Raw genomic sequence first — 72,089 nt, 5'->3', positions numbered from 1 at the left:
TTATCCTATTTTAATTTGGCCTCATTTTAAGCATACCTCTTTCATAATTAAATTTAAAATGCTGGTCTGTTCCATTTATTGAAGTACTGCAAGTTGTAGAAATCTCAACAGCAGGAAGGAAGTTTATTTCGCAATTTGCTCTTATTACTCAAGAGACATCAAATTGCTCATAAATAAATAGCAGGATGGCAATTGTCATTTCCTGATGTAAGACTATCACAGTTAGGGCAGAATGTCTTGGGAATATGTTCTCAGACAGCTGCGCCTCATGTTCAGTTTATAGAAGCAATGTGACTCTATTAAATGGAGGGAAATCCAGATCTTAGAACAAGGATGTGAAGTCAGAGTGTCTTGTCAAGTACGTCTTTGGAGTGTAACTTTGGCTAAAGCTTCTCATTGACTGGCATTGCCACAGGAAATGCTGTTTTGTGGTTTACATAACTTGTAGGAATCATTGCTCAGCAATCTAAAATATCAGCAAAATGAAATAGTATTGCACAATGTGGTTTACTTAGAACACACAATATTGGGGGAAAAAAATATCAGCAGGACTCAGCCTGCAGCTTCATATTTGTTAACCTAGAGTCCACTAAAAGGAACAGAAATGAAATAAGAGGAGGAACAGTCTGATCTTGGCAGGAAAAGCATCAAGATGCCTGCAGACTCAGGGTCATGTTATTTACCCTCTTCTATTGTAACAGTGAAACCAAGCAGGACTCTGTGGAGCTCCTGGGCATGGAAGCCTTTCTGTGCCCTCCATTTCTTGTTTGTGAGAAACAGGCTTCAGCGTCCATGACCTTCACTCAGTTCCAAAGGGCAGACTCAAAAAGCTGCTAATCAGGGAAGGATGGGGGTACAGAGACAAGGGAGGAACAGGCAAGAAACAATAGTGCAGAATTCCCTGGCTATTCAGTGGTTACAACTTCCTGCTTTCACTGCCCAGGGCCTGGGTTCAATCCCTGGTTGAGAAACTAAGATCCTACAAGTGATGCAGTGTGGCCAAAAAAGAAAAAAGAAACAACAGCATAGCCGTGGGTCAGGATCCTGGTTCTGTCTCAAAGAATACAGTATCTTTGAGCTCTTCTGCAAAACTAAAACTCCCAACAAATGGAAGATGTTAATTGCTTGATGGTTTTCAGTCTGTCTGTCCTCTGATTATCTGCCCTCTGAATTCTTAAAAAGATGGGAATACCAGACCACCTGACTTGCCTTCTGAGAAATCTGTATACACGTCAAGAAGCAACAGTTAGAACTGGACATGGAACAACAGACTGGTTCCAAATCGGGAAAGGAGTATGTCAAGGCTGTATATTGTCACCCTGATTATTTAACTTATATGCAGAGTACATCATGAGAAATGCTGGACTGGATGAAGCGCAAGCTAGAATCAAGATTGGCGGGAGAAATATCAGTAACCTCAGATATGCAGATGACACCCTTATGGCAGAAAGCAAAGAACTAAACAACCTCTTGATGAAAGTGAAAGAGGAGAGTGAAAAAGTTGGCTTGAAGCTCAACATTCAGAAAACTAAGATCATGGCATCTAGTCCCATCACTTCATGGGAAATAGATGGGGAAACAGTGGAAACAGTGACAGACTTTATTTTTGGGAGTTTCAAAATCAGTTCAGATGGTGACTGCAGCCATGAAATTAAAAGACTCTTGCTCCTTGGAAGAAAAGTTATGACCAACCTAGACAGAATATTAAAAAGCAGAGACATTACTTTGCCAACAAAGATCTGTCTAGTCAAGGCTATGGTTTGTCCAGTAGTCATGTATGGATGTGAGAGTTGGACTATAAAGAAAGCTGAGGGCTGAAGAATTGATGCTTTTGAACTGTGGTGTTGGAGAAGACTCTTGAGAGTCCCTTGGACTGCAAGGAGATCCAACCAGCCCATCCTAAAGTTAAATCGGTCTTGAATATTCATTGGAAGGACTGATGCTGAAGCTGAAACTCCAATACATTGGCCACCTCATGTAAAGAGCTGACTCATTTGAAAAGACCTTGATGCTGGGAAAGATTGAAGGTGGGAGGAGAAGGGGATGACAGAGCATGAGATGGTTGGATGGTATCACCAACTCAACGGACATGAAGTTGAGTAAATTCAGGGAGTTGGTGATAGACAGGGAGGCTTGGTGTGCTCAGTCCATGGGGTCGCAAAGAGTCAGACACGACTGAGCAACTGAACTGAACTCAACTGAATTGCTTAATGAAGCATTCTTCATTCCACAGAGAGATCATGATTTGGTAACCTCAAGAACCACAGGAAATGGCCTGAGGCCAAATTAAATGAATGCAGGCCCTGCACACACCCTAATCTTATCAGAACCATTATTACATACCTCCTCACCAACTCCTCTGGGTCGGGACACACAGTTTTGAGGGTATTAGCCATCTGCATTCTGTCTAGTCAAGGCTATGGTTTTTCCAGTGGTCATGTATGGATGTGAGAGTTGGACTGTGAAGAAAGCTGAGCACCGAAGAATTGATGCTTTTGAACTGTGGTGTTGGAGAAGACTCTTGAGAGTCCCTTGGATTGCAAGGAGATCCAACCAGTCCATTCTAAGGGAGATCAGTTCTGGGTGTTCTTTGGAAGGAATGATGCTAAAGCTGAAACTCCAGTACTTTGGCCACCTCATGCGAAGAGTTGACTCATTGGAAAAAACTCTGATGCTGGGAGGGATTGGGGGCAGAAGGAAAAGGGAACGACAGAGGATGAGATGGCTGGATGGCATCACTGACTCGATGGATGTGAATCTGAGTGAACTCCAGGAGTTGGTGATGGACAGGGAGGCCTGGAGTGCTGCAATTCATGGGGTCGCAAAGAGTCGGACACGACTGAGGGACTGAACTGAACTTGCCTGACAAAGCAATAAACCTATTTTTTTCTACCTCACCCAAGACTCTGTTCCCAAGATTGAACTTGGTACCAGGGCCTGGAGGCTGAATTTTGGCATCAATGGCAGGCCCATGACAAATGTACACAAAAATAGCATGGGAAAAAATGTCTTCAAGACAACTTTGTGGCAAATATTTTCTTGATTTTCTTTGGCCTAAACTATGAATAAGTTAACTTATTTTAGATAAGTTAAAATAAGTTAACTAATTTTAGAGTCTAGCTCTTCCAGTTTTCCTCCAAAGTAGGGCGTTCCACAAAGCACTGGGAGAGAGGCCAGAGGGCAGGGTGAGAATACAGGACAGTGATCCTAATACTCCATTCCATTCTCCCCTCCTCCTACTAGAAAGTTAACTGGAGGAACAGTGATTGTCATCTGAACCAAGGAAGAGAGATGCCTGTCATGTGAGATGTAAAACCACTTCATTTTACACAAGGCCTTACTCAACAATCTCCTCTTGAAGAATAGGATATGTGCACTGATACCCTAAAGCATAGTCAGAGTTTCATTAAATGAAAAACACAGAAGAAGTAAGTTTTCAGGCCACTGAAAAATTACTATCCCAAGGGGATTATTTCCTGGCATTGCTTAGGATCATTGCTGAGCTCAAGTCAGCTCATCCCATTGTAAGAACTGAGTGCTGAATTAGTGATTCTGTTGTTTAGTCACTAAGTTGTGACTGACACTTTTGAGACCCCATGGACTGTACCCTGCCAGGCTCCTCTGTCCATGGGATTTTCCAGCTAGAATATTGCAGTGGGTTACCATTTCCTTCCCCAAGGGATCGTCTCCACCCACGGAAGGTGGATTTTTAACCTCTGAGCCATCAGGGAAGTAGCAGTAGTTCTGTTATCAATTATTAAGACTTCATAGAATACATTGGGCCATGGAGGAAGGCTTATAGCATGAAAATCAGCAAATGCTATAAATCTCGGCTTGTTTTTTGAAACTTTTACCAATGTGCTACTACATACATATATCCCCTCTCAGATCTGCATGAACATAATCCCCTATACATCCCCCTTCTATAGCCTTTGTCTTTTGCTCTAGGTCTTCTACTCAGATCCTTAGGATATTTCTTATTTTCCTTAGCTCTCATTTCCTTTTTTAGTTTTGATTTTTTTCCTAGGTTTTTTCATCCAGATGACTTGCATGCACAGATGCTTGGAAGTTTGTTCTGGACTGATCAGAGAAAACCACTTTTTGTTATTGGCACAGGCAAAAAGCTCAGGAATGAAATGCTAGAAGATGAAGGATTTATTTCCCTGGGATCATAAACCTGTGCACCCTGCTTTCATGTCCTGTGGATGTTGAGTTCTGTTAGCCCCAAATTACTATTAATATTAATAGAAGTGGAACAACAACTGGTTCAAAATTGGGAAAGGAGTATGTCAAAACTGTACACTGTCACCATGCTTATTCGCAGGGTACATCAGGGTGCTTATATGCAGAGTACATCATGTGAAATGCTGGACTAGATGAAGCACAAGCTGGAGTCAAGATTGCTGGGAGAAATATCAATAACCTTAGATATGTGGGTGATATCACCCTTATAGAAGAAAGCAAAGAGAACCTAAGGAGCCTCTTGATGAAAGTGAAAGAGGAGAGTGAATTGCCTTAAAACTCAACCTCACAAAACTAAGATCATGGTATCTGGTCCCATCACTCCATAGCAAATAAATGGGGAAATAATGGAAACAGTGACAAACTTTATTTCCTTGGGTCCCAAAATCACTGCAGATGGTGACTGCAGCCATGAAATTAAAAGACAATTGCTCCTTGGAAGAAAAGTTATGACCAACCTAGAAAGCATATTAAAAAGCAGAGACATTACTTTGCCAACAAAGGTCCATCTAGTCAAAGCTATGGTTTTTCCAGTAGTCATGTATGGATGTGAGAGCTGGACCGTAAATAAAGCTGAGTATTGAAGAATTGATGCTTTTGAACTCTGCTGTTGGAGAAGACTCTTGAGAGTCCCTTGGACTGCAAGGAGATCCAACCAGTCCATCCTAAAGGAAATCAGTCCTGAATACTCACTGGAAGGATTGATACTGAAGCTGAAACTCCAATACTTTGGACCCCTGATGGGAAGAACTGACTCATTGGAAAAGACCCTGTATCTAGGAAAGATTGAAGGCAGGAGAAGGGGATGACAGAGGATGAGATGGTTGGATGGCATCACTGACTCGATGGACATGAGTTTGAGCAAGCTCTGGGAGTTGGTGATGGACAGGAAAGACTGGTGTGCTGCAGTCCATGGGATTGTAAAGTCAGACGTGACTGAGCATCTGAACTGAGACACTAAGTCTGAATTCTCAATGACTAGCTCTCCTGATCAGCCTCAGTGCCAGAACATAATCATTTTTTCTAAGTAACAGCTAAAGTCTGTATGCCCTAGGTGGGGTGAGGAGAGGGGTAAAGTGTATATTTGCGGATGGGGCTCAGACGGTAAAGCGTCTGTCTACATATGCGGGAGACCCGGGTTCAATCCCTGGGTCGGGAAGATCCCCTGGAGAAGGAAATGGCAATCCACTCCAGTACTTTTGCCTGGAAAATCCCATGGACAGAGGAGCCCGGTAGGCTACAGTCCATGGGGTCGCAAAGAGTCGGACACGACTGAACGACTTCACTCATAAGTATTCCTAAGTGAATGTGGAGAAAGTGTGTTTCAGACTTGAAGGAACCTTAGACATAATCTTGTCTAACTTGCTTTTTAATGTGGTGGCTAAACAGAGGCACAGACGGATAGTGGTAGAACGAGGACTGGGATTCAGAACCCTGACTCCCATTTCTGGGAACTTTCAAATCTACAACAATGTCTATTTTTTAAAAAATATTATAATTAGCACCAAGATAATGTTAGGGAAACCACTGACCATCACCTCCCACCTTGGTCAGGCAAGATAGTAACCACTTGCACAAATTATCTTACATCAGGAGGTCCTGGTAAGGAATGTGGAACTAACAAGCTACCACCAAACTGAAGAATTTATGAAAGGTCAAAAGGAGAGAGGAAGCTCCCTCCATATGTCCCACCAATCTCCCAGAATCCTTCTCATAGGAAGCCACCTTGGCTGAGCCATGTGTGCACAACCAGGAAGGACCCTGAGTTAGAGTGATCGGCCAGAGAGAGCCCAGAAACCAACCCCCTCACCGCAAAACCCACGACTTTGAGCCACATGCCAGAGCAGTTCTCCTGGGTTCCCTTACTCTGTTGTTCCCTGCCCGGCATCCACTCCCAATACAGTCTCTTGCTTTGTCAACATGTGTGTCTCCTTACACAATTTATTTCCAAGTGTTAGATAACAGCTGACTCTTTGGCCCTGGACAGGATCCCCCTTCATGTAGCAATAACGTTTATTCTACTCAAGAAATGCTTTTTTGGACTATGAGATGTATATCTATGTGCACATACTTATCCTAGGCATTGTACCAAGAGTTGGGGCTATAGACCTGTTCCCTACTTTCTTCCGAGAATCAAGATTATTTGTGTTAGCACAATTTAGTAACCCTGTGTTCCAGGAAATTCTTAACTTAGAAGAGAAAACTGCCATCTGATGGAGAACTTTATTGTTTGCTTCAGGAAATTCTTGTAAGTTAGTTTATCCGGGTCAGTAATCTGCTCATCTCAGCTATTAGCTCTTGAATTAGAAAATAGGCTGTTTATCAAGATTCTTGTGCAGACTCTCATCTCATTTGTCCACCAATCTAAATTTATTATGTCAGCAAAGTTTGCCCAGTTCCAGGCAATTCCCTACCATGATAACATGTTTTAAACGTTTTGATCCCAGTCCCACTCATATCCTCCTTCTGAGACACTATGATTCTGTCAAAATGCTCTTTTCTATGTTGAATAAATCTAACACTTACCTTTTTCTGATCAAAACATTTTTTGTTGTTGGTATTTCTGAGGAGGTAACTGTGGATACATTGTATAGGAGGACAGGATGTAAGAATGAGGAATATATATTTATCATGATCTGTTTGGGTATAGCAGAGACCTTCACTTGTCACATTCTTTAGCAAGGTATTTGCCCTGAAAATGTTTGGCTGGATGTTGCTTTACAAATTTGTTATGCATCAGTTCAGTTCAGTTCAGTCGTTCAGTCGTGTCCGACTCTTTGGACCCCATGAATCGCAGCACGCCAGGCCTCCCTGTCCATCAACATATCCCGGAGTTCACTCAGACTCACATCCATTGAGTCTGTGATGCCATCCAGCCATCTCATCCTCTGTCGTCCCCTTCTCCTCCTGCCCCCAATCCCTCCCAGCAGAGTCTTTTCCAATGAGTCAACTCTTCGCATGAGGTGGCCAAAGTACTGGAGTTTCAGCTTTAGCATCATTCCTTCCAAAGAAATCCCAGGACTGATCTCCTTCAGAATGGACTGGTTGGATCTCCTTGCAGTCCAAGGGACTCTCGAGAGTCTTCTCCAACACCACAGTTCAAAAGCATCAATTCTTCGGCGCTCAGCCTTCTTCACAGTCCAACTCTCACATCCATACGTGACCACAGGAAAAACCATAGCCTTGACTAGAAGGACCTTAGTCAGCAAGATAATGTCTCTGCTTTTGAATATACTATCTAGGTTGGTCATAACTTTTCTTCCAAGGAGTAAGCGTCTTTTAATTTCATGGCTGCAGTCACCATCTGCAGTGATTTTGGAGCTCCCAAAAATAAAATCTAACACTGTCCACTGTTTCCCCATCTATTTCCCATGAAGTGATGGGTGACCAACCTAGGGTCCTGTAAATCCTGCCCTTGGTATTTTACTGCTTGTGGTTACTATATTTCATGCTGCAGATAGTATTTTCAGTGGAGTGCTGAGAGGGGGCAGAATTTTACACAAAAAGGCTATTTAGAGAAAACAGTGATGTAAACTCTAAGCAAAATAAATAAAAACAATAATTTTGTTTTGTTTTGTTTTCAGTCCATTCTGAAAGAGATCAGTCCTGGGTGTTCTTTGGAAGGAATGATGCTAAAGCTGAAACTCCAGTACTTTGGCTACCTCATGTGAAGAGTTGACTCATTGGAAAAGACTCTAATGCTGGGAGGGATTGGGGGCAGGAGGAGGAAGGGGACGACAGAGGATGAGATAGCTGGATGGCATCACTGACTCGATGGATGTGAGTCTGAGTGAACTCTGGGAATTGGTGATGGACAGGGAGGCCTGGCGTGCTGTGATTCATGGGGTCACAGAGTCAGACACAACTGAGCGACTGAACTGAACTGAACTGAAGTTGGTCACTGGCTGAGAGGAGCAAACCCACGTCCAAGGAACGGTGGCTGCGCTGGCACAGGAGGGCTGAGAGGAGCTACTCCACGTTCAAGGTCAAGAGGGATGGCAGTGTGGAGACACCCCTCATCCAAGGTAAGAGAAACCCAAGTAAGACGGTAGGTGTTGTGAGAGGGCATCAGAGGGCAGACACACTGAAACCATAATCAGAAAAAAGTAGTCAATCTAATCACATGGACCATACCTTGTTGACATCACCAGATGGTCAACACTGAAATCAGATTGATTATATTCTTTGCAGCCAAAGATGGAGAAGCTCTAGACAGTCAGCAAAAACAAGACCGGGAGCTGACTGTGGCTCAGATCATGAACTCCTTATTGCCAAATTCAGACTTAAATTGAAAAATGTAGGGAAAACCACTAGACCATTCAGGTAGGACCTAAATCAAATCTCTTATGATTATACAGTGGAAGTGAGAAATAGATTTAAGGGCCTAGATCTGATAGCTAGAGTGCCTGATGAACTATGGAATGAGGTTTGTGACATTGCAAAGGAGACAGGGATCAAGACCATCCCCATGGAAAAGAAATGCAAAAAAGCAAAATGGTTGTCTGGGGAGGCCTTACAAATAGCTGTGAAAAGAAGAGTAGTGAAATGCAAAGGAGAAAAGGAAAGATATAAGCATCTGAATGCAGAGTTTCAAATAATGGCAAGGAGAGATAAGAAAGCCTTCCTCAGTGATCAGTGCAAAGAAATAGAGGAAAAGAACAGAATGGGAAAGACTAGAGATCTCTTCAAGAAAATTAGAGATACCAAGGGAACATTTCATGCAAAGATGGACTCTATAAAGGACAGAAATGGTATGGACCTAACAGAAGCAGAAGATATTAAGAAGAGGTGGCAAGAATACACAGAAGAACTATACAAAAAAGATCTTTACAACCCAGATAATCACCATAGTGAGATCACTCATCTAGAGCCAGACATCCTGGAGTGTGAAGTCAAGTGGGCCTTAGGAAGCATCACTACGAACAAAGCTAGTGGAGGTGATGGAATTCCAGTGGAACTATTTCAAATCCTGAAAGATGATGCTGTGAAAGTGCTTCACTCAATATGCCAGCAAATTTGGAAAACTCAGAAGTGGCCACAGGACTGAAAAAGGCAAATTTTCATTCCAATCCCAAGAAAGGCAATGCCAAAGAATTCTCAAACTATCACACAGTTGCACTCATCTCACATGCTAGCAAAGTAATGCTCAAAATTCTCCAAGCCAGGCTTCAGCAATATGTGAACCATGAACTTCCAGATGCTCAAGCCGGTTTTAGAAAAGGCAGAGGAACCAGAGATCAAATTGCCAACATCTGCTGGATCATTGAAAAAGCAAGAGAATTCCAGAAAAACATCTACTTCTGCTTTATTGACTATGCCAAAGCCTTTGACTGTGTGGATCACAATAAACTGGAAAATTTTGAAAGAGATGGGAATACCAGACCACCTGACCTGCCTCTTGAGAAACCTACATGCAGGTCAGGAAGCAACAGTTAGAAGTGGACATGGAACAACAGACTGGTTCCAAATAGGAAAAGGAGTCCGTCAAGGCTGTATATTGTCCTCTTGCTTATTTAACTTCTATGCAGAGTACATCATGAGAAACGCTGGGCTGGAAGAAACACAAGCTGGAATCAAGATTGCCTGGAGAAATATCAATAACCTCAGATATGCAGATGACACCACCCTTATGGGTAGAAAGTAAAGAGGAATTAAACAGCCTCTTGATGAAAGTGAGAGTGAAAAAGTTGGCTTAAAGCTCAACATTCAGACAATGAAGATCATAGTATCTGGTCCCATCACTTTATGGCAAATAGCTGGGGAAACAGTGGAAACAGTGTCAGACTTTATTTTTGGGGGCTCCAAAATCACTGCAGATGGTGACTGCAGCCATGAAATTAAAAGACGCTTACTCCTTGGAAGAAAAGTTATGACCAACCTAGATAGCATATTCAAAAGCAGAGACATTACTCTGTCAAAAAAGGTCCGTCTAGTCAAGGCTGTGGTTTTTCTCTTTTTCTAAATTTATTTTTTATTTTTTTTTAATTTTAATTTTTACTTTATTTTGCTTTACAATACTGTATTGGTTTTGCCATACATTGACATGAATCCACCACGGGTGTACATGCGATCCCAAACATGAACCCCCCCTCCCACCCCACCCCCCCATAACATCTCTCTGGGTCATCCCAGTGCACCAGCCCCAAGCATGCTGTATCCTGCATAGGACATAGACTGGTGATTCGATTCTTATATGATAGTATACATGTTTCAATGCCATTCTCCCAAATCATCCCACCCTCTCCCTCTCCCTCTGAGTCCAAAAGTCCGCTATACACATCTGTGTCTTTTTTGCTGTGTTGCATACAGGGTCATCATTGCCATCTTTCTAAATTCCATATATATGTGTTGGTATACTGTATTGGTGTTTTTCTTTCTGGCTTACTTTGCTCTGCACAATCACCTCCAGTTTCATCCATCTAGTCAGAACTAATTCAAATGTACTCTTTTTAATGACTGAGTAATACTCCACTGTGTATATGTACCACAGCTTTCTTATCCATTCATCTGCTGATGGACATTTAGGTTGTTTCCATGTCCTGGCTATTATAAACAGTGCTGCGATGAACATTGGGGTACATGTGTCTCTTTCAATTCTGGTTTCCTCAGTGTGTATGCCCAGAAGTGGGATTTCTGGGTCATAAGGCAGTTCTATCTGCAATTTTTTAAGGAATCTCCACACTGTTCTCCATAGTGGCTGCACTAGTTTGCATTCCCACCAACAGTGTAGGAGGGTTTCCTTTTCTCCACACCCTCTCCAGCATTTATTGCTTGCAGATTTTTGGATCGCAGACATTCTGACTGGTGTGAAGTGGCTGTGGTTTTTCAAGTGGTCATGTATGGATGTGAGAGTTGGACTATGAAGAAAGCTGAATGCCGAAGAATTGATGCTTTTGAACTCTGGTGTTGGAGAAGACTCCTGAGAGTCCCTTGGACTGCAAGGAGATCCAACCAGTCCATTCTAAAGGAGATCAGTCCTGGGTGTTCTTTGGAAGGAATGATGCTAAAGCTGAAACTCCAGTACTTTGGCCATCTCATGTGAAGTGTTGACTCATTGGAAAAGACTCTGATGCTGGGAGGGATTGGGGGCAGGAAGAGAAGGGGACGACCGAGGATGAGATGGCTGGATGGCATCACTGACCTGATGGACATGAGTTTGAGTGAATTCTGGGAGTTGGTGATGGACAGGGAGGCCTGCAGTTCATGGGGTTGAAGTTGGTCACAAGGGAATGGTCTCTGAGAAACCTCATCATAGCCTGGATCGCACATCCCTCAAAGCTTTCCACCTCCTTTGATTTTAAATGCCATCTGATCTTTGATTATTCAGGTATTTAGCAGAAAGAACCTTCTGGTTAGAGGATAGTAACAGAGTGGTTAGATTAAGGTTACAATGAGTAGAAATATCAGTTTCTCAGAGAGGAATTATTTATTTATATTTGTATGTTTATTATGCATCTACTGGGGTTTAGCATTGTGCTATGTACATTTGCCTTCAAAAACAAGGTCCAGCTTTTGTTCCAGAGTTTAACTGTAGGTAGGAAACCAAGTGACACCTCACCTGATGCCTGACAGAAATTCTAAATAAAATGTCCTAAGTGTGGCAATAATTCATACTAAGGGCTTACCGCACAGCTGCCCAAAATTTCTTGTGAGGTCGGAAGTCAGAATTTCATTCTTGTTAAGCAGAATTCACTCATTCAACAAGTATATACTGAACATCTACTATGTCACAGGTAGTATTATAGGAACTTTGGACTGAAGGGTGAATAAAACAGACAGCAACCCCTGTCGTCATGGAGCTTACATCCTGGTAGGAGTTTGGTTTTTCTGCTTTGGTACTGGGTTTGAGTTCCCCACACATGGCTACATCCCATGATGTTTCGCAGCACTCAAGATAAGCAGAATGGTTGAAGCAAGAACGATGAGTCACCAGAACCCATTCTGAGAAAAGTAAAGAACAAAATAAGGAAGCAGAAATTATTTCCTCTTTTAACTTTACATCTTGCCTCAAGCATGTCCTTGAAAATTTCCAGCCCGAAGTAATAATTCATGGACTCAGGACACTTTCAATTTCTATAAAAAGTCCTGCTTGTTGGATGTACCAGCTGAAAGCTATATGACAGGATCTGTGGGGAGAGTGGAGAATGAGGGGCTCTGCTAAACCTAGAGCCTGGAAAACTGGGTCCATAGGTCTCCACCCTGTATTGAATTGAACTGTGTAATGAATTGACCGCAGGAAATGGGTTAGCATCTCTGTTACTCGTGACAGATCATTCTGAAAACTCCAAAGCATTTCACAAAAGTGTGAGATCATTGATATACATATTAATGTCTAAATTGATGGATCCTGAGGCCATAGCAGAGGTCACAATAAAGAACAACAGCTTGGCTGCCAATAGAGAGGGGATTAAAATGTAAATTAAGTATCTTCCTCAGTGTGCTTCAGGGAACTGGATTTTTCCTGTGGATTAGTTTGTTGGATTCTCACCCCACCCAGCCTTGAAGCAGAAAACGGCCTTTGTATCCCAGCACAGAAGTAAACCTAGGAGTCAGAGTTTGGGGTGAAGTGGAAAAGAATAGTTTTACTGCTTTGCTGGGCAAATTGGGCCACAGTGGCCTATTGCTCTCCCAGTTATGTGTCCCAAACTGGAGGTTAGTGAAGAGCTGCAGAAAGAGTGTGGTCAGCTCATGGACGTTCTTCTGATTGATTGGTGGTTAGGTAAATGGGAGTCTTCTAATTCCAACCAGTCTAGGGTCTACAACTGTGGGCAGCATACAGTTATCCTGCCTGGTGGGGGTTTCAATACCTGCAAAACAGCTCAAAGATTTATATTCCTTGATGGGGAATCAGAATCTTGCCCCAAGGCTGCACTATTGCTTTTCTGTTTTGGCCATACCATGAGAGAAGTGTGCTGAACTTTCCCGTTTGGGGATTGAACCTACATCCCAGGAGTGGAAGCAGTGGAGTCTTAACCACTGGACCACCAGGAAAGCCCTGTTGTTTCTCTTGGCTGTTTCTCCCTTATTTCCACATCCCCTCCCATCCCTAAATAGCAACTGTTTGAACCTACTCATTGGAACTCAGGAAAGGTCATAGAGGCTGAATGAAGCTTATCTCCTGTAATTTCCTGTAATCAAGAAGTGGGGGACACCTTAAAACCCATTCTGATCTCTGCATCAAGAAAGTGGATCTGTAGGCACAGTAAGTACAGGGTTATTTCTAGAAGCTAGTCTTACACCAGGATAGTGAAAACAGAACCATTGATAATGTAACTGTGAACCAGTAAAATATATATCACTAAATCTAAACTTAACCATCCTTGGCTCAACTTCTCAGCCACATCTCAAAAGAACAGCTATATCAACAGCCTCCAGTATAAGAGGAAGTGTAAAGAAGGAAAGTGGGAGTGAAAAAAATAAGCAGTCATAACTAATTTGGTTAAAATACATGACTTCCGCAAATTTTATAAAAATATATGACTGTTGTTAGCTCCCATCACCTAAACATTGAAAAAAGACTAAACTAGTGAGGGTCCTAGAACTTCAACTGATTAACTTTGTAATACATCTGCCTATGGCTGTGATGAATTTCTTATCTATCTGAATGGCATCATTGCTTACAACATGTAAAATGTTCATTCTTATGTTTAGGTTAGTAAATATGACCTTAGTAACTAGTAAGAGTGATAAATATATGAAGATTCTGTTGTATGGTCAAAATGGTGAATCAGATCCAAGTCACTGAAATATTTTTATGAAAAATATTTTCATAAATATTTCATAAACTTATATAAGGGTAGGATTAAAGAGTTTTTTTTCTTGGTTAGGATTTTGAACTAGTCACAAAGGTTTCTTTCTGTCTTTCTGAATGTCCATCCAGACCACTCACATCCATTATATTAAAATTTGCATATTAAATTTTAACTTGGCAAATTCACAAACTAACTCTCACTTGGTTTCCTCTTTTGTAATTCCTAATAGCAAAGTTAATGTAGGAGGTTTTTTCAGTGGCTGATTTACCCTCAGGGTAATAATGCCCTATTACTCTTTTTCTGGAGGCGCCTATGGTAGAAATGTGGAGGGAAAGGGATTTTAAAGGGAGATTCTCAAATCGTTGGGAAATTCCGCAACTGTTCTTCGTAGCCATGTCAACAAATGACATTGTCCAGGATCCATGATTCATGTACCAGGCATGCTGTTGTTGGAATGGAGTCAACAGAAGAAAGTTGGCTTCAGACACAGGGACTCTCAGCTGCTGAGCTAGAATGGCTATGAAAGATTTCTATTTTCATCAGACTTTTCTTGAACCTTCACTCTGTGTGAGGTGGGTGGGGTTCCAATTCAGCTCCCACGGTTAAGAGGAAAGAAACCAGGAAGTCACTTAGGGAGAGGTACAGTTTGGGCTATAGGAAGGCTCAGAGATAGGAGAGGACAGACCTTGAGATCTTAACTCTTATGGGCGAGGGGGAGATTGGAAGAATGAGCTCTTAGGAAGTGCCCAAACAGTGGTGTGACCTGGCTTGAATTTCAAAAGTTGCGTTGATTTTGTCATGTAAAAAGGGGAAAGACACTCCAGACAGAGAAAATAGCATGGGCAGAAGGTACAAGGTACAAGAATTTAAAAGACTGAAGCTAAAGATGGGAGGAGAGAGAAATTGAGAGAGGAGACTGGGGAGATCTGACAGAGTCAAGCAGAGAAAAACTTCCATCAGGTCAAGAACGTGAACTATCCTGAAGACCATGGCAAGTGGTAGACACTGATGATTAAGCCTGAGAAAAAATATGGCCAGACTCATGTTTTTGAAAGTTCTCTTGGTAAAGCAAGTGAATGGTGAGGGAGAAGACTTGGGTTAGGCCATTTAGGAGATTTCTATGGAATCTGGGGAAGAGAAAGGAGGACCAGTCTATTGTAGTGGAGATAGGAAGAGGGAAGAAATTTACTAAGAAATTATTTGAAAATTTTAAAAGACTAGGTACCGTTACATGTTGGAATACTTCAGAGATGCAAGTAGAACTAATGGCCAGACAATTGTGAAATAGAAGTACTAACTGATATAAAGAAATGCTGACAACACAAGAGAAGGTGAAATAACCAAGATATAAAGTCATGGCATACACAACATTCAAGATTAAAACAAAATATATTAAAACCTTAAAAGCCATAATCTGTGGATGGTGAGATGATAGATGATAATTCTCTTCTGTTTTATATTTTTATATATTCAAAGTGAATCATATTTGTAATGTAGAACTATGACAAACGTTAAGGAGAAAATAAGGATGAAAGGAAGTAAGCGAAAAAAGGGAAAAGGATGAAAGGAGAAAGATTTTATGTAAAAGAGATACGCTCAGTGGTGTATGGGAAGTAAGAATGGCTCAATAGAGAGATACAGTTATGATTTCTACATGGGCATCTTTAATGTAAGGTATCTAGAAGTTTCTACACAGCAAGCATTATAGGCTAAAGGACTATATAGTTTCTATGAGAGGTGATTAGGTCATGAGGGTGGAGCCTTCACAAATGGGATTATAAGCATACCTTGGAGATATGTGGGTTCTGTTCTAGAAAATCCCAATAAAGTGACTAGCTTGATAAAATGAGTCACACAATTTTTTTGGTTTCCTAGTGCATATAAAAATTATGTTCCCAATTTGTTATAGTATACTAAGTATGCCACAGCATTATGTCTTAAAAAAACAATGTACATAACATATTAAAAAACACTTTATTGCTAAAAAATGCTAACTGACATCTGAACCTTTGCAAATCCTAAACTTTTGGCTGCTAGAAGGTCTCGCCTCAATGTTAATGGCTGCTGACTGAATAGGGTTGAGGTTGCTGAAGGTTTGGCTCTAGCAATTTCATAAAATAACTATGAAGTTTACATCATCATTTGACTCTTCCTTTCAAAAACAGTTTCTCTGCAGCATACAATGATGTTTGACAACACTACTCACAGTAGAACTTTTCTTCAAAACTGAAGTCAATCTTTTCAAATCCTGCCACTTCTTTATTAACTGAGTTTACATATATTCTAAATCCTTAGCTGTCATTACAACAAGCCCCGAAACATCTTTACCAGGAGTAGATTCCTTCTCAAGAAGCCACTTTCTTTGTCCACCATAACAAACAAGTCTTCATCCATTAAAATTTTATCATAAGATAGTTGAAATTTAGTCACAACTCCAGGCTTCACGTTTAATTCTAGTTCTCTTGCTATTTCTAACACATCTTCAGTTACTTCCTCCAATGAAGTCTTGAGCCCTCAAAGTCACCCGTGAAGGTTGGAATCAATTTCTTTCAAACTCCTGTTAATGCTGATAGTTTGATCTCTTCCCATGAGTCACAGAAGTTCTTAATGGCATCTAGAATGGTGAATTTTTTCCAGAAGCTTTTCAATTGGCTTTGCCCAAATCTACCAGAAGAATCACTATCTATGAATAAAGATAAAGCCTTATGAAATATATTTCTTATAGAATAAGACTTGAAAGCTGAAATGACTCCTTGATCTATGGGACGCAGAATGGATGTTCTGTTCTGTTCAGTTCAGTTCAGTTCAGTTGCTCAGTTGTTTCCGACTCTTTGCGACCCCATAAATTGCAGCACGCCTGGCCTCCCTGTCCATCACCAATGCCCGGAGTTCACTCAGACTCACATCCACTGAGTCGGTGATACCATCCAGCCATCTCATCCTCTGTCGTCCCCTTCTCCTCCTGCCCCCAATCCCTCCCAGCATCAGAGTCTTTTCCAATGAGTCAACTCTGCATGAGGTGGCCAAAGTACTGGAGTTTCAGCTTTAGCATCATTCCTTCCAAAGAACACCCAGGGCTGATCTCCTTTAGAATGGACTGGTTGGATCTCCTTGCAGTCCAAGGGACTCTCGGGAGTCTTCTCCAACACCACAGTTGAAAACCATCAATTCTTTGGCGCTCAGCTTTCTTCACAGTGCAACTCTCACATTAATACATGACCAGTGGAAAAACCATAGCCTTGACTAGACAGACCTTTGTTGGCAAAGTACTGTCTCTGCTTTTGAATATGCTATCTAGGTTGGTCATAACTTTTCTTCCAAGGAGTCTTTTAATTTCATGGCTGCAGTCACCATCTGCAGTGATTTTGAAGCCCCCAAAATAAAGTCTGACGCTGTTTCCACTGTTTCCCCATCTATTTGCCATGAAGTGATGGGACCAGATGCCATGATCTTCATTTTCTGAATGTTGAGCTTTAAGTTAACTTTTTCACTCTCCACTTTCACTTTCATCAAGGGGCTTTTGAGTTCCTCTTCACTTTCTGCCATAAGGGTGGTGTCTTCTGCATATCTGAGGTTATTGATATTTCTCCTGGCAATCTTGATTCCAGCTTGTGTTTCTTCCAGTCCAGCGTTTCTCATGATGTACTCTGCACAGAAGTTAAATAAGCAGGGTGACAATATATAGCCTTGATGTACTCCTTTTCTTATTTGGAACCAGTCTGTTGTTCCATGTCCACTTCTAACTGTTGCTTCTTGACCTGCGTATAGGTTTCTCAAGAGGCAGATTAAGTGGTCTGGCATTCCCACTCTTTCAGAATTTTCCACAGTTTGTTGTGATCCATACAGTCAAAGGCTTTGGCGTAGTCAATAAAGCAGAAATAGATGTTTTTCTGGTACTCTCTTGCTTTTTCCATGATCCAGCACATGTTGGCAATTTGATCTCTGGTTCCTCTGCCCTTTCTAAAGCTAGCTTGAACATCTGGAAGTTCACAGTTCACGTATTGCTGAAGCCTGTCTTGGAGAATTTTGATCATTACTTTACTAGTGTTTGAGATGAGTGCAATTGTGTGGTAGTTTGAGCATTCTTTGGCATCGGGGTCCAGCCCTGGTGGATCCAGGGTAATTTGAAGTGGGGACGGAGTTGGCGATTAGGAAAGATTTATTTATTTAGAGATATAAAGAGAGATTAGAAGAGACTAGTGTAGTAGAAAAAAAGGGGGCTGAGATTCCTTGGTTTACACAAGAAGCCTATAAAGTTCTGAGACAAGGAGCTTGCACCATCTACTTTAGGCCACAGGTGCCCTCCCGGTCTCCCGAAGGAGTGGAGATGCAAAGCACCTCCCTGTTTGAGTCTTAGAAGCCCAGGCAAAATTAGTAGACACTGTGAGCCTTTGTGTTCCAGAGGGGAATTCAGCCTGAAAAGGAGAGGGAGGGAGAGGGAGAGAGAGAGAGAATTGACACGAGGAGAGCCAGATTTCCGAGAAATTGTTTTTTCCTTTATTTTCCAGAAAAACTTTTATACTTTAAGTTGTACATAGAGATCAATGGATAATACAAAGTCATGCAAGGTCAGCAGCCCTGACCCTTATTGAGACAAGGCTTTTTCCTGCATACCTTTCCCACAATGTTGTGTATATTATCTTCTGGTCTTGGAGGCCTGCAGACATTTTATGACCCTCTTTTGATAAAGACTGCTCAACCAGAAAACTTATTTTCCCTTGAAGTGTTTTTTCTTTATATTTCTAATTTACATTAACCTCAGAAAGTATCAAACAGAATTACATTTTCAGGAAGCAAAGGTGCAGCGAGTTACAACAAAGAAAGAACCAATTAGCTCAAAGGTCTGATGTGGTTAGTTTCAAGGCTACACTTGTTTTTCTTGCATTCCAACTATGTTAACTAATGTACTCCCCCTGGTGCACAGTGGATAAGGGATATGGGGACTTGGCAGCAAGCATTGGCTCAACAGTGAAGTCTTACACCAGCACTATTCTAACAGCTTTTAACTCTTTGAAAGGCTCTATGTTTTAGGCTGGAGTAGCCATGAAGAGATACCCCATGCCCAAGGTAAGAGAAACCCAAGTAAGATGGTAGGTGTTGCGAGAGGGCATCAGAGGGCAGACACACTGAAACCATACTCACAGAAAACTAGTCAATCTAATCACACTAGGACCACAGCCTTGTCTAACTCAATCAAACTAAGCCATGCCTGTGAGATAACCCAAGATGGGCCGATCATGGTGGAGAGGTCTGACAGAATGTGGTCCACTGGAGAAGGGAATGGCAAACCATTTCAGTATTCTTGCCTTGAGAACCCCATGAACAGTATGAAAAGGCAAAATGATAGGATACTGAAAGAGGAACTCCCCAGGTCAGTAGGTGCCGAATATGCTACTGGAGATCAGTGGAGAAACAACTCTAGAAAGAATGAAGGGATGGAGCCAAAGCAAAAACAATACCCAGCAGTGGATGTGACTGCTGATAGAAGCAAGGTCGGATGCTGTAAAGAGCAATATTGCATAGGAACCTGGAATGTCAGGTCCATGAATCAAGGCAAATTAGAAGTGGTCAAACAAGAGATGGCTAGAGTGAACGTCGACATTGTAGGAATCAGCGAACTAAAATGGATTGGAATGGGTGTTTTAACTCAGATAACCATTATATCTACTACTGCGGGCAGGAATCCCTCAGAAGAAATGGAATAGCCATCATGGGCAACAAAAGAATCTGAAATGCAGTACTTGGATGCAATCTCAAAAACGACAAATGATCTTTGTTTGTCTCCAAGGCAAACCATTCAATATCACGGCAATCCAAGTCTATGCCCCAGCCAGTAATGCTGAAGAAGCTGAAGTTGAACGGTTTTATGAAGACCTACAAGACCTTTTAGAACTAACATCTAAAAAGATGTCCTTTTCATTCTAGGGGACTGGAATGCAAAAGTAGAAAGTCAAGCAACACCTGGGGTAACAGACAAATTTGGCCTTGGAATGCAGAATGAAGCAGGGCAAAGACTAATAGAGTTTTGCCAAGAAAATGCACTGGTCATAGCAAACACCCTCTTTCAACAACACAAGAGAAGACACAACACATGGACATCACGAGATGGTCAACACCGAAATCAGATTGATTATATTCTTTGCAAGCAAAGATGGAGAAGCTCTGTACAGTCAACAAAAACAAGACTAGGAGCTGACTGTGGCTCAGATCATGAACTCCTTATTACCAAATTCAAACTCAAATTGAAGAAAGTAAGGAAAACCACTAGACCATTCAGGTATGACCTCAATCAAATCCGTTATGATTATACAGTGGAAGTGAGAAATAGATTTAAGGGCCTATATCTGATAGATAGAGTGCCTGATGAACTATGGAATGAGGTTCATGACATTGTACAGGAGACAGGGATCAAGATCATCCCCATGGAAAAGAAATGCAAAAAAGCAAAATGGCTGTCTGGGGAGGCCTTACAAATAGCTGTGAAAAGAAGAGAAGTGAAAAGCAAAGGAGAAAAGGAAAGATATAAGCATCTGAATGCAGAATTCCAAAGAATAGCAAGAAGAGATAAGAAAGCCTTCTTCAGCAATCAGTGCAAAGAAATAGAGGAAAAACAACAGAATGGGAAAGACTAAAGATCTCTTCAAGAAAATTAGAGATACCAAGGGAATATTTCATGCAAAGATGGGCTCAATAAAGGACAGAAATGGTATTGACCTAACAGAAGCAGAAGATATTAAGAAGAGGTGGCAAGAATACACAGAACTGTACAAAAAAGATCTTCACAACCCAGATAATCACGATGGTGTGATCACTCATCTAGAGCCAGACATCCTGGAGTGTGAAGTCAAGTGGGCCTTAGAAATTATCTCTATGAACAAAGCTAGTGGATGTGATGGAATTCCAGTGGAGCTCTTTCAAATCCTGAAAGATGATGCTGTGAAAGTGCTTCACTCAATATGCCAGCAAATTTGGAAAACTCAGAAGTGGCCACAGGACTGGAAAAGGTCAATTTTCATTCCAATCCCAAAGAAAGGCAATGCCAAAGAATGTTCAACCTACCACACAATTGCACTCATCTCACATGCTAGCAAAGTAATGCTCAAAATTCTCCAAGCCAGGCTTCAGCAATACGTAAACCATGAACTTCCTAATGTTCAAGCTGATTTTAGAAAAGGCAGAGGAACCAGAGATCAAATTGCCAACATCTGCTGGATCATGGAAAAAACAAGAGAGTTCCAGAAAAACATCTATTCTGCTTTATTGATTACGCCAAAGCCTTAGACTGTGTGGATCACAATAAACTGTGGAAAATTCTGAGAGAGATGGGAATACCAGACCACCTGACCTGCCTCTTGAGAAATCTGTATGCAGGTCAGGAAGCAACAGTTAGAACTGGACATGGAACAACAAACTGGTTCCAAATAGGAAAAGGAGTACGTCAAGGCTGTATATTGTCCCCTTGCTTATTTAACTTATATGCCGAGTACATCATGAGAAACGCTGGACTGCAAGAAACACAAGCTGAATCAAGATTGCCAGGAGAAATATCAATAACCTCAGATATGCAGGTGACACCACCCTTATGGCAGAAAGTGAAGAGGAACTAAAAATCCTCTTGATGAAAGTGAAAGAGGAGAGTGAAAAAGTTAACTTAAAGCTCAACATTCAGAAAATGAAGATCATGGCATCCAGTCCCATCACTTCATGGGAAATAGATGGGGAAACAGTGGAAACAGTGTCAGACTTTATTTTGGGGGTCTCCAAAATCACTGCAGATGGTGACTGCAGCCATGAAATGAAAAGACACTTTCCTTGGAAGAAAAGTTATGACCAACCTAGATAGCATACTCAAAAGCAGAGACATTACTTTGCCGACTAAGGTCTGTCTAGTCAAGGCTATGGTTTTTCCAGTAGTCATGTATGAATGTGAGAGTTGGACTGTGAAGAAGGCTGAGTGCTGAAGAATTGATGGTTTTGAACTGCAGTGTTGGAGAAGACTCTTGAGAGTCCCTTGGACTGCAAGGAGATCCAACCAGTCCATTCTGAAGGAGATCAGTCCTGGGATTTCTTTGGAAGGAATGATGCCGAAGCTGAAACTCCAGGACTTTGGCCACCTCATGCAAAGAGTTGACTCATTGGAAAAGACTCTGATGCTGGGAGGGATTGGGGGCAGGAGGAGAAGGGGACGACAGAGGATGAGATGGCTGGATGGCATCACTGACTCGATGGACGTGAATCTGAGTGAACTCTGGGAGTTGGTGATGGACAGGGAGGCCTGGCATGCTGCGATTCATGGGGTCGCAAAGAGTCGGACACGACTGAGCGACTGAACTGAAACAACATGCATAGTTGTGAAAGTCCGGGTAAACCTGTCCAGCAAGTTAGGGAGCCATCAGTGGGGTTTGAATTGAGACACTCCTTTTATATGCAGGAAACTATTAACTGGAGCTCTAAGTTAACCTTTTCCAGAGAAAGGTGGTTGGGGATAGCCCCCCTGTAATGTCAGAAGAATAGGTGGAAAGCATAATGCAGTAAGGCAGGCAGACTCTGGTTATAGGGGTATATGCTCGAGAAAGTCCAGGGGGACCCCTGAGGCCTGATCCCGCCTTTGCATTTTGTCAGGCCCCTTTCCTCATGACCTTTGCCATGGACGGGATTCCCCACACTGGTTCCCGCCACTTTGGCATTGCCTTTCTTTGGGATTGGAATGAAAACTGACCTTTTTCAGTCCTGTGGCCACTTCTGAGTTTTCCAAATTTCCTGGCATATTGAGTGCAGCACTTTCACAGCATCATCTTTCAGGATTTGAAACAGCTCAACTGGAATTCCATCACCTCCACTAGCTTTGTTCGTAGTGATGCTTTCTAAGGCCCACTTGACTTCACATTCCAGGATGTCTGGCTCTAGATGAGTGATCACACCATCGTGATTATCTGGGTGGTGAAGATCTTTTTGTACAGTTCTTCTTATTCTTGCCACCTCTTCTTAATATCTTCTGCTTCTGTTAGGTCCATACCATTTCTGTCCTTTATCAAGCCCATCTTTGCATGAAATATTCCCTTGGTATCTCTAATTTTCTTGAAGAGATCTCTAGTGTTCCCCATTCTGTTGTTTTCCCTCTATTTCTTTGCATTGATCACTGAGGAAGGCTTTCTTATCTCTCCTTGTTAGCAAGCACTAAAAAACATTAATTCCATCATACATGTCATCAGATATCTGAGTGCATTGTTGTTGAGCATTAGCATTTTGAAAATATTCTTTTTTCCTTAGCAGTGGATCTCAAGTTGATTTTTAACATATTCAGTACACCATGTTGTAAACAAATATGCTCTCATCCATACTTTGTTATTCTGTTTATAGAGCTCAGGCAGAGTAGATTTAGCATAATTCTTAAGGGCCCTAGAATTTTCAGAATGGTAAATGAGCATTGGCTTAGAGTTATCAGCCAACTTAGAGTCATCAGCTGCATTAGCCATTAGACTCAAGAGTCAGAATGTCCTTTGAAACTTTGAAGCCAGGCATTGACTTCTCTCTAGCAGTGATGGTCTTAGATGGCATCTTCTTCCAATAGAAGCCTGTCTCATCTACACTGAAAATCTGTGAGGATGGTGTTAGAGTGTATGCATGCATGTTCAGTCGACTTAGTGATATCTGATTCTTTTCGACCCTATGGACTGTAGCCCACTAGGCTCCTCTGTCCATGGAAATCTCCAGGCAAGAATACTGGAATGGGTTGCCATACCCTTCTCTAGGGGAATCTTCCTGATCCAGAGATCAAACCCAGGTCTCCTGCACTGCAGGCAGATTCTTAACCACTGAGCCACCAGGGAAGTCTGGTGTTAGTGTAACTGCCATTAGTTATCTTAGCTAGATCTTCTCTATAAGTTACGGCAGCTTCTACATCAGCACCTGCTGCTTCACTTTGCACTTTTATGTTATGGAGACAGCTGCTTTCATTAAACCTCATGAAACAACCTCTGCTAGCTTCACCTTTCCTCTGCAGCTTCTTCACCTCTTTCAGCCTTTAGAGAATGAGGAGAGTTGGGGCTTTGTTCTGGATAGGCTTCAACTTAAGGGAATATTGTGGCTGGTTTAATCACCTATCTAGGCACTGTAACTTTCTCCATATCAGTAACAAGACTGTTTCACTTTCTTATCATTTGTGTGTTCACTGGAGTAGCACTTTTAATTTCCTTCTCTTTCTCTTTGCATTCACAATTTGGCTAAGTGTTTGGCACAAGAAGCTTAGCTTTCAACCTACCCTAGCTTTCAACATGCCTTCTTCCCTGAACTAAACTGAACTCTTCCCTAAACTATATCATTTCTGATTTATGATTTAAAGGGAGAGATGAACACTTGGGGTTATCGTAAGGTTATTAATTGACCTAATTTCAATGTTGTTGTGTCTCAGGGAATAGAAAGGCCCAAGGAGAGGAAGAGAGATGGGGGAATAGTGTTTGGTGAAGCAATTAGAACATATATATTTATTAATTAAACTCAATTTTATATGGACAGAGTTCATGATGTCCCAAAACAATTACAATAATTAAATCAAAGATCACTGATAACAGATCACCATAACAAATCGACATGCACATTTGCTATATTTAAAATGGATAACCAGCAAGGACCTAATGTGTAGCACATGGAACTCTGCTTAATGTTATGTGGCAGCCTGGATGGGAAAGGAGCTTGGGGGAGGATGGACACGTGTATATGTATGGCTGAGTCCGTTCTGCTGTTCACTTAAAATGATCAAAATATTGTTAATTGGCTATACCCCAGTACGAAATAAATTTTTTAAAGCAATTGAATAATAATGAAAACATTAGACATATTACCAAAATTACCAAAATATGATACAGAGACACAAATCAAGCAAATGCTATTGGAAAAATGATGCCAATAGACTTGCTTGATGTAGGGTTGCTACAAACTTTCAATTTATATTAAAAAAAAGCAATGTCTGCAAATAAGCAAAGCACAATTAAATAAGGTATGCCTGTAGAATTCTTGTAAAAGAGATCCTAGATACCTCCATCACCTCTCCTGCTTTAGGAAGACACAGTGAGAAAAAGGCTGCTTATAACCAGGAAATGGGTTCTCACCAGACACCTAATCTGCTGGCTCCTTGATCCTGGAATTCTTTGTCTCCAGAACTCTGAGAAATAAGTGATTCTTGTTTAAGCTACAAGCCTATGTGGTATTTTCGGTATAGCAGCCCTAACAGAGAAATAGCTGGACATTATACAAAATAGATCTTATACCAAATCAGTTAAACTTTAAGCATGCTGAGAATTTGTTGAGACCTAAGAGTGTTTGCCTCTCTCAGGGTTAGTTTCAAAGTGCAGGGAGACAGACAGGGTTTTGTGTAATTTCCAGTAATGTAGTACAGGATGAGAACCCATGTACCTTTAGTGTTGCAATAATATAAAAAGCCTCAGGAACACCCCAGCCAACACAAGTCCTCAGAGACAGTCAAGCAAACGGTGTCTGGGGCTGCAGAAACCTGGAGAGAGAGGATCCAGGGTAAACATGACTTCCAAGCTGACCATTGCTCTTTTGCTTTCTTGGCAGTTTCATGCTCTCTGTAGCATCGGGCAAAGGTAGGTAGATACTTCTGATTACTAGAGCTTTCTTTTATCTAATTATGATCCTCAGAAAGTAAGGCTTTAAGAACAAAATGCTTTAAGAACAAACATTTATTTTCAAAACAAAAAAATTTCATTTAATGTGAACAGGGATGCAAAATGACTTCCATAGTCCTTGGACAACTTTACCTTTACTAACACTTTCTTTGGCTCTGAATATTTATGTTTTCTTTTGATTTTAAAAGAAACTGAAATTTTTCACAGGCCCCTAAAATTATTCTGGTCCCTAGGCACTGCATCTACTATGCCTCATGTATAAGTCAGCTGTGATTGAATCAGAGTTTGAATTATTTAGGCTCTATCTCTGTTCCTCTAAGGAAGTTGTGTATTTGGATTGGTATAAACATCTGGTTGTTAAAAATCAAATCTTGTTTTATAACACATTTATTTACATGTCTGAATATGAGTTGAATTTTAAAGACCAATGTATGGGACTTCCCTATAGCTCAGATGGTAAAGAATCTGCCTGCAATGCAGAAGACCTGGGTTCAGTCCTTGGGTCAGGAAGATCCTCTGGAGAAAGGAATGGCAACCCACTCCAGTATTCTTGCCTGGAGAATCCCATGGACAGAGAAGCCTGGTGGGCTACAGTACATAGCATCACAAAGAGTTGGACACAACTGAGCGACTCACAACTACTACTGTCACTATATATAAATACATATATACCCAAACCCAGTTACAATTTATATTATATTCCTTGGGATCCACAGTTGATAAACATTGTTCATTAACATTGAACTAGGCTGCCATGGAGTCGCTAGAGTTGGACATGAGTGATCGACTTCACTTTCACGCATTGGAGAAGGAAATGGCAACCCACTCCAGTGTTCTTGCCTGGAGGATCCCAGGGACAGGGGAGCCTGGTGGGCTGCCCTTTATGGGGTCGCACAGAGTCAGACATGACTGAAGCGACTTAGCAGCAGCAGCAGCAGGTAACCCATATGTTTTAATTACAATTCTGTTGATGAAGATTCAGACAATAATCATTTCCTCTGTTTTGAAGACCCCATGAGGGATCCTAGACCCTTCTGACAATCTGTTCTACAACTAGTAACATCTTGTTTTTAACAAGTGGTTTCTGCACTTGAATTTTTCCTTTCATCTTTCATTAGCATTAAAGAATTTTTTAAAAACACATCTCTGTGAATTAGACATAAGTTTCTATTCTTTCTAAAGATGGTTTCTTTGTTGAAGTTATAGCTGACCTCTTGCAAATACCACTATGGTTTCACAGAGGATTCTGCAAAATCAAGAGGAAGAAAAAGTGTCACATGGAGGTTCAACATTAATTTTAAAAACTATAAACATTAGTCTTCACATAGAAAGTTACTCAAAGCAGTCAGCAAAAACATTTTCAGTTCAGTTCAGTTGCTCAGTCGTGTCTGACTCTTTGCAACCCCATGAACTGCAGCACGCCAGGCCTCCCTGAAAGAAAGCAAATGGAAGTCAAAGGATGGCCAAAAAGTAGTCTTATTTGCAGCAATCTTCTTCTTAAGATTAAGACTTGTGTGTGTGTGTGTGTGTGTGTGTGTGTGTATGTGTGTGTGATCCTTAACTCATCATGTTAGAGTTTAAAGAGATGCAGCGAAGTTGTTCCTTTTAATGAAACCACGGCCTATTCCTTTATTATTTTCACTGCTTCCATTGTGCCAAGTCTGAGTGCACTGCTTCAGTGCCAGTGGATGATAGCATGTTCCATTCCTTTCCATTCAAAATGTGTCAACTAATGAAGAATGGTTCAGAATAGATCACACTGTAAAAGTTTAGAAATCATGTAATTGCTTTTAAAAGTGCTGAGTTATTTTGCATCTGCCACTGAAGAGGAACGAGGTTCTGGGTGTTCAGTGGTAAACAAAAATAAGAAATATCTCCGTCTTTATGAAACTTAATGTGGTGCAGATGTCTGTTTAGTTTTGGCTCATGTTCTGTAGCTTCTAAATCCTAGAGCAGTAGTTCCACTTATTTGATATAAACAGATTCCAAATCACCGCCTGGGGAGCTGGCTAACCTCCATCCTTTAAAGTAATTGGAGAAGCAGGACAGAGTTTCTGAAATAATAAGTTTGAATTGGGAATGATTATGGCTTCCCTGGTTACTCAGCAGTAAAGAATCCGCCTGCAATGCAGGAGAATTGCTGAAGACACCGGTTCAATCCCTGAGTTGGGAAGATCCTCTGGAGAAGGAAATGGCAACTCACTCCAGTATTCTTGCCTGGATGTCCCCATGGACAGAGGAGCCTGGCAAGCTACAGTCCATGAGGTCACAAAGAGTGGGACACAAACAACTGAACACAGCAGTGATTAAAGCAACTCTTGGTTCATCCCGGTTAACTTTAGCAACCTGCCTCCAGATTACCCGGGAATTCCCTTTACTCTGACTGTTGGGTCCAATGGCCTTTTGCAACGTAAGTGAAGTGCTGCCATGGCTACTGGAAAATTGTGAAGAAATCCTGTCTGGACCATTTCAGTTAACCACTGAACTCAAAGGACCATGATTTCAATGCCAAAAGAACACCTAAAAACAGGTGAATCCAATCTCCCAATTTTTTTTTTTTAGCTCATTCACAAACAGACCTCTGCTGAGACTTTAGAAAAAGTGGGTGCAGACAGTAGTTGTATAGATCATTTTGAGAAGAGTTGGTTTGATTTTTTGCAATTAAAATTTTCATTTATCATGGAACTACTAAGGAGAACTCAGAAAATCAGCTCCTCAATTACCTGATGGAATCTTACTAACTCCAACCCACCACCTTTTCTGTTGCTGCTCTTAAATGATTATTTGCCTCTTCAGTGAAAGAAAAAAACAGCAAAAGCAATTTTGCTTTTTTAATTACTGAAAATGTAGAGTAAAACAGTAAACTTAATACTATTAATTTCTCAAAAAAAAAAAAGCAGCACAACAAAAAAGTTCCTTTGCTCTTACCTAATTCAATGCTGAGCACTGAAGAATTGATGCTTTTGAACTGTGGTGTTGGAGAAGACTCTTGAGAGTCCCTTGGACTGCAAGGAGATCCAACCAGTCCATCCTAAAGGAGATCAGTCCTGGGTTTTCATTGGAAGGACTGATGTTGAAGCTGAAACTCCAATTCTTTGGCCACCTGATGCGAAGAGCTGACTCATTTGAAAAGGCCTTGAACCTGGGAAAGATTGAGGGCAGGAGGAGAAGGGGATGACAGAGGATGAGATGGTTGAATGGCATCACCGATTCAGTAGGGGTCAGTGATGGACAGGGAGCTCTGGCGTGCTATGGTCCATGGGGTCATGAAGAGTCGGACACAACTGAGTGACTGAACTGAACTGAACTGATAGATTGTCATTATTTTATTCAAATAAGTGTTTGTCATTACTATTTTATTTTTTAAGCTTTTAAAAATATATTTATTCATATGCTCCCCCAAAGTTTCTTTTATTCCCACCATTTTGGTAGTTGGTAATATATATGTTTACTCCATTCTCTTTACTTCCTTTTCTTTCTCCCTCTCTCCCCTCTTTCCTTCATTTTTCTTCCCTCCCTTCTTTCCTTGTAAGTAAAATTTTTAGAAAGTTTTTGTTTATTTTATGAATCACATTTTGACTTAGAAAATTAAAATTTTCCTTTGGAAACTGTTATATGTTTATTTTTAACATGTAGAGCTTATTCCACAGAGGATTTATACACTTGAATCTTTTAGTTTGGGAATTTTGTCTTAAGTCCTTATAAGGAGTTATTTGAAAAAATCCTTAGAATTTAGATACTTGTTCCCAGGCTGACTTCAGACTATCTGTAAACCAATGACTACACTTACCAAGCACTACACTTCTTAGGCTTTTAGCAGAAGGGGAGAAGAAATAGAATTGATGATGAGATTATCAGTCAGCTAAGGAAATGAAATTTGCACATATGAAGAAAAAAATAACCCTCTGATTATATGATCCTGGGCATAAAATTTACTAGCTCTTATTGTGTATCTAGTTTGTGCCATATTGTTGTTTTTCAGTCACCAAATCATGTCTGAGTCTCTACTACCCAGTGAATTGCAGCATGCCAGGCTTCCCTGTCCTTCACTATTTCTCTGAGTTTGCTCATCACAAACTCATGTCCATTGAGTTAGTGGTGCCATCCAATCATCTTTTCCTCTGTCAGCCTCTTCTCCTCTTGCCCTCAATCTTTTTCAGTTTCAGGGTCTTTTCCAGTCAATCAGCTGTTTGAATCAGGTAGCCAAAGTATTGGAGATTCAGCTTCAGCTTCAGTCCTTACAATGAATATTCAGGGTTGATACGCTTTAGGATTGACTGGTTTGATCTTATTAACTGTCCACAATAATTCCATAAAATGGATGAAATCTCTATTAATGAGAAAACTGAGGCTCTAAGAGGTTTAATATCTTGTAGAATTTATCTAAGTAGCAACAGGACAATAAAGCCAGGTGGATGCTCAAATGAAAGATAACCTGGTTGGATCTAGTCAGGATGTTTAGTTCCAACTACTATGCTCTGTTACCATTCTATCTTCAGGATACCTGGACTAAATTGTAATATGTTTTACAGATCATAAGGCATAATGTAGACATTATAAGGTTTGGATTAGCCAGGGTATTGATTGTGTTAGAAGTTCTAATTATCTTGGATACATAGCGCTTGAAGAGTTTGTTTTCACCTTTGCTGATTCTTGCTGTTGTTTGTTTCAAGACAGCTTTGTGAAATTACATCTATAGTTAACTGAGGTTTGAAAATGTAACCATGTGACTTCTGCTAACAACAGGGCTTCAAACAAATGGCTTCTTCTTCCTTAGGTCCAGTTTCTCTTAATTTTGAATCTACAGTGCATCCAAAGCTAGCCATACTGTCCAATTGGAGTGATTATTAGCATTAGGAGAAGGTCTGATTATTATCCATTTTCTCCCAGATAAAAGACTGGCTTGACAAGTGAGTTGGCAGTAGACAATAAGAGGAATATGTATTTTAATAATTGCTTTCGGAAGCCAAAATGCTTTTCTTCATAAAAGCTTTCCATATCCTGATGAGAAATGAACTTTTTTCAAGGGTTATAAGAATGAATAAAGTCATACTGTGAGGAAATAAGGCACACAACTATGGGCTTGAAACATAAATCTATAGACTTCTGTTTCCACCAGATGGAGTAGGTAGCTAGATTGACTCCTAAAGATAATTTTCAAAGCTGTATTAAATATTATTTTAAACCACCTTTGAATCTGTCAATAAACTGCTAAAAACATAAGGCAAACATGCAAGAGAATGAGTAGAGGTTGGAATGCTCTTTGTGTGTTATGTACTTTTGTCTAATTATCATTGTTCTCTATCTTGTCTGCATATGTGCAATCCTCATAGTAACTCAAAATAGGTGGTGTCATTTTTAAATTTAACAGATGAGGGAACCAAGGCACAAAGAAGTGAAGTGATATGCTTGTGGTTACATAGCTAGGAGGCTCAAGGCTGGATAAAAATTTAGGTATTCTTATATGTCTACAGACTTGCAGGCACATTAGAGTTGATGAGAGTAGTCTGGTGCAATAGTTAGGAGAAAGATTGAAAACTCTGAATAAAGGTGGAGCAGATTGAAAATTGTTCCTATTAAGACCTAGTAAAGTCAGATATTGCCGGGAGAAATATCAATAACCCTGAGGTTATTGCAGGTAATGCAGATGACACCACTCTTATGGCAGAAACTGAAGAGGAACTCAAAGCCTCTTGATGAAAGTGAAAGAGGAGAGTGAAAAAGTTGGCTTAGAGCTCAACATTCAGAAAACGAAGATCATGGCATCTGGTCCCATCACTTCATGGGAAATAGATGGGAAAACAGTGGAAACAGTGTCAGACTTTATTTTTTGGGGCTCCAAAATCACTGCAGATGGTGACTGCAGCCATGAAATTAAAAGATGCTTACTCCATGGAAAAAAAGTTATGACCAACCTAGATAGCATACTCAAAAGCAGAGACATTACTTTGCCAACAAAGGTCCATCTAGTCAAGGCTGTGGTTTTTCCTGTGGTCATGTATGGATGTGAGACTTGCACTGTGAAGAAAGCTGAGCGCTGAAGAATTGATGCTTTTGAACTGTGGTGTTGGAGAAGACTCTTGAGAGTCCCTTGGACTGCAAGGAGATCCAACCAGTCCATTCTGAAGGAGATCAACCCTGGGATTTCTTTGGACTGATGTTGAAGCTGAAGCTCCAGTACTTTGGCCACCTCATGAGAAGAGTTGACTCATTGGAAAAGACTCTGATGCTGGGAGGGATTGGGGGCAGGAGGAGAAGGAGACGACAGAGGATGAGATGGCTGGAAGATATCACTGACTCGATGGATGTGAGTCTGGGTGAACTCCGGGAGCTGGTGATGGACAGGGAGGCCTGGCGTGCTGCGATTCATGGGGTCACAGAGAGTCGGACATGACTGAGTGACTGAACTCAACTGAACTGAAAGTCAGAGATGATTTATGTGCATCTGAAATATGTCACCAACATCAATTTAAAACATGATAAAAATTTCATTTTTCCACAATGAGTTTTCAGCTTATTCAATTAATTAAAGCAAGAAGAAAAAGACCATATATTATAAAATGTGGGAGAATAAATTTAAATGAGAAGATTGCTAGTGCTTTCTGCCTAACAGAGATGCAAATTAAAACACAATGAGGTACTAAGAAACAATATATCAAACAACTCTGAGCATTAGTATACGGAAAAAGGCGAACACATACATTGCCCAAAAAGAAATGTAAATTCATATAACCACTTTGCAGATGATTAAGTAGCTTTCTAAATTACTTTCTACCAGTAACAGATCATCTGGACACATAGACAAGATATATTTGACAGAGAATGAGGGGTACTGGGCTTCATGGGAACTGTCTAAGATGGTAAGAAGTTGGCGTCTATGAATGCTTACTTTCAAAGTACTTTTAAAAAGATTGTATCATCCTGAATCTAGAAGCTGGAATTTGCAACTGTGTGATAATGTACATGTTATAACTTTTGAGGTCCCCCAAACAAGCTGTATTATTGAGAAGATAAAGTTCCTTGAATAATCTATAGAATTAAAGAAAGAGATCTGGTGACTCTGGTCATACAGATCTAAAATTTATAGTAGAAGAAGGTACCTTGACAAGACTATTTTTGCTCTCTTTAAAGTACAGGTATATTAGTGCCACAGCATGCTAATGAAAACTATCTCAATACAAGGGAAAGATGGGGGAAAAATAAAGCATACTCCTTTTCTCTCCTGGGCGTCATTATAGAAATCCCCATGATTTGGATCTCAAAAGCTTTTATATAGGAGAAGCTCAAGTAATCAGCAAATAGAAAGATAAAATAGAGGGGAAGATTTGTGCTGGGGTTTAGGTATACTCTGTAGATGTAAAGTATGCTAGATATATGAAAGGGAAGCAAGTAATGGTAACATTGAGTAACTGAAGTATATTAAACAATTTTGGATAATTATTTTTGGTAGAGACCAATAGTCTAAGAACCTCTATTAAAGTTGACCAACACAATTACTTTGAAATCTCCTCATATATGCATTTTGAGTTATAGTGAAAAAGAGTCCCAGGAAAAACTTGACTGACAGTGGGTTTCTGTACTTTTATTGGTCAACAAAGGTTGGCTGTCAAGTATTTATTTGCCAGACCCTGTTATGAACTGTTTAGCTTGTTGTGAAGCCCTGGTTTCATAGTGAGATTATGAGATGGTAATACTAGGTACCAAAACCTATTGAAAGGAAGGAAAAAACCACATTTTCCTCCTCAAAAAGATTTTTAATGAACTTTAATAGATGCTTCTGGGCTGATCTGAGTACTCCCAATAGGATTTAATACCTAAGAAGATAATCTGTGTTGAAACTCATCCAGAAGAGCTAGTGTAACTGGCAATGGGTGGCAGCAGCAGAAGGAGGTGTCTCTCTTTTCAGATGCAGCACCAGAAACAAACACTTTCATTAGAGCAATCATTTTTTTTTTTAGGAGTTCAGGGGATCAGTGATGCAATCTGTGGTGTTCCTATCCATTGAGGAATAGTTATGTTGCCTTTGCCAGCTTCATTCTATTGTGAAATTCAGTTGACTTTTTTTTCCAGCTGAGTCCTCTGGGCCAGACTTTCTGGCACCTGAGGAAATTCTTTGAGATAACCAATTTCTATCTCTCTTTGAGACTTTAATGAAGCATACTTTTCCTACAAAAACTGTACATATTTAAAATGAACAACTTTATGGACTTTGGTATACATATATGTTTATGAAATCATCACCAGATTGTTCCATCATCAAAAACATCCATCTTAGTAAGTAAAATATCCATCATCCTCAAAAGTTTCCTCATTCCTCATCTGTCCCTCTAACCTTACCTCTCAAGTCCTGAGGAAAACACTAGTCTGCTCAGAGACTCCTAAGAAGAGTGGTCCCTATGGATTAAGGTGAAGCTGCAAGATCTAGTTCAAAGGTCATGCCATATCACTTGTGTCATATCCTATTTGTCAAGGAAGTCACTGATGCCAACTAAGATTCAGAGGAGGGTAATTAGATTCTACCTCTCAATGGAAGAAGTCCAAAAAAATTCTTAGCCACCTTTAAATTACTGCAACAGTACTGAAAACCACTACAATAGCCTAACCTATTTTAGTGTTAGAGTTACCAAAGTACAAAGTTTTGATGTGACATCAACTTTGAGTAAACATAATTAACTCTAAAATCCCAAATGGGATGCTCAGGACTGAAAACTTTGAGTCAAAACCTTTGTTAGATACCTGCCACGTTGTTTTGGCCTCTCAATAAAAATAATTACCTTTCACTGTCTTCCTAAAACTTCCAAGGAGAAAGTCTTCCAGTTTTTATCCACTTCTTATGCAGGCTAGAAAAAGGAAAAACATAATCTTCAAGGTGCATGGGAAACATTCACAGACCCCGTTTTTAAAAGGGATGTGATCATTGCAGATCCTCTGCGTTATGTGGATTCTGCCATCTTTCAGTCTCAGAATTTCATGTTGCAAACCTGTTTAGGATATTACCAAGAAAGAAGAACTACACTTCAAAACATCCTGAAAAGATTTAGAGCATTAGAGAAAGTGTGGTCACAGATTGACTTTTCAGGAAGCAGATATTCATGAAAAAGTTCTCGATATCTATTGAACAGCAAAGTGCCTGCAGTTAACTCTATTGTACTGTACGCTTAAGCATGGTTAAGGGAGAAAAATTGATGTCATGTGCTTTTCATCACAATTTTAAAAAACAGGAGGCAAATTCCAAGATGATTTTGGAGTCTAAGACATACATTAAGGATCAGAACCTAAGAAAAAAGGGGGAGGGAGCAGAATTGGACAGAAGAAAACAGTTGAATTGTTCTGCAAGCCCTACATAGACTTAGCCCAGAGAACAAGCCCCAGGGCAAATAATGTCACCCCACCTGAAGCTGAGATGACCCACCTTTGCACTCTCACCGAGCCACAGAATGCAGGCTGACCCAGGAAGGCCATGATCTTGGTCAAAGCGGCTCCCTGCCCCCAGACAGGAAAGTTCTTCCATGAAGTGGGGATCGGGTTATGGAACCCCATGTCTACACCAACACTGGAGATACGAAATTCAAACAACAAAGGGAGAAAGTAGCATTTCTATTTTTAAGGATGTTGTCTGTGATCCCTGGAGGAAAAATACAGGATGCATAATTCAGTGAAAATTCCAGCACACTGTAAATAGAATTCAAGAGTATTTAGCACTAATTTTAGCTTGAAAAATGTATGCTCCTTAGTTCCACACACACACATACACATACACAAATTATCTTTTAACATGATTGGAAGGTCAAAAATAGATCATAGGGGAATAAGTACCAGGCATGTCATTATTTTTGCTCTGTAATTTCTATACTGTTGAGTTTGTTCATAATATTGTCAGTTCTTTGGTTTTCTTCCAGGATTATTGCCTTTTTATGTTATTTTGTCATTTAGAAATACAGAGTCTCTAATCCAAAATATGCTAATAACATACAATTTGAAGCTTTAAAATGTTCCTAAACGGTGATACATTGATTTACTTCATGTCATTTTTCACTTGCACATAAAACAGCTTTTTTTCATATCTTCAACCAGAATATTTTGAGGCTTCTTAAGACCTCACTTGCTCTCTGCAGGGACTTAGATAAATTATTTATTTCTTCTAAACCTTGGCTGCTTCATCTGTAAAGTGGTGATATGATGGCATTTACTTCATAGGATTCTTGTGAGCATAAAATGATTTACTATATTAATATATAGATGTTTATGGCAGTGGCTGGGACATAGAAACAAGTCAACTTAGTATAACACTGATAATCATGCTTTCACTAGTAAACATTAGCCATTACCATATGGAACCCCTTTGCAAAATAATTTGTTGAAAGGTAACAATTTAGTAATTGAAATAAAATTTCTGACCCCAGGGTTCAGCCTCCAGGACTTTTCTAAATCCGTCACAAGGTGGCCCCAAATCCATATCTCTTCAAGGCTCTGTATTCATGGAAAATGATTCAAACAGTACGAATTTACTACAGCAAACGTTTATGGTAATAATAACAATTGAAAGTGTAGGTGGTCTCCTTAATAATCAATTGCCCACTGGTTGGAAGAAGATAGAAAAGCAAGCCTCATATGTTTGAAATGGTCAAGAAGGCTGTTAAATGTGTCTATATATTTTTCTTCAAGGCTAGTTTCAATAAAACTGGTTAATGAATTATACCTGACATTGAACACTTCAAATAGTGTATGGCCTAGCCTGCCTGGATGAGAAAAATCTCTAATCTTTACTTTTTTCCTCTTTTATAAGTTGGTTAGTTAGCAATTATTTATTTTTTGGTTTTTACCAAAAATACTTGCAAAGCAGTTTCAGAACCCTTTCCTCTTTATTTTCTTCTACCTGAAACACAGAGAAAAGCTATAAATTATAAATCATGTAAGATCCTGTCAGGAAAGCCGCAGATTAAAGGTTTTATAAGATCATGACTAATTCATTATTTCTACCTCTTATTTCCTTAAGGTCTTAAGATGGAGCCTCAAAGACTTCCTTCAAGACAATTAAAAATGCTTTCCAGGCTAGATAATGTAATTCTAGGAGAAATGCTTGGCAATTGATTGCAACTGGTAGATATTTGAATAAATCATAAAATAATTAATACAGTGACCATTTAAGAACTATCTTGGGCTTCCATGGTGGCTCAGACAGTAAAGCATTTGCCTGCAATGAGGGAGACCTAGGTTTGATCCCTGGAGAAGGAAATGGCAACCCACGCCAGTACTCTTGCCTGGAAAACTCCGTGGATGGCGGGAAGCCTGGTAGGTTACAGTCCGTGGGATCACAAAGAGTCGGACATGACTAAGCAACTTTACTGATTCACTGGTTACTGTGGTATAGAGGTTAAAAATATCCATCACCCTCAAAAGTTATAGATAAGAATCAGAAGTTTGGTATTCTAATTTAATTCAATAGTGGCATAGCTTGAATAAGTCACTTCAAGATAATCAAACTTTCTTCATGGAGGTTTTTATGAGATTTGAAGTAGGTCACATATGCTTGTAAAGTGCTGAACATTTTGCCTGGAATATGAAAGAAAAAGTGAAAATGTTTAGTCAGTCAGTCATGTCCAACTCTTTGTGACCCCATGAACTGTGGCCCACCTGGCTCCTCTGTCCATGGAATTCTCCAGGCAAGAATCCTAGAGTGGGTTGCCATTTCCTTCTCCAGGGGATCTTCCTGACCCAGGGATTGAAGCTGGGTCTCCTGCACTGCAGGCAAATTTTCTACTGTCTGAGCCACCAGGGAAGCCCTGCCTGGAACATGGTAAGGACCTAATAGTACTTCTGGTTACCATCACTGCTTTCACTCGTGATACCATGGGATAATGGAAAGAATTAATTTAATCTTCAATGGAAAGATCCAAACACATCTCAACTGATTCTGAATTCAGCTTCAAAACCCAGCTCTAAATGGTGCACCATCTTCCATGTTCATTGGTTTGCTTTTGCAGAGCAAGAAGGGGTCAGCAGTGTAGATAGCCCAGCATTGCTAGGGAGTGTGCAGCCCAGAATTTAGCAAGGTGGTCTGAGTATACACTTTAGATAAAAATATAGAAAACCATATTTTCCTGAGTGAGCTTATAGACTTTTCAGAATAATTGAGAAAGATTTGATGTGCATGCTGTACTACATATTTGATTTTTGGCTCAGGAAAATAAGCAGAAATAAGATGAAACTGTTGAACTTACTAATCTACAGAAGTTTTTCCTTTATCCTGTAAGAAAGTAATTTAGACAGTCTAGTTGTAGTGTAGGTAAATAACAATTAGTAATAAAATGTGACTCACCATATGTCCAGGATTTCCAACTAAATGTTTTATGTGAGTTGTTAAAATTGTATTCTTAATTGCTTTATGGCTAGGGCTTGCAGGCAGTCATCAAGACAAAGACATTAAACAGCATTTGCAATACTAGACGGAGGACACATGTTTCATATTCTCTCTACACTTTAGAGAAAGCTGTTCAGTTAAGACATGGTCACTTTCATCAAAAATGTACTTGTACACCTAAAGCATTTCAAGATGAACTCAAATGCAATATTCATACATAAAATCTTTTGAAACTTACCAAAACTAAAGTGCACTTTCAAAGACCAATTTTAAAATTGGAACAAAGATTAGCATAAATGGTTATATATGTTGCACACATATACCAGGCATTCTGTTGTATATTTCATCTAACTGAAATGATAATTTTATAAGTATTATCCCGATTTAACATATGAAGTAACCAAGAGCTTGATATACTAGATTAGTAGTTTCCAAAATGTTGACTATATGCTATTTTATTATGCAGCAATTGATAAATAAAAAGAAATATTTACAAGATGAAAAATATAAAGCATTATGAAAAGCATAACAAAAACACTCATGAATACACACTGTGAGCAGCAAAACTAGAACCTCATCACTACGATTAAATCTATGTGCTTCTTCACTGATCTGTGTCCCTCTGTTTCCCAAGAAAGTCAATTATAATTCTAAACTTTGATTCATTCTTACAGCTAGAAGTGTAACTATTTTCTGAAACTAGTCTAGGCATTAATTTATTTATAGATTCTTTTGGTTTGCATAAAACTGCAGCAATGTTTAGGCAGTTATAAGTTTATTGTAAACATGGTAAACATAATTTTCAGATTTTTTACTTTTCACTTTGGATTCATCTATTGGTTTTATGGTTTCAGTTTAGTACTTAAACATGCTTTCTGGACAATCACTTACTTTACAATGATTTGATCAGAAAACTCAATTTACCATTGTCCTTTAAAATAGCTTTCTTAAAATTGTTCAAAATTTGAGGCTGAACAAGAGGAGCATCAAATGCACATTTTCATAATTTCTATTTGTTTATTATGTTGTCAAAGGGAATGTTGAGAATGAGGTAAATCAAAATAATTATTTTCTGTTGTTTATGTGTCAGAACCATCAGATTACAGAAATAGCTCAGCTTTTACTTTGGTTACTCTCAGTATACCTTCTATTTGCCAGGCATTGGCTACAGGCCTTATGCATAATATAGCATTTAATATTTCTGCCTGAATTGTTAATAATATTGATAAGATGGACCTTCCTTCCTTCCTCTGATCAAATATTTATTAAGAATCTACCAAGTGGTGAAAGCTATCCTGAAATCTGGAGATTCAAATATGCAAGGATATGATCCAGAATGTAAGAGACTACACAATACTAACAGGACATGAGTATGTTTATTTTTAAATTCATTTAATAAATCATTTACAAAAACCAATGGAATCTGGAATATAATGCAGTCCTAAAGAAATGTACGCAGGCACTATGGGTGTCTGGAATTGTGGATTGTGACCCTTGGTGATAGGCAGCTGCTGCTTTGAGCAAGTGTCAGCAAAAGGAAGGATGGTGGACACTTCCTCTGTCCCATGTCATCACCAGCGATACTCACACTGAAGAATATAAGCTACTCCATTTTGTTAACAGAAAAACTCCATTTTGTAAGGTTCCGGGAAAAGAGCCTTTGGATATCCAAGAGCCTTTGGAAATCCCCTGACCTCACCCCACCACCCACGAGCCAATCGGACCCCAGACCAGAATCTCCTGACTTAACATTCAGGAACTCGTGGTCTACCTAGGTAATAGGGACCAATCAAAAACCAACACACAACCTTTCGAATGAAAGTGACCAATCAGACGTCCCCCTACCTAGAAATTCTTTTTTTTTTTCCCATGAACACTCCCTATATAAGCAATGTAATCCAAAACCCGGGGCTCCTCCCTGTAGCCGCTGTGTCAGTATCGGTGGGAGCCCCAGCTCCAGCTTGGTAATAAAAACTCTCTTGCTTTTGCATCAGATATCTGCTCCCTGGTGGTCACTGGGAGATTTTCACGGCTTGGGCCTAACAACACACTGAATTATAAGGGGGTAGCTGCAGAGCACTTTAACGAAGGCTTGAGAGCAACCAAAGGGAACATATGAGATAAGCCTGAAATAGCCTCTCAAACTAGATAGTAAGGAGATGTTTGGAAACTGAGAGGGATATGTCACAAGAATCATTTCTTCATGTACTGTATGATAATTATAAAGGATCATATTTCAGGATTTGAATCCTAATATTTTTAATATACTGGTAATTAAATATGGAGGGGGGATGTGTTCAAACATTCATGAGTGTGTTTGAGTATGTAGTAATAAAGAGAGTTTTTGTTTTTTACAGCTTTTTAAATTAACCTTTTTCTCTCTTTTTCTAGGCAGGGACCAGACTCTACTGGGAAAACTGGGATGAGCTGATGGTAGGAATTTTGTCATCTTTGTGCTAACCTAGACTTATCATTGTGAGTTCATCAGGGAAAATTGCAAAGTCATGATTGTTAAGCAGTGTTTCTTTTTGGTACCATCCCACCTTCATGCCCAAGCTTCTTTGCTTCTCCCTTGTTCTTGCTTCTTGGCACCTACAGCTTTATCAATGCTCTCTGGCAAACCAGAGCCTACTCTCCAGAGCCTCCTGTCTCTCCTTCCAAATAAAAATTCCCTCCACTCCTTTCCCATATCCACCCCTACTTCCGTGTTGCAGATAAAATAGTCACTGATCTGATTATAGTGCTTGATGATAAGATAAATGAATGGGCCATAGCTTTTATCAATGAACATTAAAGAGAATTTGCAGAACTATAAGCCATATCTATTACAAAAATGTGCTCAATCATTAAGACATGTCTGACTCTTGCGACCCCTTGGGCTGTAGCCCACCAGGCTCCTCTGTCCATGGGATTCTCCAGGCAAAAATACTGGAGTGGGTTGCCATTTCCTCCTCTAGGGGATCTCCCTACCCACTCCTTCCCCAGCCACCAGGGATGGAACCCATGTCTCCCCCCACTCCACACATACACTCCCATGCTGAAAGTAAAATGAAAGAAAGGAGCTTTTCCATCACATACAATTCCTTGCTTCCACTCATCTCCCTTCTCGGACATATATTTTCATGCACAGAGTTTTAGTGTGGGAGAGGTTTGTGTGTGTGTTCTAACAGAGTACTCTTAAATGCCAAGTTCCATTTCCCAGAAGTGTCCTGTAGATTGATGCATTGTTTTATGCAAAAGAATGAAACCTTGCTATTAGAAGGGAATATGATACTGACTTGGCCAGAATGAGGTTTAGAAAATGATGTAAAGAACTAATATGTTATTCAGTATTTTAAATGTTTTTGTTTCTCTCAGTTATAAATAATTTAATCACCCTGCATCAGAATTCAACTATTAAACAGAAGGATGAAACATCAGTCTTACTTCTTTTGTAGGCAAAGCATATTTCCAACCACATCAAAATAAAACAACTCACAGAAATACTTTTGATTTTAAACACAGGACGGTGCAGTGGAATTAGCTTAATTCTAATTTAAGCTTCTAAAAGGCTCCTAGAGCTAACTCTGTCACGCTTAGTCTGGCATACAGTTGGGTGGCTCCATTACCGATGGAAAAACTGCCCAGAGAGGGTAGAAGGTTACTCAACATAGTAAGTAGAATCGTAAAAAGGAACCAAGGGTCTCTGACTCACAGTCTAGTGTTTTCTAAAGGCAGACCACACTTAGATCTTTAGATTCATTGCCAACAAACACAACTAGCCGTAGGATCTGAGATCAGGCCACTTGGGAAAAGTATACAAGAGCTGTAACTTCTTGAGCAAGCATAAAGCATATCCCGGAAGTACAGTGACTCATTTTGTTTGGCTTCCCAGGTGGCTCAGTGGTAAACAATCTGCCTACCAGTGCAAAAGATGCGGGAGAATCCGCCTGCTAATGCAGGAGATACAGGAGACGTGGGTTTGATCCCTGGATCAAGAAGATCCCCTGGAGTAAGAAATGACAACCCACTCCTGTATTTTTGCCTGGGAAATCCCATGGACAGAGGGGACTGGTGGGCTACAGTCTATGGATCACAAAAGAGTCAGACACTATTGAGTGACTGAGCAAGCACACACACAGATCTGTTCATTGCAACCTAACTCTAAGAGGAGGTGAGGGGCAGAGCATCAGGGGTTGCATTATCACCATCCTGCAACCAGACTGGGATGCAGGATGTTGATGGCTGTTTCCAAAAAGAGAAAACAACATAAGACCAAAGGAATGCAAACCAAGGAACTCTAAAGTGGACAACTGGGCTATGGAAAGATAAACAGCTTTACAATCTATGGAACTCCCAGAGTGTTTCTTTTCTTTATGTGTTTTTTAAACCTTTTTATTTAATATTGGAATATAGTCAATTTGCAAAGCTGTGATAGTTTCAAGTGCAGAGAAGAGCAGCTGAACTGTACATGTATTCATTCTACCCCAAACTCTCTTCCCATCCAGCCTGCCACATAATACTGGGCAGAGTTCACGTGCTATACAGTAGGTCCTTGTTGGCTATCCGTTGTAAGTATAGCAGTGTACATGTGGATGAAAGAGATGTATTTTTGTAGACAAAATAATTTAAAAAAATTTTTTTTCTCTCTCTTTTTAAAAGAATTGCCATAGTTTTTGCTTTCCTAAGATCAGAATCTAAACAAGGCTTTGGGTCCTGGTAGTTCATCTGTGAAGAGATGCGGGACACCAGAGAAAAGAAACAGAGAAAGGGAACAGGGAAGTGCGTAAAGTCAGTGTGAGCAAGCATTCCTCATTGAGTTGCTGCTGTGGACAACAGGGTCTCCATTTTGGAGTTTCCAGGAAGCAGACAGTGTTGGGGGATTGAGAATATTCTCCTTTAAAAGTCTGGAGTCTGGAGTAGATAACCATCAGTTCTCCTCATCCAGCCAGTGGTTGAGGATGGCTCCCAGGGGCACAGGTGCGTTATCCTGCCTTCCTCTCCCCACCACCCCCCAGCTCCGGGCCACCTGTTCTTGCACACTAGTCAGGCACACTCCTACTACCTTAGGGAAAGTGGAATGAAGAGAGATGCCAGCTTTTGATGTGGAAGTCCCCAGTGCAAGGTGCTGCTGAGATTATTGTCTGGCGCTCTTCCCCACTGTAGTGACCGAAATCAGAGGAACACTGAGGGGTTTGTGACACAGAAAACAATAAAGGTATACGCCTTCCAGCTTTCAACCTAAGATGTTTTTTTTCCATTGGAAGGTAGCTGGAATAATAGGGTTGTAAATAAGATCAGGAGAATGGAACAGAGACTGACTCAATCTCAAAGAAGCATCTAGCAATTTGAACTAAATTATTTTTGAGTGGCTAGTTTCTGCTATTTTGAGTTGCTATTCTCTGTTTTATCAGAATATCAGCAAATTTTTGCTATAAGTTCCAGCTCATTATCCTAATTCTCTCTGAACATTTTTTACTTTGAAACCTTCTACTGCCAATAGTCAGATCCAAAGCATTGACTATTAAAGTACCTCTATAGATCATCAATGTCATGAACCTCATTCCATAGTTCATCAGGCACTCTAGCTATCAGATCTATCCCTTAAATCAATGTCTCACTTCCACTGTATAAACATAAGGGGTTTGATTTAGGTCATACCTGAATGGTCTAGCGGTTTTCCCTACTTTCTTCAATTTAAGCCTGAATTTGGCAATGAGGAAGGAGTTCATGATCTGAGCCACAGTCAGCTCCTGGTCTTGTTTTTGTTGACCATGTAGAGCTTCTCCATCTTTGGCTGCAACGAATATAATCAATCTGATTTTGATGTTGACCATCTGGTGATGTCCCTGTGTAGTGTCTTCTCTTATGTTGTTGGAAGAGGGTGTTTGCTATGACCAGTGCATTTTCTTGGCAAAACTCTATTAGTCTTTGTCCTGCTTCATTCCGCATTCCAAGGCCAAATTTGCCTGTTACCCCAGGTATTTCTTGACTTCCTACTTTTGCATTCCAGTCCCCTAGAATGAAAAGGACATCTTTTTTGGCTGTTAGTTCTAAAAGGTCTTGTAGGTCTTCATAGAACTGTTCAACTTCAGCTTCTTCAGTGTTACTAGCTGGGGCATAGACTTGAATTACCGTGATATTGAATGGTTCGCCTTGGAGACGGACAGAGATCATTCTGTCATTTTTGAGATTGCATCCAAGTACTGCATTTCGGACTCTTTTGTTGACCATGATGGCTATTCCATTTCTTCTGAGGGATTCCTGCCTGTGGTAGTAGATATAATGGTCATCTGAGTTAAATTCACCCATTCCAGTCCATTTTAGTTTGCTGATTCTTAGAATGTCGACATTCACTCTTGCCATCTCCTGTTTGACCACTTCCAATCTGCCTTGATTCATTGACCTGACATTCCAGGTTCCTGTGCAATATTGCTCTTTACAGCATCGGACCTTGCTTCTATCACTGGTCACATCCACAGCTGGCTATTGGTTTTGCTTTGGCTCCATCCCTTCATTCTTTCTAGAGCTATTTCTCCACTGACCTCTAGTAGCATATTGGGTACCTACTGACCTGGGGAGTTCCTCTTTTAGTATCCTATCATTTTGCCTTTTCATACTGTTCCTGGGGTTCTCAAGGGAAGAACACTGAAGTGGCTTGCCATTCCCTTCTCTAGTGGACCACATTCTGTCAGACGTCTCCACCATGACCCATGAGTCTTGGGTTACTCCATGGGCATGGCTTGGTTTCATTGAGTTGAATGACCACAAGGATGTGGTCCTAGTGTGATTAGATTGACTAGTTTTCTGTGAGTATGGTTTCAGTGTGTCTGCCCTCTGATGCCCTCTTGCAACACCTACCATCTTACTTGGGTTTCTCTTACCTTGGGCATGGGGTATCTCTTCACAGCTACTCTAGCAAAGCACAGCCACTGCTCCTTACCTTGGATGAGTGGTGTCTCCTCACTGCTGCCCTTCCTGATCTTCAACGTGCGATGGCTCCTCTAGGCCCTCCTGCGCCCAGGCAGCCACCGCTCCTTGGACGTGGGGTTGATCCTCCCAGCCGCCATCCCTGACCTCGGACGGGGGTAGCTCCTCTAGGACGTTTCTGCGCCATCGCAGCCTGGCACTCTCGGCTTCTGCCCCTGACCTCGGACATGGGGTAGCTCCTCTCGGCCGTGCTTAGTGTGCCTGCCGGTCGCAGTGGCCTGAGCTTAGAATAGCACGAAGAGATAAGAAAGCCTTCTTTGGTGATCAATGCAAAGAAATAAAAGAAAACAACAGAATGGGAAAGACTAAAGATCTCTTCAAGAAAATTAGAGATACCAAGGGAATATTTCATGCAAAGATGGACTCTATAAAGGACAGAAATGGTATGGACCTAACAGAAGCAGAAGATATTAAGAAGAGGTGGCAAGAATACACAGAAGAACTGTACAAAAATGATCTTCATGACCCGGATAATCACGATGGTGTGATCACTCATCTAGAGCCAGACATCCTGGAATGTGAAGTCAAGTGGGCCTTAGAAAGCATCACTATGAACAAAGCTAGCAGAGGTGATGGAATTCCAGTTGAGCTGTTTCAAATCCTGAAAGATGATGCTGTGAAAGTGCTGCATTCAATATGCCAGCAAATTTGGAAAACTCAGCAGTGGCCACAGGACTGGAAAAGGTCAGTTTTCATTCCAATCCCAAAGAAAGGCCATGCCAAAGAATGCCCAAACTACTGCACAATTGTACTCATCTCACATACTAGTAAAGTAATGCTCAAAATTCTCCAAGCCAGGCTTCAGCAATATGTGAACCGTAAACTCCCTGATGTTCAAGCTGGTTTTAGGAAAGGCAGAGGAACCAGAGATCAAATTGCCAACATCTGCTGGATCATGGAAAAAGCAAGAGAATTCTAGAAAAACATCTATTTCTGCTTTATTGACTTAAAGGCTTTATATGCCAAAGCCTTTGACTGTGTGGATCATAATAAACTGTGGAAAATTCTTCAAGAGATGGGAATACCAGACCACCTAACCTGCCTCTTGAGAAATCTGTATGCAGGTCAGGAAGCAAGAGTTAGAACTGGACATGGAACAACAGACTGGTTCCAAATAGGAAAAGGAGTATGTCAAGGCTGTATATAGTCACCCTGCTTATTTAACTTCTATGGAGAGTACATCATGAGAAACACTGGACTGGAAGAAACACAAGCTGGAATCAAGATTGCCAGGAGAAATATCAATAACCTCAGATATGCAGAAGACACCACCCTTATGGCAGAAAATGAAGAGAAACTAAAAATCCTCTTGATGAAAGTGAAAGAGGAGAGTGAAAAGGTTGGCTTAAAGTTCAACATTCAGAAAATGAAGATCATGGCATCTGGTCTCATCACTTCATGGGAAATAGATGGGAAAACAGTGGAAACAGTGTCAGACTTTATTTTTGGGGGCTCCAAAATCACTGCAGATGGTGACTGCAGCCATGAAATTAAAAGATGCTTACTCCATGGAAAAAAAGTCATGACCAACCTAGATAACATATTCAAAAGCAGAGACATTACTTTGCCAACAAAGGTCCGTCTAGGCAAGGCTATGGTTTTTCCAGCAGTTGTGTATGGATGTGAGACTTGCACTGTGAAGAAAGCTGAGCACTGAAGAATTGATGCTTTTGAACTGTGGTGTTGGAGAAGACTGAGAGTCCCTTGGACTGCAAGGAGATCCAACCAGTCCATTCTGAAGGAGATCAGCCCTGGGATTTCTTTGGAAGGAATGATGCTAAAGCTGAAACTCCAGTACTTTGGCCACCTCATGCGAAGAGTTGACTCATTGGAAAAGAGTCTGATGCTGGGAGGGATTGGGGGCAGGAGGAGAAGGGGACGACATAGGATGAGATGGCTGGATGGCATCACTGACTCGATGGACGTGAGTCTGAGTGAACTCTGGGAGTTGGTGATGGACAGGGAGGCCTGGCGTGCTGCAATTCATGGGGTCGCAGAGAGTCGGACACGACTGAGTGACTGAACTGAACTGATAGGTCATCAGGGCTTCCCTGATAGCTCAGTTGGTAAAGAATCCACTTGCAATGCAGGAAACCCCAGTTTGATTCTTGGGTCAGGAAGATATGCTGGAGAAGGGACAGTATTCTTGGCTTTCCCTTATGGCTCAGCTGGTAAAGAATTCACCTGCAATGTGGGAGACCTGGGTTCCATCCCTGGGTTGGGAAGATCCCCTGGAGAAGGGAAAGCTACCTACTCCAGTATTCTACCTGGAGAATTCCATGGACTCTATAGTCCATGGGGTTACAAAGCATTGGACAGGACTGAAAGATTTTCACTTACTCACTGACTTTATAGGTCATCATGGTTGCCCAACAGAAAGAACTTCCAGGTGATTCTGCACATTTCATCATCAAATTCAAAACAGGGGCAACTCCTAGTGTTTCATTCAAGGAGCATCTACAGGGACTTCAACTGTGGTATAAATTTTATTTCCTAAAGCAGAACAACTATTTACTAGATAATTTTTACACCATTCTTAACTTCTAAAATATTTTATAATAATTTTTAAGCTACTCAATTGAAAAGAAAGAAAGGATTATATGCTTCTTTATGATTATTTACCTGTCAAGACTGAGAATGTCTTATTAGCTCTACAGACACCTATAAATGGTAATCAGTAGAACAATAGAATAGATCATGCAGAGATTTCATGCAGGTTCTTTTGTTCACTTACTTAACAGGAAAGAATAATTACATGATTGAGAAGCAGTGATGAATATTCTTCCGAAAGAAGTTTTTGCAGAATCTATGTCCTCTCTTTAAACTTCTGCCTGGCTGAGACCCTATACCATACTTTTCTTCACCATTAGATGTACACATCTCTCCTTCCAGAGTAGGTCATCAACCTACCTTTGGCTTTGCCTTGATATTTTCCTTTTTCCCTCTTATTTACTAATCAGTTCAATTCAGTTGCTCAGTCATGTCTGACACTTTGTGACCCCACGTTCTGCAGCACAACAGGCTTCCCTGTCTATCACTATTTACTAATAGTCAAACCTTTTCTTTCTTTTTAATATAATTTAAAATTTATTTGAATTTTGGCTGTGCTGGGTCTTCAGTGGTGTGTGGGCTTTGCTCCAGTTGGAGTGAGCAGGGGTTCCTCTTGGTTGCAGTGCTCTTCAATGGGGTGGCTCCTCTTGTTTCAGAGCACCGGCTGTAGGTGCATGGGCTTCTAGCTGTGGCAGTACCCAATTGCTCTGCAGCATGTGAAATCCTCCCAGATCAGAGATCGAACCTGTGTCCCCTGCATTGGCAGGTGGGTTCTTATCCACTGTACCACCAGGGATTGTGAACTTGTATTTCTAGATTGCCAGGAGAGGCATGCTTATATTCAGTTTGATATTGTCTTTGTTAATGTACTCATAACCTTACCAGTCAATTTTACTTGCCTCCAGTTATGTCCTATAAATCATAATCTTTTGCTCACATGTTCAGCACTGTCTAATTTCTGAGCATTCACTAATTCACTAATCTCTGAGAATTTACTTTAGAAGGTGGGACTGATGCTCTAGAATTTGCAATACTACTGCCTACATAGCTTCTTTTGAGATTTTCAGGAGTGTGATGCATTAATTTTGACGCATTCTAACATGACATAGATATTTTATATCATAGATATAAATAAATATCATAGATATTTTATATCATCTCACTCACTGCATCCTCAATTTCTATTATAGTGTTGGAATCAATATTTGACTAACATTTATTTCAAAGTTATGTGAGACTCTTGAAACACCTCTGCAGGAAGAAAGAGATAAAAACACTAACAGGGCCTGCAAATAGCAATCAATATTGCTCTTTTTAAAAAATTGCATGCTTATTTCCAAGGAGATGGCAACCATTAGTATAGGTAGTTGCATCTTTAAAGAAGTATCATAGTGTATTACTGGTGAGTAAAATTTTAAAGGAAATTATGGGCTTTTCAGACTTCTCCATGTCCCTATTGGAATATAAAAACACATTCCTGGATAACCATAGGATTTCCATAAGCCGATGAAAAGGTTACTCAGTAGGTGAAATACTCTAGACTACAAACCACTTACATATGACTGCCTTAAAATTATGTAAATGTCCTATTTTAAAAGCACTCATATCATCAAGAAAATAAACTTATTGTGCAAAAGTCATTTAACCCCTGACTCTTCCCTGAAATGTCTGCAGGCAATTCATTGAATTCAATTTCATGAAATACTGTTCTGAAGGAGATTTGTAGATTTCAAACAGATTTATTATAATGACTGTAAACATTCTTTTGGATTCATTTTCTTTGATGTCCTCATGCAGAAATGAATCATATGTCAATATAAGGACTTTTTCCTAGTGTGCATTCTATTGATTGCTTGCAGTTCTCTGATGAGCAAATCCCAGTGTATCTGACTCCAGCTATGCTTGTGGCCACTTAACCAGACTCTATAGATTGCAACCTGGTCCCTGGTTATTTCTATGGTCTAAAGACTGGTCCAAATTTTTACACACTTGGTTCCATTAATGATGTGGACACAGGCCTTGAGCAAAGAGTATCACCAGATGAAATGAATGGACTATATTGTGGTTAACTTGATGGGCCCAGCAGAAGGTGATGAAAACACTGAATTGGCAACAGATCTCCAAAAGCAGCGATATACAGCACTCCACCCTGAATAACATCTCTATTGAGCTGTTACTCAATACAAACTGATGAATGATGTTGACAATCACCATAAAACTCTGATCTTTAAATGTGCAAATATGTATTGTGAATGACAAAGATGCAATTAGTCCATTCCTTTGAGAGAGTGAAAGTTGTTCAGTTGCGTCTGACTCTTTGCAAGTGTATAGTCCATGGAATACTCCAAGCCTGAATACTGGAGTGGGTAGCCTTTGCTTTCTCCAGGGGTTCTTCCCAATCTAGGGATGGAACCCAGGTCTCCCGCATTACAGGCGGATTCTTTACCAGCTGAGCCAGGAGTGAAGCCCAGGAATACTGGAGTGGGTAGCCTTTCCCTTCTCTAGCACATCTTGCTGACCCAGGAATCGAACCAAGGTCTCCTGTATTGCAGGAGGATTCTTTACCAACTGAGCTATCAGGCAAGCCCACTCATTCCTTTAGAGCTCCTAAAATCTTAAATGAAATTAATTTCTGTGCTGAACACAGTACTTAGTGCTTAGTTCCCAACCTCAGAGGCAAATAGCTTAACCTTAGAATACTATATAAACCAGGAAAAAACTGGGAATACAAAGATCTAGTTTGTGTCATTGATGAGTTCATAACCTAGAGCAAGAGAGATACTTTATAATATAAATATTAATAGAGTTGCAAGGAGCTTCAAAGTGCATTTCATGCTCACTATCTAAAAACAGAGAAAAGTTAATATTATATAAATTAATATTGGGTAAATTGATAATATTATCCAACTCTAAAGGCTGTTATGAGGGCTAACTGCAGAGGACTGTTATAGGAAGAGTGTTCAAAATAATTCTTGGTACATGTTATATGTTAGCAATTATTTGCACTTGTTATCATTATGCAAATTCCATACTTCCTTGTGTTTAGTTCCTGTATGGTAGCAGCTATCATTCAATGGATGCCTACTACATATGATACATCTTATTCCAAATAATAATTGTTAATCCTTTTAATAACTCTCTGAAATATCTGTTATAGATCCTGATTTATAAATGGAAAATTCAACATTCTGAAATTAAATAATTTTCCCAATTTTAGCTGCAGTAAATCTAGATTGAAAATTCAGCCTATACTTTTCTACTAAACTACACAGTCCCATGGATAGAGATCACTAATGGAGAATTGGGATTAAACTGCTTAGTTCTCCAGCAGTTGTTCTCTGAGAGATTGGCTTTCTTTAAACATTGTTTATTCACTGTATTTGTTTTTGGCCATGCTGGGTCTTCGCTGCTGCCCACCAGCTTTCTCTAGTTGCACTGAGCAGGGGCAACACTATTGTGGAGCACTGGCTTCTCATTGCTATGGTTTCTCTCATTATGGAGCATGAGGAAGCTCTGGGTGTATGGGCTTCAGTAATTGCAGCATGCAGGCTCAGTAGTTGCAGCTTGTGGGCTGAGTTGCTCTGCAGCATGTGGGATCTTCCTGGACTAGGGATCAAAACCATGTCCACTGCTCTGGCAGCTGGATTCTTAACCGCTGAACCACAGGGAAGTCTGGGATTGTCTCTTTCAATCCACCTTTTGTTCCCTTTTGAAGCAAAGACAGACACTTGAGATAGTGAACTATTATAACTTATAGGGAACTGGCAAATACATAAAAACTAAACTCAGTACATTTTTTGAACACTTCCTCTCTTTTTACAGGTGGCCTGTGAAGAAGATGGAGTCTATAATCCTCCATGAGTGGGAAAAAAAGCATTTGAACATTACACTTCCACATCAAATGGTTTGTAGGAAAATCTATATTTTTAGGTGTATCATGTCATGTTCATAAGACAGTATTAATAATCTCAATTCATCCCAAAGCACTGAGCAATCAGGAGAGAACTGGATAAACATGATCCATGAGGAATAGAGCTGAATGAAGCCATAGGGAAGAAGCATGCTTTGCTTGGGCAGGACTTGCACTGGTGACCTGACCAGCCTACTCTTTGTTTCCTTGCTATGTCCTTCTCAAAGTAAACTAAGTAGGCAACATAAACTGTGATTAAACTGGGTTTTTAACAATACTCAACTGTCTTTTAGAATGGGCAGCTGTGTTTATTTTCAAGTTTTAAAACTTAGGTATCTATGTGTGTACATGTGCATTTTCCTTTTTTTAAAGGTAATAAATGGTTAAAATTTATTAAAATGGTAACTGTGTGTCAGCACTGTCTATTGCTTTACATTATTTCATTTAATCTTTGCAACAGTTCTATTAGTTAAATATTATTATCCCGTTTTCACAAATGAGGAAACTGAGGCCCAAAATAACAAGGCCTGGTAGTGTATATGAGATCATAAAGCTAGTAAAAATGATAAGCTAGACAGCCAAATGCAGACCTTGAGTTTTTATGTGTAATGTTAGACCACTTTCTATGTTCCTTAGAATATTTGAAAAATAATTGAAAATGTCACATAATTGCATTGCTAAGATATAGCTACGCCAGAGCCTTTGACTGTGTGGATCACAATACACTGTGGAAAGTTCTGAAAGAGGTGGGAATACCAGACCACCTGACCTGTCTCTTGAGAAACCTGTATGCAGGTCAGGAAGCAACAGTTAGAACTGGACATGGAACAAATAGGAAAAGACTGGTTCCAAATAGGAAAAGGAGTCCGTCAAGGCTGTATATTGTCAGCCTGCTTATTTAACTTCTATGCAGAGTACATCATGAGAAATGCTGGGCTGGAAGAAGCACAAGCTGGAATCAAGATTGCTGGGAGAAATATCAATAACCTCAGATATGCAGATGACACCACCCTTATGGCACAAAGTGAAGAAGAACTAAAGAGCCTCTTGATGAAAGTGAAAGAGGAGAGTGAAAAAGTTGGTTTAAAGCTCAACATTTAGAAAACGAAGATCATGGCATCTGGTCCCATCACTTCATAGCACATAGATGGGGAAACAGTGTCAGACTTTATTTTTGTGGGCTCCAAAATCACTGCAGATGGTGATTGCAGCAATGATATTAAAAGATACTTACTCCTTGGAAGGAAAGTTATGACCAACCTAGACAGCATATTAAAAAGTAGAGAAGTTACTTTGCCAACAAAGGTCCATGTAGTCAAGGCTATGGTTTTTCCAGTAGCCATGTATGGATGTGAGAGTTGGACTATAAAGAAGGCTGAGCACCGAAGAACTGATGCTTTTGAACTGTGGTGTTGGAGAAGACTCTTGAGAGTCCCTTGGACTGCAGGGAGATCCAATCAGTCCATCCTAAAGGAAATCAGTCCTGGGTGTTCATTGGAAGGACTGATGTTGAAGCTGAAACTCCAGTACTTTGGCCACCTGATGTGAAGAGCCGACTCATTTGAAAAGACCCTGATGCTGGGAAAGATTAAGGGTAGGAGGAGAAGGGGATGACAGAGGACGAAATGGTTGGATGGCATCACCGACTCGACGGACACGGGTTTGGGTGGACTCTGGGAGTTGGTGATAGACAGGGAGGCCTGGCATGCTGTGGTTCATGGGGTCGCAAAGAGTCTGACAAGACTGAGTGACTGAAATGAACTGAAGATATAGTCAGTCTGTATTTTGAAACTTTTGTGTACATAGCGAATACTTTCCCAATGCAAAGTTTTCACATTTTTCACTTGATGTATCATAATGCACAATTTAAGGTATTTTAAATTGTTTGAACATGATGACTTCTTCATTTACCATGAACAAAATCATTTATTTAACAACTTTCATGTTTTTAACAATTTATGGTACATTCATTTTTATCATAAAAATCTTACATTTATATCTTTGTGTTTAAAGTTTATAATGCAGATATGTAAGATGAATTTTTAGAATATATTCTTGGAAGTCTAATTCCTATCCCAAAGACATGATTTTGTTTTAATGCTCCAGATTTTTTTTAATAAAAAAATAATTTAAAACTTCCCATGAGACTTTTTGTCTTATCTTTTTGTTGACCCCTTATTTGCCCTTTTGCAATGGCTTTACCTCCCAAAGAATTTCTAATTTCTAATCATTTAGAGTTAGAAGACAAGTTCATTTCAAAATAAAGGCCACTGTTTACTTTAGCTGATATTAATTTAACAAGTTAGTGTTTGCAATTCTTGAAATTTATTTTCTCCCAAGTCATTTTACTCATTAAATGCAGGCTTTGTTTTCTTGAGTACTTCTGGATCGAGTGCCACTTACCCCAGAAAGTCTGGCTTTCCAGTCTCTCTCTTCCAAGCTTTCACATTCTGTCTGTCTCACAATATTACTCAACCGTGACTTCTATCTCTTGGTTCAAGCTACATCTACTGCTTTCTTAGCTTTTCTGGTGGCTGACGGCTTGCTTTCAGTGGGGACAGAGGTCTGGACATAGGCTTTGCATATGAGGATGTCTGCTTGTCCTCCCAAGTCCTCTGACTTCCCCTGGGGGTTGGGCTGTATGGTCAGACTTTTACGTGGAGTTGTTCTGTAACATATCATGTCTAGGCAGGTGGGAAAGGAAAAATCTTCCAACCCACAAAAAATCTCATAAGCATGACCAGAGTGTAATTCAAAAGCCTGGAGATAAGTAGAACTATGATTATTCTCAATACCATAATTCAGCACTTAACAAATTCACCGTGAAGAGATAAGCTCCACTCAAACCCAGGTCTCCGCAATTGCAGGCAGATTCTTTACTGTCTAAGCCATCAGGGAAGCCCTTTCAATTGCACACTTAGTGCTAAATACACATTGCCAACAAAAGATAGAATAACACAAGTTAACTGGCAAACAAGTCTAAACCTTTTAATGAAAGGACTGGGAAGAGCTCAAAAAGTTGCAAAAATGATGGCCATGGGAGCTTGCAGAAGATCATTAGAGACCAAATGTACTGTCCATGACAGCTTCCTGTTTAGATATTGGTATCAGCCTTATAGAAATAGAGATCAGAAGGAGTAGAATCCTGTGAATCAAGCTCAGGACTAGGAGATAAGAATTAGAAAACCTGGGCTCTAATCCTAGCCTAGACAATTACTTTATATATTTGAACAAATTATTTAACTTTTGTTTCTCAATAGCAAGTGCTAACTATGAGAGAAATTACAATAACAAGTACTAACTATAAGAAAAATGACAAAGCAATCCTTTTAGGTAAAATTCATCTGAAGAAGATGTAGGAATAGAAGTCACTGTTCAGCTTTCAGTTCATATCATCTTTTAAATGTGTGTACGTGTTTTAATGTCATTATTGACAAAGTCTTATGAAAAAATGGAAACGGTTGCCACATTCCAGTATTTAATAGTTTAAATCATTCTAAAATGTTGGCCAACTGGTGGAGGCATTAACAGAGATCAAAGCCTCATGAAGATATTAACTGAGCATCACATGTCTTCAATTATTCATTTCCCAAAAGAAGGAAAATACAAACTCATTTTGTTAAACATATGTTGACAGATTCTTGGAACCACAGAAAAGGGAATAAACAATCTTTTTCAAAACCTTTTTAGACATTTATCTCTAATTCTTGGTGAAAATTCTTAGCAAAAAATGTATCCTGGCTGAGGCATGGGAGGTCAGGGAACATAGCAGAGAGGTAATGGTATAATCTAGGGATAGACAGCCAAGAGCTTGGAAGACTTACAAATTCACTGAAACAAACATGGCTTGAGTGTCTCTGACCAAAATCTTGATCTTAGATAGGAAAAACTAGAAAATAAAATGGAATACGGTGTGGCATGCATTTTCATTTAAAGCCAAACAGTCTAAGTAATGGGATATGTAGCAAAAAGTTCCTCGGAAACTACTGCATTACACAGCTTACCAGAGAAGCATATTATTATTCTTTTTTGTTTTGTTTTTTGGCCACATGGTGCAGCCATGGCCCACATGGTATCCTAGTTCCCCAATCAGGGTTTGAACCATGCCCCCTGAAGTGGAAGTCTTAACCGACAGACCTTCAGGAAAGTCTCAGAAGTCTGTTGTTATTGATAAAGGGGATCCTTTCATTTCTAGCATGATTATTTATTCTAATGTGAGAGAGGAAAATAGACCTATATTAGTATATCTCCAAGGATCTTGTCAATCAGTACTTGGAAAACTATGCTGAAAAGGAAATCCACATCTTTTTGCTTGACAGAAAAATAAGATAGTAAAATGCTAGGCTGGAGGCCCACATTTATATTTTCTGTCATCAGTTTGCAATTTATAAGTGGGTTATATTCTAAAATTTTAAATCCAAGTTGGGTTGTTAGTATTTGACATGTTTTCCCTATAGAAATAACGTGCTGAATGCTGGATTGCTTCACAGAAGCTTTTCTGACGCAGCATCAACACACACACACACGCACATGCATATATACATAAATCCATAACCTTTCTAATCTCAAATATGAGGCAGTATGACATAGTACAGATTTTAGTGATGGAACACAATAACACCCACCAGTAATCATTTGGGGCTAAATTAGTGGCCTTATGAAATATATTTAATTTCTGTCAATTTTATTTTACTCATTTTGAAAATGGAAATCATAACTTCCTTATAGAGTGGTTAGTTGTCAGCCTTGAGTAAGGCAAGGTAAGCAAAAGTTCTTTTTACATTGCATTATCCTCCAAAATGTTAATTATTAATGTTTTCTAGTACTCTATGGTTTAGCTCCTCTTTGGATTGAATCACCCTTGGTAAACAAAGTTGATAACTAAGCACTATTTATAATGTCTCCATAGAGAAAAGTGCATTGTGTGCCTAGAAAAGGCCGCAGCAGGTTAAGAAGTATGGTGTCCCCAGCTGTGGTGCTGCCAGTCAGCCGTCTGGCCTCTAGAAATTTTTTTTCACTGTACCCTCTCCTTTTCCTGGCTCTAATGATCACTGTTTCCCAGAAAGCAATGTGTATCTATTCTCATCCCTCTGGTGAGGCCCTGTCCTGTGTTTGCCATATTATCCTTTTTTTTTTTTTTCATAACTGCCTTGGCTCTATTCTCTAGCTGTCCCATGCATCTGAGATTTATTTCTTTTATTAGATTCTACTGAGTGACTTCACCTTGACTTTTCACTTTCATGCATTGGAGAAGGAAATGGCAACCCACTCCAGTATTCTTGCCTAGAGAATCCCAGGGATGGGGGAGCCTGGTGGGCTGCCATCTATGGGGTCACACAGAGTCAGACACGACTGAAGCGACTTAGCAGCAGTAGCAGCAGCAAACTGTTAGGAGGCAAGACCCAAATTTTGCACCTGTACACTCAGGGTACCTAGTACAGCTTTAGGAACAAAATTGGCACTTGATCAATGCTAAGTAGAGACCAGGAGGGCACTTTCTAAGTAAAGTTAATGCTATCATAGAGTGAGAAGGTGAAAATAGCCCTGTTGTCTCCAAGAAGTATTCGGTTGGCCAAAAATTTGGGTTTTTCTGTAAGATGGTATGGAAAAACCCAAATGAAAATTTTGGCCAATCCAATATTATACAGATTGAAGGAAAGGCAATAAATCCAAACCACATGGCTTAGTGGTAGTGATGCATAAAAGATTTATGAGCCATGGCCAAGCCTGAAGATATTTGAGAAGCAAATCACTTGATAAAAATGCTTAGTAAGAGTATTTACTCAAGAAACAGAGAAGTTCCTCAGATCCAGAAGTTTAGAAAGATAATTTTTTAATGGGAAAAGAGACAAGAATTTATTAGGAAGTCATTTTCAGGGGAATCAATTTAGGTTCATTCTATACTGACTAAATCTAAGAAATTATATCATTCAGGCTGTAAAGTAGATATTTAACTCTGACTTGTCATTTGCACCACCTACAACAGAGAGATAATTACCTCTCCTTTATATATTTTGAGCTGTGTTGACTTAACTAAAAGCTTAAATCATAAATACAATAGTTAATATTTTAAACATATGCTGCTTTGTGCCAAGACTATTTCACCTGCTTTGTATGGATTATGATATTTAATCATTGCACTAATGTAATGATTTAGGCACCACTGAGAGACATTACTTTGCCAACAAAGGTCCATCTAGTCAAGGCTATGGTTTTTCCAGTGGTCTTGTATGGATGTGAGAGTTGGACTGTAAATAAAGCTGAGCGCCAAAGAATTGATGCTTTTGAACTGTGGTGTTGGAGAAGACTCTTGAGAGTCCCTTGGACTGCAAGGAGATTCAACCAGTCCATTCTGAAGGAGATCAGCCCTGGGATTTCTTTGGAGGGAATGATGCTGAAGCTGAAACTCCAGTACTTTGGCCACTTCATGTGAAGATTTGACTCATTGGAAAAGAGTCTGATGCTGGGAGGGATTGGGGGCAGGAGGAGAAGGGGATGACAGAGGATGAGAGGGCTGGATGGCATCACTGACTCGATGGACGTGAGTCTGAGTGAACTCCGGGAGTTGGTGATGGACATGGAGGCCTGGAGTGCTGCAATTCATGGGGTCGCAAAGAGTCGGACATGACTGAGTGACGGAACTGAACTGAACTAAGGAAACTGTTGCAGGTTTGATCCCTGGGTCGGGAAGATCTAGAAAAGAAAATGGCCACCCACTCCAATATTCTTCCTTGGAGAATCCCATGGACAGAGGAGCCTGGTGGGCTAGAGACCACAGGGTCACAAGGAGTCGGACACAACTGAAGTGACTTAGCATGGCATGAGAAAACTGTAGCTGAGAAATTTTAAATATCTTGCCAAGGCTGAACAAGTGGTGCAACCAGGGTTGAACTCAACAATCTGTATTTCCAAACCACCTTTCTCAACCACTATGACATAACACCATCTAAATACGAAGAACACTTATTTACTTATGTGGGCTAATTCTGTGTTTTGATGGGGAAAAAAAACTCACCTCCCTCCATGTTAATGCATAGATGCATAATGTAATGCTCCAGATGCATTACAATCATCCTTTATATTGGGTTAGCTTGTAAGTTTGTTCAGATTTTTCCCTAAGATATAACTGAAAAACCCAAAAGAACTGTTTGGCCAACCCAATACTTTCAACTCCCAACTGCCCTGTCTGTTGGTCTTTCCTTCTTGCCTCATTTCCCACGCTTTATCCAGTTGAAAATATTGCACAAGGGCTCATCTGTCCATTGGTGGTCTGTGGCTAATCCAGGTTATGTGTTAGTGGGAAACAGAGAGCAAGCGGTCTGGCAAGCAAGCGGTCTGGCAAGTAAAGAGTTTCATTCTATTCTCGTCCTTTTCTAAAACCCTCAAGTCATGATCCAAAACAGTGCCTAATCTTCTGCCTGGCTTCTCACCAGGACTGTCTTTGAGGCTAGGCATACTGACGCTGAGGTCATGGTGTGTGACTTTTCATCTTTCACAGCGTATATAAGGAGGAGCTCAAAACTGATGGGGAGGCAACTTCTACTGTGTGCCCACTTTGTACCAGTCTAGCTACTCTCTATAAACTGTTTCCTGTGACCTTTACAACAGCCTTTGGAAGTGGGAAGTACTCTAATTATCTCAGAGAGAAACGAGGTGGTCCCAGTTCTAGAAAAATGTCCACATGCACACCACTTGTTTAAATATTTATTCATCAGCTGCACTGGGTCTTCATTGCCGCACACGGGCTTTTTCTACTTTTGGCGCATGGGAGCTTCTCTCTAGTTGCAGCAGGCGGGCTTCTTGTTATAGTGTGTAGGCTTCCCTTGTTGCAGAGCACGATCTCTTTAGTTGCGGCGTATGTGGGTTTAGTTGTTTCCTGGCCTGAGTGAGTGAGTGAAGTCGCTCAGTCATGTCTGACTCTTTGCGACCCCATGGACTGTAGCCCAGCAGGCTTCTCTGTCCATGGGATTCTCCCACCAGGCTTCTCTGTCCATGGGATTCTCCAAGCAAGAATACTGGAGTGGGTTGCCATTTCCTTCTCCAGGGGATCTTCCCAATCCAGGGATCAAACCCAGGCCTCCTGCATTGTAGGCAGACACTTTAACCTCTGAGCCATCAAGGAAGCCCTGGGAAGTTTCCTGGCATGTGGGATCTTCATTCCCCAGCCAGGGATCAAACCCAGATCCTCTGCATTGGAAATCAGATTCTCAGCCACTGGACTACCAGGGAAGTCCCTCATACCACTTTAAATGGCAGAACAAGCATCAAACTTACTTGATTCCAAAGCCTGTGCTCTTTTTTGCTATGTCAGTTACATCCCCAGGGCTAGGAGTTATTCAAGGGTAAAGAGTTAAGGGATTACAAACTCCCTGCATGAGTACCTTTTGATAATAAGACCTATTCTTTCGTGAGCAATTGCTAAGTGCACGCATGCTCAGGCACTTCAGTCGTGACCAACTCTTTTGTGACCCCATGGACTGTGTCCTGCTAGGCTCCTCTGTCCATGGGATTATCCTGGCAAAAATATCAGAGTGGGTTGTCATTTCCTCCTCCAGCATTTTCCTGACCCAGGGATCGAATGCAGTCTCCTGCATTGCAGGCAGATTCTTTACGACTGAGCCATCTCGGAAGCCCACAGTTGCTAAGTGCCAGGCTCTTTGCTGAGAAGTTAGCATGTGTCTGCTTAATTTAATACCTCACAAGTCTATGAGATAGGTACTGTCATGCTTATTAAGTATCAGGCACTGTTCTAAAATCTTGACTGGAATTACTTCATTTAATCTTCATGACAACCCTGTAAAGTAGCCATCATTATCATCCTGTTTTACAGATGAAGAAAATTAGGCACCAAGAGGGTGAATCACTCGCTTAGTATCACACAACGATCACAGGGCAGGATGCACTGCGGAGACCACCCTTCTGTGCTCACTGAGCTCAGCTACCTCTTATCATTGTGTTCTCACCAGAGCCCTCTTCCTAAAATATGGATCCAGTCGTATCTATCCTCCTCCTAAAGATCTGCAATAGTTTCCCATTATTTCTGAAATAAATTTCAAAAATATTTGCTCTGCATTCAAGGCTCTTAACACTTTCACTTGCTATATTCTATTCTATTTCTCCTTCTTTTGATTAGCTGTTACATCTACTCTGGACTAACTGCCACTCCTAAGCTAGCTAGCCATACTCAGAAATTTGTGTATTGTTTTTTTTCCACTGACTGGAAGACTCTTCTTCAGGTTTCAGAATCCAAATCAATATTCAAGCTTCTCACAATGCCTTTCTTATTTCTTTTCACAGAGCAACCCTCGCCTTCTTCTGCACTTGTGTATACCTATATAATATCATGTCTTTGACCCTGCTCTGCATTACATTGTAATGTTTGTTCCTCTCCCATTCTTATGAGATCCAGTATCTCTTGAGGTCAAGAACTGTCTCTTATTCACATTCCAGTGACTAGCAGTTATATAGAATTTTTACATTCATGAACATTCTTGAATGAACAAGTCTATGAGCAAGTGTATGAAGGTCTGAATATGTTTTTAACTTTGAGAGAAAAACAGAAGTTCTAAGTGTTATTGAAGTAAAATTCAGAATAAGTAAACAAAAATTACTTCTGTATTGTGTGTGTGTTACTGATAAGAGTACAGCGATATTTTATCTTTTTGATAAAACTGACACATCAGAAGTATTCACTTGTTCAACAAGATTTTGATGCAAAGGAGTTCTTCCTTAGTTGGAGAGATGAATAAAGGGGGCCTATGATATTAGGCCAGGGGCGGCAGCCGGGAGGAGCCACCCCATGCTGGACGCCAGGGACGGCGCCCCAGGCCAGGGGCGGTGGCTGGGAGGAGCAACCCAACGAGCGATGGCTGCACGGGCACAGGAGGGCCTAGAGGAGACATCCCACACTGAAGGTCAGGAAGGGCGGCAGTAAGGAGATACCCTTCGTCCAATGTAAGGAGCAGTGGCTGCCCTTTGCTGGAGCAGCTGTGAAAAGATACCCCACGCCCAAGGTAAGAGAAACCTAAGTAAGATGGTAGGTGTTTCAAGAGGGCATCAGAGGGCAGACACACTGAAACCATACTCACAGAAAACTAGTCAATCTAATCACACTAGGACCACAGCCTTGTCTAACTCAGTGAAACCAAGCCATGCCCGTGGGGCCACCCAAGACGGGCGGGTCATGGTGGAGAGGTCTGACAGAATGTGGTCCACTGGAGAAGGGAATGGCAAATCATTTCAGTATTCTTGCCTTGAGAACCCCATGAACAGTATGAAAAGGCAAAATGATAGGATACCAAAAGAGGAACTCCCCAGGTCAGTAGGTGCCCAAAACGCTACTGGAGATCAGTGGAGAAATAACTCCAGAAAGAATGAAGGGATGGAGCCAAAGCAAAAACAATACCCAATTATGGATGTTACTGGTGATAGAAGCAAGATCCAATGCTGTAAAGAGCAATATTGCACAGGAACCTGGAATGTCAGGTCCATGAATCAAGGCAAATTGGAAGTGGTCAAACAAGAGATGGCAAGAGTGAACATAGACATTCTAGGAATCAGTGAACTAAAATGGACTGGAATGAGTGAATTTAACTCAGATGACCATTATATCTACTACCACAGGCAGGAATCCCTCAGAAGAAATGGAATAGCCATCATGGTCAACAAAAGAGTCTGAAATACAGTACTTGGATGCAATCTCAAAAATGACAGAATGATCCCTGTTTGTCTCCAAGGCAAACCATTCAATATCACAGTAATCCAAGTCTATGCCCCAACCAGTAACTCTGAAGAAGCTGAAGTTGAACGGTTCTATGAAGACCTACAAGACCTTTTAGAACTAACACACAAAAGAGATGTCCTTTTCATTCTAGGGAACTGGAATGCAAAAGTAGGAAGTCAAGAAACACCTGGAGTAACAGGCAAATTTGGCCTTGGAATGCAGAATGAAGCAGGGCAAAGACTAAGAAAGTTTTGCCAGGAAAATGCACTGGTCAAAGCAAATACCCTCTTCCAACAACACAAGAGAAGACTCTACACATGGACATCACCAGATGATCAACACCGAAATCAGACTGAGTACATTCTATGCAGCCAAAGATGGAGAAGCTCTATACAGTCAACAAAAACAAGACCAGGAGCTGACTGTGGCTCAGATCATGAACTCCTTATTACCAAATTCAGACTTAAATTGAAGAAAGTAGGGAAAACCGCTAGACCATTCAGGTATGACCTAAATCAAATCCCTTATGATTATACAGTGGAAGTGAGAAATAGATTTAAGGGCCTAGATCTGACAGATAGAGTGCCTGATGAACTATGGAATGAGGTTAATGACATTGTACAAGAGACAGGGATCAAGACCATCCCCATGGAAAAGAAATGCAAAAAAGCAAAAGGGCTGTCTGGGGAGGCCTTACAAATAGCTGTGAAAAGAAGAGAGGCGAAAAGCAAAGGAGAAAAGGAAAGATAGAAGTCTCAGAATGCAGAGTTCCAAAGAATAGCAAGAAGAGATAAGAAAGCCTTCTTCAGTGATCAATGCAAAGAAATAGAGGAAAAGAACAGAATGGGAAAGACTAGAGATCTCTTCAAGAAAATTAGACATACCAAGGGAACATTTCATGCAAAGATGGGCTCGATAAAGGACAGAAATTGTATGGACCTAACAGAAGCAGAAGATATTAAGAAGAGGTGGCAAGAATACACAGAAGAACTGTACAAAAAAGATCTTCATGACCCAGATAATCATGATGCTGTGATCACTAACCTAGAGCCAGACATCTTGGAATGTGAAGTCAAGCGGGCCTTGGAAAGCTTCGCTATGAACAAAGCTAGTGGAGGTGATGGAATTCCACTTGAGCTGATTCAAATCCTGAAAGATGCTGCTGTGAAAGCGCTGCACTCAATATGCCAGCAAATTTGGAAAACTCAGCAGTGGCCACAGGACTGGAAAAGGTCAGTTTTCATTCCAATCCCAAAGAAAGGCAATGCCAAAGAATGCTTAAACTACTGCACAATTGCACTCATCTCACATGCTAGTAAAGTAATGCTCAAAATTCTCCAAGTCAGGCTTCAGCAATATGGGAACCATGAACTTCTGAATGTTCAAGCTGGTTTTAGAAAAGGCAGAGGAACCAGAGATCAAATTGCCAACATCCACTGGATCATGGAAAAAGCAAGAGAGTTCCAGAAAAACATCTATTTCTGCTTTATTGACTATGCCGAAACCTTTGACTGTGTGGATCACAATAAACTGTGGAAAATACTGAGAGAGGTGGGAATACCAGACCACCTGACCTGCCTCCTGAGAAATCTGTATGCAGGTCAGGAAGCAGCAGTTAGAACCGAACATGGAACAACAGACTGGTTCCAAATAGGAAAAGGAGTACATCAAGGCTGTATATTGTCACCCTGCTTATTTAACTTCTATGCAGAGTACATCATGAGAAACGCTGGACTGGAAGAAGATCAAGCTGGAATCAAGATTGCAGAGAGAAATATCAGTAACCTCAGATATGCAGGTGACACCACCCTTATGGCAGAAAGTGAAGAGGAACTCAAAAGCCTCTTGATGAAAGTGAAAGGGGAGAGTGAAAAAGTTGGCCTAAAGCTCAACATTCAGAAAACAAAGATCATGGCATCCGGTCCCATCACTTCATGGGAAATATTTGGGGAAACAGTGGAAAGAGTGTCCAACTTTATTTTCGGGGGCTCCAGAATCACTGCAGATGGTGACTGCAGCCATGAAATGAAAAGACACTTACTCCTTGGAAGAAAAGTTATGACCAACCTAGATAGCATATTCAAAAGCAGAGAAGTTACTTTGCTGACTAAGGTCTGTCTAGTCAAGTGTATGGCTTTTCCTATGGTCATGTATGGATGTGAGAGTTGGACTGTGAAGAAGGCTGAGCGCCGAAGAATTGATGATTTTGAACTGTAGTGTTGGAGAAGGCTCTTGAGAATCCCTTGGACTGCATGGAGATCCAACCAGTCCATTCTGAAGGAGATCAGTCCTGGGATTTCTTTGGAAGGAATGATGCTATGGCGGAAGCTCCAATACTTTGGCCACCTCATGCGAAGAGTTGACTCATTGGAAAAGCCTCTGATGCTGGAAGGGATTGGGGGCAGGAGGAGAAGGGGACGACAGAGGATGAGATGGCTGGATGGCATCATGGACTCGATGGACGTGAGGCTGAATGAACTCCCAGATTTGGTGATGGACAGGGAGGCCTGGCGTGCTGCAATTCATAGGGCCAGAAAGAGTCAGACCCAATCAGTGACTGAACTGAAGTGAACTATGATATTAGATGAAGACAGTAAGCACTGTTTTCTCAAACATTTTTGAACATAACTCAAGAAACTGATATTACATCGTGACTCCATGATTTTGTTGTTGTTGTTATAATACTTCCTATCTGTATTACTGAGCTTCCCTGGTGGCCCAGATGGTAAAGAATCCGCCTGTGATGCAGGAGACCTGGATTTGATCCCTGGGTTAGAATGATTCCCTGGAGGAGGAAATGGAAACCCACCCAGTGTTCTTTCCTGGAGAATTCCCATGGACAGCGGAGCCTGGGTGGGCTACAGTCCATGCGGTCACAAAGAGTTTGACACGACTGAGCAACTAAGCACAACACACAGCTGTAATAATGGTGCAGAATTTCTCCTTAGCGGCTAGGCAAATTCTCTTTCTGACCATGTTTTAAACCACAGTACTTGCACTCTTAGAATTTACCATGAAATTTCCTGGCTCCTTGCCTTTGCTTTTGTTCTGTACAAATGCCTGTCTTCCTTCCCATGACTCCACCTGTCACCTTGCACCCAAATTCTTTGCCACAGAGGTCCATCTAAAATATCCCATTCTCCACAAACTCCTGAGGAAAAACAATGTCCTCATTCTCTGATACCAATGCATGGTGTTTATTTGTGTTCATAATAGCATTAATCATGTTTGCTTATTTCTGTCTCTCCTGAAAGAAAATGAAAGTCACTTAATAGTGCCTGACTCTTTTCAACCCCACGGACTGTGGCCTGCCAGGCTCTTCTACCCATGGAATTCTCCAGGTAAAATAATAGAGTGGGTAGCCATTCCTTTGTCCAGGGGATCTTCCCGACCCAGATCAAACCTGGGCCTCCTTCATTGCAGGCGAAATTTTTTACTCCCTGAGCCACCAGGGAAGTCATTGTCTGAGCCTCTAATGGATTATAAATTGATTGCAGAAGAGGATCTGAAATTTAGCTTCATGTTCATACCACTTTCCCTAATCCACCCTAGTCTCCACTTGGTTCCTTTAGTGTGCCAAGCTCTTTCCAATATTACAGCTTTTGGTTTCCTCTGCCTGTGTGGTAGACATCAATTGTAGAAACCACAATCAATTTTCCCTTTTACTCAGAATATGACTGTCTTCTGAGAGACTACATTTCCTAGTTGCCCTTTCATCTAGCTGTAGCCTTATAACAAGCCATCTGACATCAGTAGCATATGAGTGCAAGGGATTATCTCATTCAACTCTCAACAACATCTAGACAAGGCAGTAATATTATCATTATGTGACTTCACAAGGAAGAAATAGGCTTAGAAAGTTTCAGTAACTCAATTAAAAACTTATACTTCTAAAGATGCTCTTGTACGCTCATATATCTCTAGTGAGTTTGGTTTGCAAGAATCAGGAACACAAAATCCACACTGTTCTAGAATTTCTCTAATTGGGATCCAGGTCCTAGTGAATGACAATGATCACACTGAGGCAGGTTAGTTCAGTAATAGCCTTTCTGAACATCCAGATGACCTTTCCTTTAAGTGCAATGATCAGGCCATTTGTTTAAAGTTCTTCCTATATATCCATCTCCCTTCCCTTCCTGCTGGCTGGAAATGATAATGGGGAGCAACTCTGATCATCACAATGAGACGACAGAGTTGCCTTTCTAGCCTGGATCCCCAGGTTACTTTACAGAGCAGAGCCTGACAACCCATCCTGTATTAAATTGTGAAGGAGAAATGAGCTTCTGTCTTATTTAGTCATTGAATTTAAGCCTATTATTAACCATTATCCTGAACTGACATGTCTTGAAACATCTTTCAACCAGTAAATCCTACTGGTATTTCAGATCTCAGTTTAAATACAGTTTACGTCAAGAGGTCTTTCTGGGCCTCTCCATCTAAATGGTTTTCTCTTATACATCCTATTGATGACTCGGTTATTCTCTTAGAAAGTTCAGCACCAGCTAGAACTCCTCTTTATTTATGTAATTATTCGTCCCTCTTCCTTGCTAGATGTAAACTCCATGATGCTGACATGCTGCCCAGCACATCATTGGCTCTCAGTGAAGATGTGCTATGTAAATACAGCTAATAGCCATGATTTGGGCAACAACTGCCACTTGTTGAATATTTACAGTTTTTAGGAGTTGTACGAAGTGTTTTACATACATTATCTCATTTGATTCTCTCAGTTAATACTATCAGTACCCTATGTTCCTTGGGAAAAAATAGGTTTAGAGAGATTTAGTAACTCATACAGTCACACAATTCAAAGCTTATATTGTCAAGCTAACTCTGTGATTAGTAACAGTCAGGTGCACAATATCCAGACAGTTCTACTAATTGAGAAATCCAGGATTTCTGCTAATTGAGATCCAGATGCTAGTGAATGATGACCACACCAACGCAGGCCAGTTTAACAATAACATGTCTGAACACTCAGCTAACCTTATGTAACCAAGCATGGACCTTCCTGTGTCTGTGCAACTGCAACAAAAACAAAGCCCCAAACATTGTTTATAATTTAAAAGCTATCATCTGAAGCCTATGCAGTTAACTCAAGATGAGGCATGAACAAACATTATTTTGAAGTCTGTGTAACTCAAAGGGGCAACTACAAGCTTTAGAACGTTTTTCTTTATTTTTTAGAGTCAAAGATTTGAGTTGGAATTTATTCATATTTCAGAGGTACGCAGGATGATTCTGTTATTGCGTGTTTGTTGTTAAATATTCCTTTACATACCAGATAAAGCAAGCCAAGAGTTTGAGAGTTAGCAGAAGGAAAAACTGTAAAAACACTTGTGCAAAAGACTGGTAAGTAAGTAAGTAAGTGTTAGTCGTTTCAGTCACGTCTGACTCTTTGCGACCCCCTGGACCATAGCGCACCAGGCTCCTCTGTCCATGGGATTCTCCAGGCAAGAACACTGGAATAGGTTGCTATTTCTTTCTCCAGGGGATCCTCTCAACCAGAGATCAAACCTGGGTCACTGCATTGCAGGTTCTTTACCATCTGAGGCACCAGGGAAGCCAAGAAAGTATTAAGTCAGGAGTCAGGGAACTGATGGTCTGTGTCTGCACTGCTCAGTATCATAGCCATCACTCACAGTGGCAATTTACATTTAAATTTAAACTCAAAAAATTTAAAACTCAGTTCTTCAGTTGCACCAGCCACTAGCCACATCTTAGGTGTCATCAGTCTCATATGTCTAATGGCTATCTGAGAGTGCGCAGTCTGATAGAATATTTCCATTGTGCTGTGCTGTGTAAGTTGCTTCAGTCACGTCCAACTCTTTGTGACCTTTTGGACTATAGCCTGCCAGGCGCCTCTGTCCATGGGATTCTCCAGGCAAAAATACTGGAAGGGGTTGCCACACCCTCCTCCAGAAGACCTTCCTGACTCAGAGACTGAACTCACATCTCTTACATCTCCTGCACTGGCGGGCAGGTTCTTTACCATTAGTGCCACCCATGGAAGCTCTATATATTTCCATTATGGCAATAAATTCTACTGGACAGCATTGTTCTAGAACCGTAAAGTTTTGGTCTCAAGATACTTTTAAACTGTTAAAATTATTGAGGGTCCTAAAGAGTTTTCTTTAAGATATGGATTATAACCATTGATATTTACTGTATTAGAAATTACAACATAAAGTTTAAAATACCAACTCATATTCCATTAGCCCCAAGGGCAATGATATCATCACATATCACGTAGTCACTGAAACTTCCACTGAACACTCAGAGAGAATTGGTGGGAGGATGGTGAGGCATACACATTCTAATGTTATGAAGTCTTTTGACCTCACAGACACCCTGGCAGTGTCTCAAGATCTCCTAAGTGTCCCCAGACCACATGTGGAAAACCGCTGGTCTAGACCCCACTCTAGTGACCCTACTTTGTCACTACCTAATTTCTTCTTATGTCCAATCAATGGTCAGGGTTGTGCCAAGTGTTAAGCATTTGGCTGACAAAGGTCTGTAGAGTCAAAGTTATGGTTTTTCCAGTAGTCATGTATGGATGTGGGAGTTGAACCATAAACAAGGCTGAGTGTCAAAGAATTGATGCTTTCAAATTGTGGTGCTGGAGAAGACTCTTGAAGGTCCCTTAGACTGCAATGAGATCAAACCAGTCAATCTTAAAGGAAATCAACCCTGAATATACATTGGAAGTACTGATGTTGAAGCTGAAACTAATACTTTTGAAACCTGATGCAAAGAGCCAACTCATTGGAAAAGACCCTGATGTTGGGAAAGATTGAGGGCAAGAGGAGAAGGGGGTGACAGAGGTTGAGATGGTTGGATGGCATCACCAACTGAGTTTGAGCAAACTCCAGGAGATAGAGAAGGGAAGCCTGGCGTGCTGCAGTCCGTGGGGTTGCAAACAGTCAGACATGACTGAGTGACTGAACAACAATAAAAAAGTAAAACTAATCTGAATTTTTTGTCAAACTAGGCTTTTTTGAGGGGAAGGAAATGAAGACACTCTCATCCATAGACTATTTCTGGCTGAACTGAGGCCTAACTGCCTCCTCTAATAAGTACATTAGGGTTTGAAGTGATTTTTCTGCTTTGGTTCCAGTAGGTTTTCCACTGTGCTAAGAAGTCACAGTGGTTCAGGTTGCACAGCCTCAGTCAACAGCTTGATATTTACACTTCCAATTCTCCCAATACCTTTTGTGTTCGTCGTAGTGTCACCGTGTTAGAAAGGATCTCTTAAAAGATCATTATGATGTTGCAAATGAATACAATTATGGAATTATTATGCTGAACACCTGAAACAATATAATGTTATATGTCAGTTATTCAATTTAAAAAGATCAGTATGCAGTACAAGTGATAAGTTCAAAAAGTATCAAAGTCCTGAATCTGACCTAAGCACGATTGAAATTATCTCAGAGTATTTGGTTTTAGACTAAGTAGTCACGGGTCCGTCCCACACGGTCCTAAAGTGTGAAAAATGTTCCACAATGTTATTCCACATCTTGAACTTCAGAGCTGATACTTTCTCTGCAAAGACATTATTTCTAAAAGTAAAAATTGATTTGCTGATAGAACATATTGTAGTTGGTTAACCATAATAGAATTTTTAAAAATGCATCTAATGAAAATATGGCTCTTTGCTGGGAATTCATGAATGTCCTGTCTGGTAATGATCTGAATTTGAATGATTTTAATGACAAAAACTCAAGAAAGATTCCATAGATTTTATTACTGTCAAGATCCAATTTACTCCTTTCTAAGAGTGTCTTTTTAGAAGGTACATGATGTTTGAAATACATAGTGAATGAGACAGGAATGGAAGAATTCCCATTGCAGTAGACCCAACTTGGTGAAACACTTCATCAAAGGAAATTGTTGCCTCTTCTCTTCTGAAGATTCTTTGCTAGTCATTGGCAACAGAAGTAACTCACAAATAATCTCTTTATTCCGTGAGTGACAAAGTTCTAATTCTTCTTTCTAGGTTATATTATTTCATCCTTCAAACTTTCAAAAAAATAAAAAAAAATTTTTTTTCTTCAGTGAATCCAGTGTATACCTTAAGCAAGTGGGACCCCTGAGGCCACCAATACAAAGATTCTGAGGGATTCTATTTGGCTGGGATACTAGATTGATCTGCTTTTATTCGAACTTCTTTCAGTATTTAAACCAGCTCTAAAACTGAAGGCAGTGATTGATATAAGGAGGATCTTTGTCATATATAACCCAAAGAAAAAGAAGTTACCTCTGCAGATTCATAACAGCCTGACTCCTTCTCCACTGTAAGCCTGAGCTTAGAAAGAAAGAAGAAAAAAAAGGAATGGGCACAATTCGATTATTGTTCTTGTTCTGTACTCAGTGAGTTGCTTCTCCAGCTTTGTTTTGGAAATGTCTCACTTATAAATATCTGACAAATACATAATCTGTAATTGTGTTGGAAACACATTGGGCTTGGCATTATGTGCTAGTCTGATCATCTTGATTTGAAAAAAGAGAAGAGGCTTTGTGAAATAAGTTCTCTCTCTTTAGTCGCTAAGTCGTGTCCGACTCTTGAGACCCCATGGATTGTAGCCTGCCAAGCTCCTCTGTTCATGGGATTTTCCAGGCAAGAATACTGGAGTGGGTTGCCATTTCCTTCTCCAGGGGATCTTCCCGACCCAGGAATCGAACCCAGCTCTCCTGCACTGCAGGCAGATTCTTTACCAACTGAGCTATGAGGGAAGCCCAAGTTATCTATATTTAATAACTGTATCACTGCAAATTGTAACGTCTATGTAGCATGTTATAAAGAATTAGATCTATCCAAAATACTGTAAGTCTTCCAAAGAACTCTGAAATAGTATTTTTTTAAATCATTATGAGAAGCGCTGGCCTTAAGGTTAAAATTTGTATACACTGAGCACCAAGTCTCACTTTTGCTTCTGGGCTTATTCTTGCTCTCTTTCTAATGGGTGGTCAAAAACTCTCTTTCTGTTAAGAGATCGTTATCAATTTCTTCCATTAGGGCCAGTGCCTTTCTCTTGCAAGGGTGGAAGGTCAAGGTGTAGTGCAAACTTGTTTGACCATTGCCCTCTGCATTGCTCCAAACTCACTAGCTCAAAATTATTCTTTTGAGGAAGTTCATGTTGTATTGTACATCTGATCTTTAGGGATAGAAACTCTACAATTCACTCCAGGTGCAGAGACAGTGATCGTACCCAAAGTAGATGTGCCTGGGTATTATCTGCCTTAGGGATAGCAGGGGGGAGAGTTTACCCTCCAGTATTGCCCAATATCCACCAAGAGGGTTAACTGCCTTTCACTTCTAGCTGCTCCTGTGTCATACAAATTCCAGGATACAAATTGAGAGACATGGTATATAGCCAAAGCCAAGTGCTATCAGGTTATACCTGTGTAGAGCTGTCTGCTGCATAAATGGTGGGCCAGGAGAAATGAGGCAGGACACAACTGAATAAAATAATTACAGATTGTTATAAGTAACATGAAAGTCTGTGGAATGTATGGGGATAGTTTTCTTTGATGCAAAAAAAAAACCACACACACAAAAAATGCACGCATTGTGGCTGAATTTTCTTGGAAAAAAAATACAATTTGCTTGCTTGGTACAGAATCTATGCAAGGAAATAAGATGAACACAGAGCTGGGCAACATTATGCCCATCCAATATTCTGGCTACCCTCAGATCTCAATTTCTTGATATTCCTGCATAGCTACATTTAGTCCTAGCTTGTTGGGCTCTGAGAATATGACCAAGGAAAGTAGGTTGTGGTTTTATTGGTGGAGTTCCTTATGCTCCTAATTTGATGGCTCACAGTGAGTCAATATATGGTCTTTGCTGTCAGCTCAATAGACTGCAGCTGCCTGCCCTTTAGTTGGTTTGGATCAGTGCCTGGGTTCCTTCTGTTGGATAATGGCAAAG

General features: G+C 40.4%; 1 long non-coding RNA gene across 1 annotated transcript; it reads left to right on the top strand.

The window, feature by feature from the left end:
- LOC106502219 lies at window positions 25,473-52,186 on the top strand. Its single transcript, XR_001295810.1, has 3 exons — window positions 25,473-25,600; window positions 40,395-40,478; window positions 51,345-52,186. It is a non-coding gene; the product is annotated as an uncharacterized LOC106502219 (long non-coding RNA).

Source organism: Capra hircus, chromosome 6 (genome assembly GCF_001704415.2).
Source record: "Capra hircus breed San Clemente chromosome 6, ASM170441v1, whole genome shotgun sequence".
Lineage (NCBI taxonomy): Eukaryota > Metazoa > Chordata > Mammalia > Artiodactyla > Bovidae > Capra > Capra hircus.
This window is presented reverse-complemented; position numbering and strand designations above follow the sequence as displayed.